General features: G+C 41.4%; 8 protein-coding genes across 14 annotated transcripts in view; 5 read left to right on the top strand and 3 right to left on the bottom strand.

Annotated features, from left to right (window-relative positions):
* Positions 1-4,209, top strand: part of gnav1 (guanine nucleotide binding protein (G protein) alpha v1) — a 41,528-nt gene extending 37,319 nt beyond the window's left edge. For both annotated transcript variants that reach the window (XM_050045044.1, XM_050045043.1), the window contains exons 8-9: positions 963-1,050; positions 3,869-4,209. In XM_050045044.1, the coding sequence (XP_049901001.1) occupies positions 963-1,050; positions 3,869-4,059 (279 nt within the window). In that variant the 3' untranslated portion in view covers positions 4,060-4,209. The remainder of the gene's footprint in view (positions 1-962; positions 1,051-3,868) is intronic.
* A 1,206-nt stretch (positions 4,210-5,415) lies between these two features.
* Positions 5,416-7,076, bottom strand: npb (neuropeptide B). Its single transcript, XM_050045045.1, has 2 exons — positions 6,622-7,076; positions 5,416-5,977 (listed from the first exon to the last, which is right to left on the bottom strand). The coding sequence occupies exons 1-2, from the start codon at positions 6,883-6,885 to the stop codon at positions 5,849-5,851; spliced, it is 393 nt and encodes a 130-aa protein (XP_049901002.1). The 5' UTR covers positions 6,886-7,076; the 3' UTR covers positions 5,416-5,848.
* A 1,541-nt stretch (positions 7,077-8,617) lies between these two features.
* On the bottom strand, positions 8,618-18,651 carry sgsh (N-sulfoglucosamine sulfohydrolase (sulfamidase)). Its single transcript, XM_050044934.1, has 9 exons — positions 18,433-18,651; positions 16,098-16,258; positions 15,911-16,016; positions 15,436-15,803; positions 15,244-15,325; positions 14,956-15,159; positions 13,025-13,191; positions 12,706-12,923; positions 8,618-8,952 (listed from the first exon to the last, which is right to left on the bottom strand). The coding sequence occupies exons 1-9, from the start codon at positions 18,512-18,514 to the stop codon at positions 8,769-8,771; spliced, it is 1,572 nt and encodes a 523-aa protein (XP_049900891.1). The 5' UTR covers positions 18,515-18,651; the 3' UTR covers positions 8,618-8,768.
* A 114-nt stretch (positions 18,652-18,765) lies between these two features.
* Positions 18,766-30,031, top strand: slc26a11 (solute carrier family 26 member 11). 2 transcript variants are annotated; one of them, XM_050044933.1, is made up of 15 exons: positions 18,766-18,916; positions 19,874-20,003; positions 20,112-20,347; positions 21,032-21,224; positions 21,712-21,797; positions 23,312-23,528; positions 23,725-23,903; positions 24,060-24,132; positions 24,809-24,920; positions 25,021-25,076; positions 26,968-27,108; positions 27,204-27,331; positions 28,102-28,201; positions 28,991-29,124; positions 29,227-30,031. In XM_050044933.1, exons 3-15 carry the CDS (start codon positions 20,144-20,146, stop codon positions 29,332-29,334), a joined length of 1,731 nt encoding a protein of 576 aa, XP_049900890.1. In that variant the 5' UTR covers positions 18,766-18,916; positions 19,874-20,003; positions 20,112-20,143; the 3' UTR covers positions 29,335-30,031. The 2 variants fall into 2 exon arrangements, with proteins under 2 accessions (XP_049900890.1, XP_049900889.1); XM_050044932.1 differs by having other exon boundaries at positions 19,833-20,003.
* A 3,920-nt stretch (positions 30,032-33,951) lies between these two features.
* Positions 33,952-41,161, top strand: LOC126390733 (uromodulin). 2 transcript variants are annotated; one of them, XM_050045166.1, is made up of 12 exons: positions 33,952-33,993; positions 34,096-34,187; positions 35,585-36,370; positions 36,986-37,113; positions 37,824-38,130; positions 38,400-38,714; positions 38,883-39,085; positions 39,223-39,374; positions 39,918-40,160; positions 40,254-40,413; positions 40,515-40,590; positions 40,697-41,161. In XM_050045166.1, the coding sequence occupies exons 2-12, from the start codon at positions 34,112-34,114 to the stop codon at positions 40,714-40,716; spliced, it is 2,466 nt and encodes an 821-aa protein (XP_049901123.1). In that variant the 5' UTR covers positions 33,952-33,993; positions 34,096-34,111; the 3' UTR covers positions 40,717-41,161. The 2 variants fall into 2 exon arrangements, with proteins under 2 accessions (XP_049901123.1, XP_049901122.1); XM_050045165.1 differs by having other exon boundaries at positions 36,986-37,420; positions 37,708-38,130; positions 40,697-41,154.
* An 828-nt stretch (positions 41,162-41,989) lies between these two features.
* LOC126390732 (protein NLRC3-like) lies at positions 41,990-54,121 on the bottom strand. The gene is made up of 13 exons (XM_050045164.1): positions 54,027-54,121; positions 53,113-53,227; positions 52,936-53,031; positions 52,559-52,672; positions 51,972-52,085; positions 51,451-51,564; positions 48,720-48,798; positions 48,362-48,590; positions 46,042-47,845; positions 45,777-45,950; positions 43,701-43,874; positions 42,940-42,986; positions 41,990-42,785 (listed from the first exon to the last, which is right to left on the bottom strand). The coding sequence occupies exons 1-13, from the start codon at positions 54,055-54,057 to the stop codon at positions 42,223-42,225; spliced, it is 3,654 nt and encodes a 1,217-aa protein (XP_049901121.1). The 5' UTR covers positions 54,058-54,121; the 3' UTR covers positions 41,990-42,222.
* A 7,370-nt stretch (positions 54,122-61,491) lies between these two features.
* si:ch211-286b5.5 (uncharacterized protein LOC100003596 homolog) lies at positions 61,492-66,584 on the top strand. 2 transcript variants are annotated; one of them, XM_050045075.1, is made up of 3 exons: positions 61,492-61,701; positions 62,263-62,389; positions 65,556-66,584. In XM_050045075.1, the coding sequence occupies exons 1-2, from the start codon at positions 61,612-61,614 to the stop codon at positions 62,386-62,388; spliced, it is 216 nt and encodes a 71-aa protein (XP_049901032.1). In that variant the 5' UTR covers positions 61,492-61,611; the 3' UTR covers position 62,389; positions 65,556-66,584. The 2 variants fall into 2 exon arrangements, with proteins under 2 accessions (XP_049901032.1, XP_049901031.1); XM_050045074.1 differs by having other exon boundaries at positions 61,496-61,701; positions 65,553-66,584.
* A 1,674-nt stretch (positions 66,585-68,258) lies between these two features.
* si:ch211-286b5.4 (afadin- and alpha-actinin-binding protein) overlaps positions 68,259-69,090 on the top strand; it is a 3,916-nt gene continuing 3,084 nt past the window's right edge. For all 3 annotated transcript variants that reach the window (XM_050044899.1, XM_050044897.1, XM_050044898.1), the window contains exons 1-5: positions 68,259-68,314; positions 68,413-68,516; positions 68,590-68,658; positions 68,751-68,874; positions 68,978-69,056. In XM_050044899.1, coding sequence (XP_049900856.1) covers positions 68,263-68,314; positions 68,413-68,516; positions 68,590-68,658; positions 68,751-68,874; positions 68,978-69,056 — 428 coding nt within the window. In that variant the 5' untranslated portion in view covers positions 68,259-68,262. The remainder of the gene's footprint in view (positions 68,315-68,412; positions 68,517-68,589; positions 68,659-68,750; positions 68,875-68,977; positions 69,057-69,090) is intronic.

The raw sequence follows: 69,090 nt of genomic DNA, 5'->3' as shown, positions 1-69,090 counted from the left end.
AAAGGCTCAGTTTTCAGTCTGGATATATTGAGAGTGTAAGGATGAGTCATTTACAGTTGGTGTTTCGTCACAGACACTAATAAATCTGAAAGATCTTAACAAGAGAGTAGCAGTTACACCAAAGTATCTCTCTTAGTAAATGATTCTTTATTTATAACCACAAAGCTTTTTTTATTTAAGGCTTCATTAGAGCCAAATGGGCAATTAAATGTGTGTGACGTGTTTATGTGCAGAGTTGTGTGTGGACCTGCACGTTAACATGGCCAACAGGCTCATTAAACAAAAGTGTTTAATGATACCTTTTTAACGTGGGAGGGAAATTTGTAACCTCCACCTCAATTAACTCTTCACTGTGGCTGGTCAGTGATAATTACACACCCAGGTGTCGCTCTGTGTCCTGTTCATTGAAAATCTGCGCCACCATCCATCCTTCCCTCGTTATTATCTTCTTCTTTTTTGCGGGTTTGTTTTATGCAAGCTTAAAACTTGGTCGTAGTTTTAATTGGTCGACTACAAAGCCAGAAGTACCTGTGAAATGCGGTGGCTGCAGAGCACAAGTTGAGATTAGAGGTAGTAAATAAAAAAGAAAGAAAGACAGAGATTAATGAAAGAAGTAGTTGAGCTTGTTGAGCGCCAGCACCGGAGACTATGCGAGTGATTGATTGCACACTGATGAGAAGAGGGAGGTCATTGATCCGCCATCATCACCCCATGCTGGTATCAACCCAGCTATTGATTTTCACATTTTAGGTAAATATCTGTAAAGTGACAACAAATGTGACTCTAAAAACGGATTTATTGGTTTCATTGTTTTTGGTTAGTTATTGCTGTCACCAAATCATTTTCTTTTGTCTTAATATCCTAACGATTGATTTTCCTTTTCCTCAGAGGACGACGCCTCTGACTTGTGATGAGCTTCTCGTGCTCTCAGCTGATGGTTTCTTGTGTTTTTTTTATTGCAGATTTTATTCATGAACAAGATAGACCTTTTTCAAGACAAGATTTTACACTCTGGGAGACATCTGCGGTTATACATGCCTCAGTATAAAGGTAGGACGGGTTTTGTTTTTGGTTCAGTGTGTTTGTCTGTCAGCAGGATTACCAAATAACCTACTGGCCTGATGTTTATGAAACTTGGTGGAAAAGTGTAGCATGGGCAAAGTAAGAACCCATTACACGTTGAGCAAATCACACTAACAGGGCACTTACATAAATTATTTTTCTCTTCTGTTAACAGTGCAAGACAGTGCATTTGGCCTTGGCAGAATAAATGCCATACACTTTAAAATCCAAATATTGTCAAGTTCACCATGAAAACTGTAGTTAATTGTACAAATGTGACGACAGGAACAGGAACAGTAATCCTCTGGGGTAACCTACACATGTAGTCGCTCAGTGGTTTCATGGGAGCACTGGTAGGGTTGCAACACAGCCACATTCAGCGGTGCTTTTCTTCTCAAACTAAGGTGTAACTATGGAAACGTGAATACGCACATATCACATTTGGATTGCATTCAATTGTATAGGTGTACCTAATAAAGTGACCAGGGAATATATATTGCAAACAAATGTGTTTTTCCTTCTGACACAAAAAAGGTTTCTTCCTAAAACAAAGGTTACGTTCCTCATAATTATCCATCCAGAGGAACCCATCAGGAAAAGACATTTTACTAAAAAGTGTAACTGTTATCATCATGTAATGAACAATACATCATGAAATAGACTTTAATCCTTAATCTCATCCTTCCTCTTCATGAGACAGTTTATGCTAGTAATTTAGGTTTTCACCAAACATCAACAAGCCAAATTTCTTTATACACAATGAGCCATTTGTGTTGAGCATCTTGAACATGAACTTGATATTTAAAAAATAATTAATTAATAACTTAATCACACAAAGCAAAGATCCAGATATGTCATTGCAAATTGACCCAGTTAAAGATGTGACTGTTTACAACATCCAGAGATACTATTAAGCTACAATATCCTGGTGGTTATTGAATATAAAAAAAATAAATTACCACGTCAGCTATAAAAAGCCAATAACATTAAAAGGACGGACCAGTGTGCACTGTCTAGGGCCTTACACTGACTGTGTTATTACTGTTATATTATTTTTAGATTTTTGTATCCGCTCAGCGTTTCGCTCCCCACGTCCCGGCGGGCTCAACAGGGGCTGTGCCCTCTCTGCTCTCATGCAAATGTCAATATAAATGCTAAAACTCTTGGGATTGGCGTCAGCCAGCAGAGCAAGCGTCTATTTCATACTGACTTCAGATATGATGACTCGTCTAATTCATCAGCTCCCGACCTTTTTCATGAGATGTTCCCCCACAGTTCTATCAGATGAGCTCATGTACACCTTCACCAACAACAACCCGCCATGTTCTTACTTTGGTCATGTGGATTAATGTTGAACTGGGTGACATATAATACTATTATTATATAAAAGTGGATATTTTTCAACAATGTTTTAATACAAGATGATCATAAAAATGGACTGTTCTCTTTCTTTCAGTGCTTCTGCTCAGGTTTGCATTCCTATTAACTACCTCTATCACTGCGAGCAGCAGAAGTTGAATGTTTGAATAATTTACCTGTTACTTTTAGGTTTCCATTTCACCTTCTCTGCTTGCTCAGTATCAGTGGTTGTAACTAAGTACATTTACTCAGGTACTGTGTGTGGCTGAGACCTTGTCATATTTCAGATGTCTGAGTTGTTAGCAGTTTCATCAAAGTACATTAAGTAACTTAAAATTGTCCAATATTTTACAACCTACAAAGTCTGTAGAAAACCACTGGAATTAACTTCTTAAGTGTATCTAACATAAATAAACCAGCTCCACCTCAACCAGCTTCAATAGAAAAATGTTATGTATGCATTGAAACATCAGTATTAACTGCAGAAGCCCACAATGTGCTGAAAAGAAAAGATCTTGTACGTCATTGTAATAAGAAACCTACTCAAAATAATGAGATAGTATCTGAAAATGGGAATCTTTATCAAAATTATGAGAAACTCTTAAAATATGACTTGCTTATTTCAAAATAGTTTTCAAACATAATGAGAATCAGGTTTTTTTCATGACCTACCTCAAAATAATGATTTAGTATTTCTAAACATTGACTTAGGATCTTTTAATATATGACTTGGTATCTTGATATAATGAGATTTTTTTAAACTTTTTTTAGAACAATCATTCCGTTATCTCAAAATAATGACTTACTTTTCTCAAACTAATGATTTAGTATCTCAAAATAAGGACTTAGTATCTCTGCATGCTGACTTAGTGTCTCAGAATAATGATAGTATCTGAAAATGAGAATCTTTCTCAAAATATTTAGAAACTTTTAAATGACTTACCTCAAGATAATGAATTAGTATCACAAATATTCACTTAATATATTGAAATAATGACTTAGTATGAAACTATCTCAAAATAATTACTTATCTAAAAATAGTGACTTGTTATTTTGAGATATAAAGTCATTTGTGAGATACTGAGTCATTGTGATAAAGTCTCTCGTTATAATGACTTACATGATGTGAGGGTGTGACAGGCGACTCAGGTTGATGTGATGCTGCTCCTGCTCCGGTTACTGTGACAGAAACTGTACAACAGATTAGCCTCACAAGAATTTCTAATCCTATTTGTGTGTTTATTTTTCACCTAAACACAAATATGTGAATTGAAATTTCTATTTTGTCAAACTAGCTGAGCTGCTTCACAGTCTTCCCTGGTGTACCAGGCTGGGATTCATACGTCTAATACTCATCTTAGAGACAGACCTTTTCAGTTTTCTGTGGAAAGGAGGCAGATGTTTCTCTGTAATGTTTGATTTATCCCCCTCCTCATTTCTCCTCCAGGTGCAGACTGCGATGTGGACTCGTCTGCCCGCTTCATTGCCGCCACCTTCGTCTCACTCAACACCACTCCTAGCAAACTCATCTACCACCACTTCACCACGGCGACCGACACCTCCAACATCCAGGTCGTCTTCCAGGTGGTCATGGACACAATAATCAAAGAGAACCTGGAGGCTGTGTCGCTCCTTTAACTGCCAGCGGAGGTCCGAGACTTCACCGGACAGTCGCTGCTGTCAACCTTTGGATGAGTCATTTTAAAAGACATGAAGACTGCCTGCTCTCTGAAGGTGCAGCCTGGGAGCGCCACTGTTGTTTGTGATGCTTGATTTCATGTAGAAAAACTCTGTCAAACATCAGAAAAGGAGAAGGACCACCGTGCTGATCCTTTGTCTCGGGGTTGAGCCCTAAAATATTGACTTTTGAAACCTTGTGTTGAGAGTAGTGGGCATTTATATTTTTGTACTGTACTATAAATCAGACTATGAATGGTGGGGTTGCCTTTTTAGGACTTGAATACACACACAATTTATTTGCCCATCTCTTCCGCTGTGTGTGTGTGTGTGGGCAGGACACAGAGGGAGTGAGGATTTACTGTTTGTCCGTTACTTCCTCTGTGCAGGGGTTCACTCATGCATACCACGGTGTGTTCTCTCCTCTCATCCATCACCCCGTCTGTGCACATCCTGTGTGCGTCACACCCTCCTAATGAGGCGGTGATCACTGTAAAAGCACCTCTGTTGTGTTTACTCGTCCTGAGCTGAAATCACTCCTGTTCGCTGTAATCTGTGCTTGAACTCGTTCCCCTGACTCTCACCAATCAGCGATGATGCTACTTCATATTAGAAAAAAGAATATATGTGGAGAAACATCCCTGAAGCCTCCAACTTGTGTTTCATTTCCTTCCTTCCGCCTCTGATGATTATTGTTTTATTCTCTGACACACGCACATAAACTCATAAACCCTGATTTGTCAAGCAGGATGATGCTTCCTATATGAGATGTGTGTGGCATTAACTCCGCTGGGGTCTCTGAAGGCTCCCCTGAGCAAGTGATGATGGGATCACACCGGCTCCTCTCCGACTTCAGTAATAAACAAGATCTGGTAATGACTGATACGCTCTGATATGCATACTGAAGGTGAAAGAAAAGAGAAAAACACCCCCAAGTGCCTTATGATGAAGTGGTTTTGCTGTCGAGTAATTTAAAAGCCTCCTACAGTACGTGTATGAAATGTCAATTTTCCCTTCTTGTTTTTTATCCCCCAACTTTCAGGGTGTATTTCATACTGTATCTTTACTCTGTAAGTCTCATAGCTGATGTCCTCACACTTATATTATGGTTTGTATTGTGTGTTCTAAACCTGCAATACAAAATAAATGTGATAGGCTGATGACTGTATTTTCACATCATACTTCATCTTCTTTAAAGAAGACCATGTAGACTGGTGAAGGGTGCAAATCAAGGCAGTGGTGGATCAATTATTTTCCTTTTTCATTCCCCCACTAGTTCAGTTAATATTCACAGACAAATTTAAGCCACACAACAGGTTACCAGTGTTTGTTCATTTTAATAGATAAAATAAATAAAAGTAATTTCCAGGAAATCTGCTCTGCAGTCAACTGTCTGGACATTTAATACATTTTGGCAACGGAGGGTACATGTCAGGGGTTCAACAGTAAAGACAGGAAGTCATCTGGAAAGAATGTGGTTTCAACTAACATCTCTCGCACTGTTTTTTTTTTCTCTTTTATACTCCTGTCTACACAACCAAAGCAAAACTGAACAATGAGTTTTTGTTTAATAAGAGGACATTCAGAGTCTGCAGCGGTCCATCATCGACAGTGATCAGATTTTCCTCTGCGCCGTCACCCCACACACACTCATCCACCCCCCATTCCTTTCCTTCATATTTCGTTTCCAGAGAAGCGCACCCGGGGCTCGGCGGAGGACCAGGACCGTCTCCGCCGGTCCGGCCGGGACTCACGCGGACAGGCAGTCCAGGGAGTCCAAGGTGAGGAAGACGTCCGCCTTGCACTGGAAGGTGCCCGTCCCGTCCCGCAGCAGCTCGCAGCTCTTCAGGTCTGGAGAGATGTCCTTTACGCAGATGGCCTGCAGGAGGTGAAATTAAGCAATGAGAGAAATTAAAGTTAATGGGAAAACTGGTACAATGACACATGTCTGTAGAACTAAATCTTCTCAGTCTAACCTCAGTGGCTCTTATTTCATTTACCTTTAACATCAAGTGGCACTGTGTCGTTTCGCAGCAATAAGAGCAGACTATTGCCGCAATAAGACAAATGTGTAACAGTCGCTTATTAGACAAATCCCATGTTTTCATTCTTCCTATATTTTTGCCTTTAAGTGGGAGTTGTTGGGAGATCATAACGACTTAAAATTGCGAACATTACTTAAGTTATCTTGTCAATGACCGTCTTGTTACAGTGTTTTAATGCTTCTGGCTGTGGTTTGACCTGCAGCACTCGCTGGTTTGCGCCTTTACGCACGAATTGTTTAACTTTTAAGATACGATTTTGCCCCTGAAAGTTTGTTTAGTCGTCTTAAGGATAACAAATGTGCTTCTGGTCTCTTGTTTACTTGCTTTATTTGTAACTTTCAATATTCAAGTATGGCTGCTGTGGTGCTGAAAGGAAAGCAACTTTTACGCGCATCTCTTCTTCATTTTATCGTCAGTGTAAAATCAACAGAAGCCCCTCAAACAGGAAAAAAGGTTATAGTAACTTAACTGTACTTACCATGCTTTTCAGTATGGAGATCTGCCTGTTAGTCTCTGGAATCACGTTGTTACCTGCAGTCTCCCCGCTCTCCATCAGCGTCTCCTCAGACTCGGACCTCCGGACGTAAGGCGACCTCCTGATACCGGACAGCAAACCGGAGGCACGACCCACCGAGTAGTAACTGGGCCCGGTCGACTGCTTGTACCAAGCTTCGACTGGATGGCAGGAGATGAGCAGAGACACACCGACGCACACCACGGCAAACCTGACTGACCTCTCCATGTCTGCAAACGTCTTGGCACTTTTTACGCAAAAGGACGACGGCGCTTTTTCTCGTCTGTTGTTGATCAGAGTTCGACTTGAGGTTTTGCTGGGTGTTTGGAAAACTTTCTGCTGCTTATATAGGCTGACTGGGCGACGTTATCGTGACCCAGGACGTTCGTCAAATCAGAGTTGAGGTGGGCGGATGATGATCCGTCTTAATGCAGGAGAAGGAAAAAAAGACCAATCCGAATTGATCAGCTTTTTGATGGTTTGGTGTGTGTGTGTGTGTGTGTGTGTGTGTGTGTGTGTGTGTGTGTGTGTGTGTGTGTGTGTGTGCGCGTGTGTGGTATAGAGTATGAGGGGGTTGGAGATGTATAGGGACGTCAGTCCATCTCTGACGCTTGTAGAAGTCGTAATGACGTAAGTGGTCAAAACTGAAAGATGTCCACTTAACTTTTAAATTAATGATGAGGAGGGTTTTATGTCTCACTAATGAGACTAACTAATTGTTAGGTTAAAATTGCCTGGATGTCTACAAGCATCAATACATCTTATAAACTTAAAGGGAAACAATGCCCACTTTCAATATTTAGATGCTATTCCTGCTTCTGACAGTCAAAAAATATTAGTAAATATAAGCAACTCTCTCTAAAATCTATAAACTAGGGAGCTAAAACCCAAATTTGTGGTGTCATCAAGTATAGAGTCTGGAGCTGCTCCATAGGCAGTGAATTATGGAGATGTTCTAGATGACACTAATAGCACACAGGAATGTTCTGGGTATAAGGTATAAAGAGGGTATAAAGTATAAAGCTAATCTGGATATATATATAAAAAGAAAACAAACATTCTGTTGGTCCGCAAAATCAGCCTCCCATTCATTGCCTATGGAGCAGCTCCAGATGATACCTGATGGCATCACAAGTTTGAGATTTACTGTGGTTTCTGGCTTTGAGAGAGAGTAGCTCATGTTCACAAATATTGATTGAACTTTCCTAGACAATGGATACAACACATTGGAAATCTTAATCTAGGTGGCGTTCCCTCCCGACTCATCTCTAGAACCACTTTCAAACACAAATTAAGAGCCAGCTGATACTTTTTTGGATTTACATTAAATTTTTCCGAGAAATAATCACCCATTAAAAGCCTTTAAATTGGGTCAGTGCTGGAAAGTATCACTTACCCATTGCCTGCATGCAACAAAAGGTGCACAACAAAGCAAAAACAGTGTGCGTGGTTTTAAGGACATCAACAAGAGTGGAAATGGAAAGATTACTATTGGAGTGAAAAAAAAAGAGCAGATCAATAAACATCAGTGAATAATTGACAGATCCAAATTGTGTTCCCTTCCAACAGCTTTCTATATGGACAGACCTAAAATCAGTCTTACTTCAAACAGGAGCTCTGAGGAATCAATACAAACCCTTTTCCCCCATTGATCTGCTGACCTCACCAGTCATGCGTCATGAACTCTACCACCTATGTATCAGCAGATCAGCAGGAGAGCAACAGTGATGGAGACGTAAAACAGAGACGGATGCATCTACATTGGTTAAAATAATCATAACAAAAACAGTTAAACAGTGTGTAACCATGTTGGCTCTCCATGAAGCAGGGTAATGAGGGGGTCTGGATGAGGGGAAAATGTACCTTAAATGTATAGAGACAGATAAGAAGGACCACTAACTTGAATGATGAAATTATCTGGTTACATAAAGAAGAATGATACAAAAAACAATGTTAGGAATTAAGGCAATTCAAGTTTCGTTTATTTTTTTGAGCATTAAAAGCAGCACTAACGTACAAAAATAAAACTACAAATAAATGTCATTGAGGAATGTGCTCATGTGCGCAGATGTCATGTCAATCAAGACGCGTAAAAGTACCATTAGAGTCCATCAGAGTCCATTGTAGAGTGGTCTGCAGTGCGGCTCCAGTTTGTCCTCCAGGACGTAGTCGGGTCCACAGACCCAGGGGTCACCCGTCTCCCACTGCCACTTCTGCAGACTCTGCCTCAGGCTCTCCAGCACGGCGCTGTAGAACGGGTCTGATACCAGGTTCCTCGTCTCCAGTGGGTCTGTCCTGTGTTAGTGAAGCATTTGTTCAAATTTTAACATCATGAACAGAGAACAAGATTACATTTTCCTGTACTGAGGTCATTGTATCAGATTACATGTTTCTTTCTGGGAAAGCTTATAGATAATTATAAAGAAACTACTGATGGTAAAATAAAGCTTTACTATTTTAATTCCCAGCATGACGGTCTAAATGCTGTTTCCTCTGCGGGCTCTCCGCACTATTTTCTGTAACCTTTGTCCTGTTGGGGGTTGCGGGGGGCTGGAGCCTATCCCAGCTGACATTGGGCGAGAGGCAGGGTACACCCTGGACAGGTCGCCAGACTATTGCAGGGCTGACACATAGAGACAGACAACCATTCACGTTCATATTCACAGTCACCACAGAGTCTGCATGTCTTTGGACTGTGGGAAGAAGCCGGAGCACCCAGAGGGCCCACCCCACCCTGGATTCAAACTGGCAACCCTCTTGCTGTGAGGAAACAATGCTAACCCCTGCACCACCGTGCTGCCAACGTTAAATATACTAAGCCTAAACCATACCCACCATGTGAATTCCCTAAATTCCCAGAGGACAGACTTCTCCTCAGTGGCAGCTACATCTCTGAACAGTCAAGAGAAAACCCAAAGCAAGCCTTTTAATATGAATTATAAACAAATCTACCTAACTGTGATGAATGCTGATGGATGAAATTCAAATTAAATTGAAAAGACAAATAGATTTTCAAAATTCATTTAGGATTCCAGTTCCAATCCTCTATTATCTTTTTCGTTAGAATATCAGTCCGAACACACACGCAGAAAAAGCAGAAATGTGCGAGCATCCCTGATCTCTCTCCACAAAGATCGGACTCATTTTTTACACTCAGCTCCAAGTCACAGAGAAAATGTTCATGCTCTTTGATTGCGTTATGTCACAGTCAGGCAAAGGAAGCAGGGCTGCAGTAGATGATTATTTCCCATTTTAAATTAATATGATGAGATTTTTAGTCGTTTATGGTAGTCTATAAAATATCCATTAACAGTGGAAAACGGCCATTGAAATTTCTCTAAATGACTTGTTTTGTCCGACCGACTGCCTGAAACTCAGAGATATTTGATTCACAGTGATGTTAGACAGGGAAAAGCAGCAAATGCTCACATTTGAGGAGCTGGATCCTGGAACTGGACTTACGCAATGTATCAGCTATCAAAATGTGTAGAGATTCCTTCATCATGGATCAACCATTTGACTACTCATTTCAGCGCTAAAAACAAGCATCCAGGGGCGTCGTTGGCTTAGTGGTTAGAGCACGCGCCCCACGTACAAGGCTGTTGCCGCAGCGGCCCGGGTTCGTCTCCAGCCTGTGGCCCTTTGCTGCATGTCACTCCCTCACTCTCTTCCCCTTTCACGCTTGTCTGTCCTATCGATTAAAGGCTAAAATGCCCAAAAAAATATCTTAAAAAAAAAAAAAAAAAAGACAAGCATCCAATTCTTGCTTTAGCAGCCTTTCACGGTCCCAGGGACATACAGCAGGGAGGACATGGCAGAGGAATCCTGGCAGGACTCAACCCTGGGACTGACAGGACCCAAACAGGTAACCATCTATAGGAACTCTTTTAGTGACTTATTATTAATGCACTAAACGTCACATACATATATATATTCAAAAGTCAAAGCACGGAGGGCAACGCCAGGGTTTGTTTTTAAGGGAGAAACTTCACATTATAAAAACAATGCAATTCAATTCTTTACCAGCAGCCTCCTCACTTCATACTGTGCTTCAAAAATACAATCAATACATAACTGACAGATAAACTAGTAAATAAATGTAGTTTGAAGTGTAACTTAACACCAGGCTGAAAAGCAGTGTCTTGCTGCCCTCTCTGGTGGAAAGTAACAAACCTGTTTTACCTCTGACCAAACGCAGCATCACTGACAGGTGCAGTCAGGCGCTCTGTTGAACCTGTGACCACACAACATGTTCTCACTCCCAACTCGTCCAATACGGCAGCTTGGTCAGTGACTCAACCCTTCAAACTACGACGCTCTATGAACCCCTCTAATGTTTATTTTTGACACTCAGGGACGACCTGTTAATTATGGCTTATATGCATAGTGTCTTTTTAAAACAAATGTCCATGTTCACAGGAAACGTAGGTTTTGGTCCCCAAAAATTCTTTAGGTTATGAGAAATAAACTTGGTCAGGTTTAGAAAAAAGATTACAGTTTGGGTGACAACATGATTGCTTGTTTTGTAACTTCAGTAAGTTAACAACTTTGTCACATGGCATATGGGATGTATGTCACGTGACACATAGGTCACATGACGTTAAGTTACATTGTTTTTAAAAAAAAGTTCACAGGGGACAAAAACACTGGTCTCCTGGGTGAAAGTCCTGTGCACCTCCCTCCCATCCTACTTGGACCATCTTGCTCTTTGAACTATGTCATTGCCACCAGGCCAGTCACCAGAAGAAAATGTTGGCATTGTATGTTTTTGCAAATTACAAGTACATTATATTTGGATGCTTCATTCATATCATATAAATGTTTCTAAAATGACGTAGCATATAAGCTGACTTGTGGAGGTGTAGAGGATGGTGGATGGCATGTCACTTAGGTGAGACAACTGCCAAGCTGTTGACCACTGTTTGAGTCCAACAAACAACAAAACCTGTTGGCTTTTTAGGTACCAGCAGTAGCTGTTTTTTGCCGAGACATTGCTGCTTTTCCAGACGGGACTGAGCCCCCAAAACCGGGTATATTAACCCAAAACATGATCTTTTCCTAATCATAATTAACCACATGTTAACCACATCATTCCTTAAATGTAAAGTTTTAATGTATCTGCTACATAATAATGTGCAAATGTAATGTATCCGTGGTTTGCAGAAACGTACAATGCCAACAATTTTATAGGTGATTGGGTCACCCATATACATATTGAAGGGTGCCTTGTGCATCAGAATCAGATGCACAAGGCACCTGAGCTGCTGTCTTCAACGCCTTGGGAATGAGAACGGGCTGCGCCACAACAATGATGTCACAGGACCCTGAAGTACACGTGTACATCACTGCAGCAAGCTGAGAAGTTAAACCTCCAGAGGTAAACAAATAGGAGATTCTCAGAGAATGTGAAGTTAAATTAAAACATATTAGTGTTTGGGGGATTTTAAGAGTCCTTATGACAGGAATTCAAATTTCAGGCATTTATAATCATATAGTATTAGACACGTTTAAATGATAACAATTCAATATATTGACAATTTATATTAAATATGGACTGACAATATTCTAGTTTATCAGCACACTGACGATGAATAAAATTCACCCTAAAGATCAACACCGACGGTGCTGCTTTTGCTGCCCTTGAGCTCTGGAGTGTCACTTTTTTCTTCACCCTGTTTTTGTTTTGTTTTTTTGTTGTTTTTTTTAGAGGGAGAGAATAAAACTGAATTTCAGTGTGGGAGAAGCACACCTGTTTCCTCTTAAATTCAATTTAAATGTGTTTTAGTATATTTTCTGTTCTTTATGGTGGCCGTTTCTGTTCAAGTCAAACTATGAAATGTGGCAGGTGTACCTCATTTAAATAAGATCAGAGCTCGTGTCATCCACCAATCATAGTCAAGTATTGTGATCACTCTGCTTAGGGCTTTAATCTCCAAACTCATTTACCAAATGTGATTGATCTTTATCTGTGAATTATCATAGAGAATGTGCTTCTGCCCCGAAGCTGTTAACGTGAGGAATACTTGAACAACATGAGCTGTAACAGACCTGGAGTCGAACAGCTCCCAGCGCTCCCTGTAGTAATACTGCTCTAGGGTTTTGAACCAGTGTGTGGGCTCTCTAAGCCTCGTATGGTTCAGCAGGTCCTGGAAGGTGGGTGAAACGTAAAAGTCCTGGTCGATGGGAAAAGGCATACGGTAGTGCAGGTTGTGCAGAAGGTGGTATGTCCCCTGGTGGACGGAGCGGGTTGGGTAGTACATGGTTACCTGAAATCAGAATGACAGTACAGCAGTCAAGACCTTGTGTTCAACTCCTTTTAGTTGTGACAGTGACGATGACATCCTGTGGTGCTATGGTGCTTACAGACCTCATGGAGGGACTGGCTGGCGTAGACTGTGTGCCAGTTGCTGGGCTCAGTGACCAGAGCAGGCAGTAAGGAGCGACCAGTGAGGTGGACCGGGGTGTTGGGACTGCCGGGGAGGCTGTAGGACGGGTAGGAAATGGAGAACCAGTCAAGAATAGTGGGAGTGATGTCTGCAAAAAAAAAGAGAGAAGAGGAGAAAAGACAGTGAGAAAATATGACAAACTGGAAGCTCATCTGGTGTTACACATTTGGCTTTAATGGTAAAGGAGCTGTATACGACATCCAGAGCCTGAGCATGTAATTTTGTCTATGATTCAGAGTGTAAGGATTGCCTAGTGATGGCTCTCAACATGGAGGTGGCGGTTGCTAGCCGCTAATGGTGCTAAAAGCAGAGTGCTAACAACAGTAAGAGTGCTGACAGAGCAATTTAAACAGTGAGCAGATACTACATGTGAAACACTGCCATAAATTCAGAATTAAAGGAAAATTTGAAGCAGTTGACATTTATAGGTTATTATGCAGTGGTTTCAGTGGTCCGGCCCACTTGAAAACTGGGTAGCATGTGGACCCTGAACTACAATGAGTTTGACACCCCTGGTCTACAACAACGAATAGAGAGGATCGGATTACAACGCACAGAGGGAGTGTGACTTCGTTCTCTGCTCAGGACGCCATTACTCCACTATATCTTAACATGGCAAACAGTGGTTTGCTGCTATATTAATACATTCAATGTCACACACAGATATATTCATATATCAATGATCATATGAATTCTTAAATACTGCACATGTACTCAGAATTAGTAGTGTTGCTATTATTTTATACTGCAAACATCTTTATGTTTTTATGTCACTGTCCAATGAAATAAATACATTTGTACCGATATATATTATAACATCTTGAAATTTTGAGATTTTTAATTTTTTAAATGAACATAAAGATAAAGTGTTCCTTTTTGGGTTGAGAAAATTGTGCCCCAACTAAATAAACCATTTAAAAAAACCTTAAACACTGAGCTGTTTTTTTAGCTTATGAAAAGCTGACACATCATGGAGACATATGCTTTTCACAGGATAGTATTTATGTCTCACATACTAAATGTTCATTACACCTACCATGTTATGTAATTAAATATTTGCCATATTTAAAGTTTTGTCAATGTGTTGTAATTATCTTCTGCAGACATTTATATCACATCTGTCATGTTATTTTCATATTTACATTTAATTATTACCTCCTGATGGGATCATTTCAGTTCATTCTGTGTGAGATCTGCTGCTGATGCATCATTAAGTCTCCCCCTGGTGGCTGTTCGAGCACATCAGATGAACACACTGACTTTGTTCATTTATGTAAGCCAACCTAGCAATACACCAAGGGGTCCGTGTTATTTTATCATGACTTTGCCTCTTTTTTCCTGAAATCCACACATTATCTTTAACTGCTCTCCCTTTACAGCATCCAGACAGACAGCCATTTACGCTGACATTCACACCTACAGGCAATTAAGAGTTCACATGCCTTTGAACTGTGGGAGAAAGCTGGAGCCACTCTAACATGGGGAGAACATGCAGACACCACACAGAAGGGCCCCAGGCCCAGGTTTAAACCCAGGGCCCTCTTGCTGTGTGAGGCGACAGCACTAACCAACTGCCTGAAATACCTTTACATTGTTTTGCCTATAGTAATCTGAGAGAAATCCCTCTCTGGTTGAACTGCTCCTAACTCATTACTCACTAAGGCTATAACCTGTGATGAGGTGTCACAGAAGTAGATATTGCTTTGTTTTAAGGAGTCACAGGCCCAAAAGGTTGGGAGCCACTGATCTGAGCACTAACCTTGAACCAAACTTGCTATAAATACTGTGCTCACAGGAAGTACCTGCCAAACTTTAAAAACTTGCCACCCTCTTTCTGCCATCTATCTCTTACCCAGCAGGCTGACGTAGGCCTGGCTGGTGTCTCCCCATCGCTCCCTGTGCTCTGGAGAGGACACCAGCATGGGCTCTGCTGTCCCGGAGCGATACAGGTTGGTCCTGCCGTTTGGGAAGGGGATGCCATTATCTGAGCTGTAGATGACGAGAGTGTCGTTCTCATAACCAGCGTCCCTGAGCTCCTGAAGAACCAAACCGATACCTGCAGAGGAAATTCACAACATTAAAGCTTAGTGTTTTACAAGAATAGTCTTCATGTTGTGCACGTGTAAGTGTTGTTACATACCTTGGTCCAGTCTGCTAACTGTGGTGTACTGTGCAGCCAAGTCGGCTCGTGCCACAGGTGTGTCCGGTACAAAAGGAGGAACCTGAAGGACATGAAATCAGGACAGAACTTTTGACTGGTACTGTTAGAAAACACACTTTCCAATGGGATTTGTTTCCCTATCTGAACACTTAAAATCTGTATGTCACTAACCTTTACTTGTTCGGGTGTGTAATATTCTGGTGTCCAGTCAGGTATCCTGCCCATCCCCATTTCACCATTCCCAAACTTCTCACAGAAAGCTCCATACTGGGGCTGCGAGTGTCCACAGCGGTGGGTGTCGTGAAAGGCAACATACAGTAAAAATGGCCTCTCTTCATCTTTTAAATTGTCTTTATTCTCATCTTTCTTTCGCCTTCGTTCAAAGGCTTCTTCTTTATGAGTCTTGAAAAACTTGCGGACCAGGAGTTTGATGCGGGTGATGTTCCTCCCCACCTGGAGGACAGAGTTGTTCTCCTCTGTGTAGGCATAATCAAAAGGGTAAACGGATCCAGGGCCGACATGTTTCTTCCCAATTATACCTGTGGGAGTGATAGCGCAAACAAAGTGAAAGGGTGGGGAATGGTGATAAGAGGCACGAGTGTGTGTGAGAGTAGACTTAAAATAAACTGGTCTCATTGTTACATACCTGTGTGTATGTTAGCTTTGCTGAGGAGCAGCGGCAGACTTTGTACTCCGTCAAATGAGTTGAAGTGGTGAACACCTTGATGAAGCCCGTACATGCCATTCTGGTGCTGAAAACACACCAAACAGATCTAAATACTGTGCCTTAATCCACAAATGACAGGGACCTGGTGTGTGTGTTTTTCTTTTACCTGCGGCAGGCCGGTAAGGATGGTGGAGCGGCTGGGGGAGCAGCTGCTGACAGAGGTGAAGGCATTGCTGAACACCAGACTACGCTGGGCCAGAGAGCGCAGGTGGGGGGTGTGGACCACAGAGTTGTTGTACACCTCTGTCTCAAAACCTGCATCATCAGCTGGAAGAGGAAAAAGACAAAGTTCTTAGCTCTTACGCTACCTGTCCAAAGGTATGTGGACAACACTGTGGAACCTGGCTGCAGGGATTTGTTCCCATTCGGCCACAAGAGCATTCGTTATGTTGCCCACTGATGTTGGACGATTAGGCTTGGCTTGCTGTCAAAATGGGGATAAAACATTGGTTCATGGTTCTGACTTCCCCAAAGTGTTAAAGTTTAAGGCATGCTGTTGTCATTGTGTGCTTTAGCATTAAGATTTTCCTTGAGTGGAATACATAGAACCTGTCAAACACACAGCCTGAATGCCAGAACCAGCCCACCAGAGGGTCCAAACCGGTCCACTAGATGTCTCTGCACACCTAATATTGATGCACCTGTGAAGGCCACGAGGTGCCAGCAAGTTAAACAGTAGTCTGCTTCAGCTCTATGAAAACACATTGAAAACTCATTATGATCATATTTAAAGACACTGAACATTGTGCAGAATATTGTCAGCAGCTTCAGTACAAAATAATGTGTATCAGATTTCTGTCTTAAAATACTGCTGGTGGAACCCTCTCGCTGAGACACTGCCAAAAGTTTAGATTTGTAATTAGTCTAAGGCAGAGGATAACTTAACCTGCCTCCTCAATAGCTTCCACTTTAGTTTGGTGTGGTGATGCTAGCATTACCACACAGGAGTGGAAATGTATGGAAAAATTACATAGAAGTATGTGGATAGGCATGACCACATACTTTTGACCACACCATGTACATCATAATATAAAGGTATATTTGTTACTTTGTCCACCCAATTATATCATCCAGGGAAGGCTGAATAACAGAAACACCTCAAGACTGTTGTATTAGACTGCATTAGCTGTAGCTAGGTGTACCTAATAAACTGGCAATTGAATGTATATCAACATTATATTTAGTTTTTTCCAGCAATATCTTTATTAATTTTCAAATACTTAGAAGAACTGGGAAGCAACTGTGTCCTCATCCAGAAGAATATTGAAAGCAGAGATTATTGTCCAACAACAAAACAAAGTCTTCCGTTACATGTCAGACATTTTAAAGATATCAAAATACAAACAACAAGAATAAAACTAATAAATTATACACTAAAATAAAATAAACCAAAAAAAGAGGTTTCTCTGTATTACAAAGAGGGTTCCCGTATTGTTATTTACACTGATCAGCCAAAACATTAAAACCACTGACAGGTGAAGTGAATAACTTTGATTATTTTGTTCCAATATATTGTGTTGCTGGGAAACCTTTGGTTCTGGCATTCATGTGGATACCACCTGACATGTTCCACCCTCTCAAACACCGTGGCAGACCAAGTATCCGCCCTCATGGCAACAGTAATTTCCAATGGCAGTGGCCCCCCCAGCAGAAAAAAGCAAAATGCCGCACTGCAAAAACTGTTTAGAAATGGTCTGTGGAGCGTGACAAAAAGCTCAAGGTGTCTAAATTTCCCAGGTCCAAATCTGCTCCAGGATTCTTGTGATGTGTCAGTACCCCAGATGTACCCTTAATCCAAGTTGGGGCCTCTTTGGCTCAGACTTGGCTCTGGCCAATCGAGGCATGGACACATGACCTCTGGGAGTGTCCTGCAGTGTCTGGCACTAGTGCGTTGGCGGCAGATCCATTTAGTCCAGTGGGTTGTGAGGTGGGTTAATGGCATGTGCCACAGATGCTCATTCAGATTGGGATCTGGGGAATTTGGAGGCCAGGTTGACACTTTGAGGTCCGTCACATTCCTTGGGCCATTCCTGACCGATGTTTGCAGTGTGGCATGGTGCATTATCCTGCTGGGGGGCCACTGCCATTGGGGAGTACTGTTGCCATGAGGGGGGGTACTTGGCCTGCAACGGTGTTTGAGTGGGTGGAGCATGTCAGGTGGTATCCACATGAATGCCAGAACTAAAGGTTTCCCAGCAGAACAATGCATTGGAGCAAAATAATCAAAGTTATTCACTTCACCTGTCAGTGGTTTTAATGTTTGTTTCATGCTTTCATTGTTTGAACCTTGTATCAAACTCAAAGACATGGTTCACATGGAACATACCAGTACAGCCAGGTATTAAAAGGAGTTAAGATAGTTGAGGCAACTGCAGAGGACCACTACACTCACATGTCTTCAGTCAGAGTTCAGAAGACATTACCATAAAGAGTTCACTCACCAATTATTAGGAGGACATTTCTTGTCTTTGACTCCCCGGTGTCACATGATGCCAAAGTGAGAAAAAATAACTCAAGCAGCATGATGTCTCAAAATGACTTCTGGTTTGACTTTAAAGGATTCAATGTGAGTAAAAACAATAACATTCAATAAATAAAAATTAATAAACTCCTCAAAAGTAATATATACAGTATTTAAAGTGTCTCCTAGTGAAGCTGTGTGCAGCATCACCGTAAATAAACGACGGTGTTGGACTTGTTTTCACGTCTTCCGGAAACAACTTAAGCCCCGCCCACCCGTGGTCACATGACAGAGATCACGTGAAAGCAGAAAACAGGAACCCGTGTCTCGCGCTTCATCAGCAGAATGTCAAATATTGGGAAGTGGTTTTTAGCGACGGTAACACAGCGACACATTTAAAGAGAAGAGTCTGAAAATCACAGCTGAACCCCGGAATAATAAAGACGGAGAGGACATCACATTTAGTAAGGGTTTCTATTATATTCTACTGTCTCGTTGTCATATTCTATTGTTTTTCTTCTTTCTTATTTTATTATATAGTGTTTTCTATTGTGTTCGATAGTGTTGTTCGCCTGTTTTATACTATTGTGTTGCCTTTATTACTCCATTCTATTGTTTTTCTATTTTATATTATTGCCTTGCTTTTCTACTCTATTCTATTCTATTGTGTGGTGTTTTCTATTTTTTTTTGTTGTGTTGTTTTTTCTATTGTGTTGCTTTTTCTGCTGTAAACTTCTCTGTTTGTTTTATTATTATTGCTTTATTATTATTTTGTTCTGTTTGTTTTTCTGTGTTGTTCAGTTGTGTGTGTGTCTTTTTCTTTTCTATTATACTCCACTTTTTTCTGCTCTATTATTTTCCTATGTCCATTTGTTTTTTCCATTCTGGTCAATTTTATTTTATTGTGGTGGTTTTTGTTCTATTTTATTTTCTTGTATTTTATCTTAATTTAGCACATTCTGTTTGTTACAGTCACACTGTTATTTTATTCCTGTTTTTTCCCACTTTGTCAGTGCAACATCTCATTGCTTATTCATATCTAGTGGAACATTATAGCCTATGGTACCTAAATACATTATAGGACCCAATAAGAGATAAATAAAACACCACAGCTACTGGTCACTCACATTAAACTGAGGAATATGTGCAGGAATGTGTCTTTGTCAGGGAGTTTTATGGTTTGTACAAGAGGTGATTGTGCAGAAAAAGTTGTGGGGGTTATAAAACGACGCCTGGTTAGCGATGCATATGCAGTTACCTGTCATATGACCATCATATGATTATAAAGACCTTAAAGCTCTGAGGAATCTCCGTCCTCAGGTGATTTAGCAGCTTGCAGGTGAGCTGACTGAAGACTTCTTCTTTTTCTATGACACACAGATCACAGCATGCATCTGAAGATATGGCTTCCACTTTCACAGAGCACACCTTTGGTATGTCTCCATGAATGCCTGCGGGGAAAGACAAGGCAAACCAAAGACAGAGAAACTAAGTGGCACTCCCAGTCGATGAGTCACATTTAAAGTAGAGGAGGAAACTTAATCACTTTGTGTAAGTGGCTTTTGTTCTGTAATCAGCTCACTCATGCACACATTTGAATATGTAAAACATCACTTTAACTTAATGCACTTGCTGCTGTCTCTTCATCCTCCTCTCCAGGTTCTCCTTCATCACCTCTAATCCTTGGTACGATGGACCGGCCTCTGCTGGGCCGAGTGTCAGCACGGGGCTGCTGCTCCTACAGCACCCTGAAGGCCTGGTTGCCGATCCTCTCCTGGCTGCCCAGGTACAAGCTGAAGTGGCTTCAGATGGACCTGCTCGCAGGCCTCACCGTCGGGCTGACGACTGTACCGCAGGCTCTGGCTTATGCTGATGTTGCCGGTCTTCCTGTGCAGGTGAATCACGTTCAGCTCTCTCCAGATATTTCAGCCGGGCTGTATTTAGTCATCAAGATGCTAAAATCATCTTGTTCCAGTATATTTTATTTGGATCTCCATTTCCTTACACACTGAAAGAATTACATGAGCAAAAGAAGAGAAGCAGTGTGCATCCCCTCCCAATGTTTGTCACTTCTGCTCAACTACAGAGTTAAAAATATAGTCACATCCTGTATCATACTGGTACATTTTTACTGATGCTTTTGCCTTCACTTAAATCATCATCTTTATTTATCTGTTAGTTTATAGACAGAATATTAATCGACAGCTGTTTTGGGAGTCAATCAATTGTCATATGTCAAGCACACATTTTCTCAAATGTGAGGACGTGCTGTCTTTCTTCTGTCTTATGCCATTGCAAATTGAATATCTGTTGGTTCTGAACTGTTTTTTGGACAAAACAAGACATTTAAAGATGTCAATTTGGGTTCTGGGAAATAATGAGGGTAATTTTCAATGTTTTTATCGACCAAATGAGTAATCGATTAATTGACAAAACTGTCAAATCTCAAGATCCCTTCCAGACATGTTTTAAGACATCTAGAAATACTCTTTAAATTTCATTTATTCCAAGAAGACAAACACATTTTTGAGTGATGAAAATAAATCTGAAATGTGATCTAAAAGCATCTCTCTCCACAGTATGGACTCTACTCTGCCTTCATGGGGGGGTTCATCTACACCCTCCTGGGGACCTCTAAGGACGTGACACTGGGTCCCACGGCCATCATGTCCCTCCTGTGTTTCTCCGTGGTCGGGGGGCAGCCACACCGAGCCGTGTTGCTCAGCCTCCTCTGTGGACTCATCCAAGCTGTAATGGCATTACTGAGATTAGGTAATTAGGGGAGGGCTGCTGGGGTCATGCGGAAATCTTGTGATACCAGTTTTGGGATTTTTTTTTTGTTTGAGTCAACACTCGTGAGCCAAGTGGTAATTACAAAAGGCAGTTTTTAGCAAAATAAAAGTGAGTTTGTTTCACAATGTGACATGTTGTTTTCACATAAGAGCGATGATATTTTTCTGTAACATCTTCCAGTCTGTGAAATTTAGGATGAGCTCTGTATCAAAACCCTGATATAATAATATAACAATATTAAAAATAAATTGTGTAGAAAAGAGAGGGAGATAAATGTTAAGGGACAAACTGCAGAGAGGAAACAGGAGATTAGATTGTGAGTGCAGAGGAGCCACTTCCTGCCACCATATCTACAACTTCCTCAGCTTAACCACGCACACTCTTTCTGTGAAACCAGTGCATCTGAACCATCAAAGTCAGAGTCACGGCTCTGTAAATCATTCATGGCCTCGCTTGTCTTCTGCAGGTTTTCTGCTGGACTTCATCTCTTACCCTGTTATAAAAGGCTTCACTTGTGCTGCTGCAGTAACCATTGGCTTCGGCCAGGTCAAGGTGAGAGTGAAACACATGCACACTCTTGTCACCACACACACACACACACACACACACACACACTTACAGCAACAGAATCAATGACCCACATCTACAAAACCAGCAGTTCCCAACTCCTGTACTCATTAACAGAAATGTCAAAGATATGTTTGAGGTGATTTAGAAACAGTGTCTCTTTTAGTTTGTCTGGCAAAAAGCACAATTTTATTTTTCAACTGCAAAATGTCCCACTCAGTCAGACAACTTCTCAACTTTTATACCCCTAGTATTTCTCAGTGATATTATTGTTACCGCTGCTGTCGCAAAGACAACTGGGTCCTTTCTGTTTTCCTCAGAAACTAGCAACTACCAATGATGCAGGACACACTGCATTTTGTTTTCCATGATCACTTTGGTTGTTCCTCTATCTGCCATTTCCTCTACTGGGGATAGTAACTGCAAAAAACTTACACTGATACTGTTTGGTAACTGGGGATCGTGACTTATAGCTACCAGGGAAAACAAAAGTGCTATCCTCTTCCTGTTTTGATTGTATAGTGAAAATGAGACTTAAAGGGAACCACTCTGAACATAGATGGTGTCATTATTCTGCTGCAGTGGTTCCCAACTGTCGGGTCGCGAGTCCTTTCTGAATAGACTGCATGTGACTCTCGAACATGCCAAGTCTGTGGAAAACACACTTCATTTTGAAGTACAGTGAATTTCTGGCTCAGAGCTTTTATTTTCAAGTGCTGTTTCTTGCTGTAGAGTGAGCGACTAAGAGACACTTACTTGACAGAGACAGCGAACTAGCTCGACGACATGTTCAAATGCAAGTATGACACTGAATATATTACACTGTGTGGACCTTGAACTAATGCTAAGGAGAAAACTGGACCACCTGGCTGAACCAGTTGGGAACCACTGTTCTACAGACATTATATTGTGCAAACAACATTTATTTGCTAATGATAATTTAAAGCAAAAACGTATTTCAAACTCTATTTCACCTTTAAATACACAAAGGTGTTTCACTGCCAGTCTTACGTGGTCTGGATTGACCAGCAGATTATGATAGCTGATTTTCTGTATAATGGATATTACTGAGTATCAGTCAGTCACTTTACTGACTTGATGGCTTTTTTCCTCTTGTGCCATTATGTTTTAGCATTTATCTTTATCCTGTTGTTAGTTTTGTCCACTGTATACACTGTCCAGGAAGTTACAAGTTACATACAGAAGGTTCACTTTAATTGGGGCCTTGTGGCATTTTTGCAGGTCTCCCAAACCATTCTGTTTTTATCTACAGCTGCATCGATAGTTTTAATCTGTAAAGAGTAAAGATTTACTCTCCAGTGCCAAACTATATACAAACTGAAGGAATATAATTTAAGAGCATTTGATTTTATTTGTGTGTGCAACTTAATTTTGCAGTTACTGTTTCAATCTAAGAAGCAAACCGAGAGACCAAATCTACAGCTCCTCTCAGTGTCGCTGGTTTTAGCTGATGGCAGTCGTGTTGTTTCTCTGTCTAGAATATTCTGGGACTCCAGGACGTTCCCCACGAGTTCTTCCTGGAGGTTTACTACACCTTCTACAAGATCCCAGAAGCCAGAATAGGTGATGTGGTACTGGGTCTGCTTTGTCTCGCTCTGCTGGTCATGTTGTTGTTTATGAAGACCAGTCTGGGCTCTGACGACGCCCCCACCTGCTCCAGAGTCGCCAGGAAACTAGTGTGGACTGTTGCTACCAGTGAGTACCTGTGTGATGACAGTGTTTTACAAAGTATCTGAAAAATTGATAGCCAATTATAGGTTGTTAAGATATACTGCATGTCTATTATTATTTCATTTACAATGAATGAATGGTATTCCAGGATGCATTTATCTTTCATGATTGATGGTGTGCTCTTTGACCATTTCCGTCATGTCCTCTCTGTCTTGGTCAGTGCGTAACGCTCTGGTGGTCGTGGCTGCATCCTTGGTAGCATTTTCCTGGAATGCTTACGGTCATCCCGTGTTTACAGTCACTGGGGAAACTACCCAGGGGCTCCCGCCATTTAGGCCCCCACCCACCTCGGACACCACAGCCAACGGCACCGTCGTCTCCTTTGGAGAGATTGTAGAGGTAAGAAGCAGAGAGACGAGGCCAGCTACAGTGAGAAGGCAGTGACGCTATTTGCAGAATGAGTTGCAACTTTCACTTCCCAAAATCTTTCCAGTTCACAAGAAGAGCAGCTGACTAGACAGTCTGCCTGTGTGTGTGTGTGTGTGTTTTGTGCAGGGCTTTGGAGGAGGGCTTGCTGTGATTCCCCTCATGGGTCTGTTGGAGAGCATTGCTATTGCTAAAGCTTTTGGTGAGTGTTTTTAGCCACGGCAGTAGCATGGCGACTATCCCGATGTGTTTGTGGGTCCAGACTGAAATATCTTAACAATTGTCAGATGGATTGTCATGAAATTTAGCTCAGACATTCGTATTTTCCAGAGGATAAATCCTGGTTGATCCATTTACTTTTCCTGCAGCTCCACAGTGAGACTGACACTTGTGGTTTTGAGTTACAGACATACATTTCCCTCTCAAAATGACCTGAACTTTTCCACCAGCGCCATCATCAGGCCCAAATTTTAATTTGTCCAACACTTTGGTTTATTACAAGATACCCATCAGCCCCAGCTGTACCTGCATTTTGTGCTAATTACCAACTAACATTTGGAACATGCTAAACATTATAACTGCTAACCATCAGTATGTTAGCATTGTCACTGTGAACATGTTAGTATGCTGATGTTAGCATTAGCTCAAAACACCTCTGTTCCAAAGTAAAGCCTCGCTGAGCTGCCAGCATGGCTGCCGACTTTGTGTATGCAAACCCATTTACTGGAACTGTAGACTTTATAAAAACATGCTATAAAACATGTCATGTTGCACTTCATACTGTTACACATCATACCAGTGTTAGGTATTTAAGGCAGCTAAAGAATGAGTGTTTCATCAGACTGTTGACTGATTTTAACTCCCTTGTTTCTCCTCAGCCAGTCAGAACGACTACAGAATTGATGCCAATCAGGAACTGCTGGCAATTGGTGTGACCAACATCATGGGCTCCTTTGTGTCGGCCTACCCTGTCACTGGCAGCTTTGGGAGGTGTGTATGTGTATGTGTATGTGGGACAGACAGAGAGACAGCAGCCTAGAGAGCTCAGATGTCTGATATTTACATTGTCATGTTTTCTCCTCACATCCAGGACAGCTGTGAACTCACAGACTGGTGTGTGCACTCCAGCTGGAGGGATTGTCACCAGTGAGTCCTGACATTTTCAAATCTCACTGTGTCTCTTCTGCCCTCTTGTGGTGGTCTGTGTTATCATCTATCATCCACTCTTCTCTTAGTTCCTTGCTTCCTTTTCCCTCTCTGTCTCCTCTGGTGAGATGTCTGAGAGCTGTCATGGAGGTCAGAGGTAAGAGTGTTAAAGGAAACATCCAAAACTGGTTTTAGCAGTACACAGAGGCAGCCCAGTATGTGGACACAAGCAATTTATGGATTTTTTTAATCTCATCCCCTCTCCATCATGGATGTATAAAGAGAAATGCATACAGCATTGGAGGCAGGACTGTGTTCATTCCTATGAGAGTTGCTCAGTGGTGCATGAGGCCAAAAACGTTCAACAGCTGCCTCTGCATCATTGGGCCCACAAAGCAAGCACTCCAGAGACTTTCACTGGCTGAGTCTGCTAGTTGCAACTTTTCTAACTTGAATGAGAATTGCATTATTCATCAAATGCTCTCCTAGACTTTTAAAATGTTATCGGACCGAATGTGTCCAACCCTGACATTTTGTGAGGGTTGTGATGCTCAAAAAAAAAAAAAAAAAATCCAGATTCACAGACGTCTCTTTCACAATGCAAGTCTACTAGAAAATCTCTTTTTGGGCCCATTAGCATCACGTGACAGGCTTGGAAGTTGTATTTCTACTGTTAGGCAACTACGACTTCAGAGCCCAGGCCCACAGGAAGTGTGTTGGGCTTTGAAGCCAGTTTTTTTAGAGGCCAAACAGTAGAATTACAACTTCCTATCCTGTCATGTGATGCCAATGAGCCCAAAATGAGACTTTCTAATAGACTTGCATTCTGAGAGACGACTGTGAATCGGTGGATAATTTTTATGAGCATCACAACACCTGCGAAATGATCGTGCAACTTGAAGGGAGCCCTGCCTCAAATGCTGTATCCATTTCTCTTTATATTTCCATGTTAAAGCTCGATGCACTTCCTGGAGGCCTGCTTTCCACCAACATACTCTTTGTTTAAGAAACTAAATCCTGGGTCTTCAACAGGTCTGTGTCTGTGACCCCTATGGGTTCCTCAGAGTTACTGCAGGACAGCTGCCAAATTGTTTGATTTTTTTTTTTTTTAAAGCGTTTAATTTTCTCACAAATTTGAAATATGTCTGAAAAAACACGTTAACATAAATCCAACATACTATTAGCGGATAAATAGAAGATAAATCAGCCTATATTTAATTTACAGTACGTAACATTTATGATAGGCTAGCTGTTACCCATGAAAGAAATCCAAGATGTGAAAAATGATGTATGCACCATTTAAAGGTATGTTTATACATGGCACTTTAGTTTGCCCAAACATTATTATAGACCCAGTTTAATATGCAGCTCAGTTTTATACAGTGCAGTAGAGGGTCCCTGCACACTCACTCTCACTTTCAGCTAAGGCTTTAAAACATTGAAAACCCCTGAAGTAAAGAAAGAATAGAAGAGACCTTTTGAATCAAACCATGAATAAGTACATCACCCTGACTATGTGATCATTGGTTGAAGAGTCAGAGATGAGCAGAAGGATTTGTGTGGGTGTGCTCCAAAAGTTAGCATAATAAGTGGTTTGTTGAAAGGCCTCAGATTTGTGTATTTTAGCTTTTCTGGTTCAATTCAATATCACGCAGGTAGAAAATATTTTTTCTGGGTTTTGTGACCAACATCATATTGTCAGTGAAAATACAAAAAGGGGTTATTTTATTATTCATTTTTGAATTTTAAATCATCCACTTGAACATCAGAAAGCAATTTTTCTAATATTTATGTGACTTTCCATTCTCTCTCCTGTGTGTGTGTGTGTGTGTGTGTGTGTGTGTGTGTTTTTCTTGGTTTGGAAATGACTCATGTCTCTCTGTTTTCCCAGGTGTGATAGTGTTGCTCTCCCTGGCGTTCCTCATGCCGGCCTTCTTCTACATCCCCAAAGCTTCTCTAGCTGCTGTTATCATCTGTGCGGTAGCTCCCATGTTTGATTTCCGCATCGTGGCTAAAATGTGGAGGATACGCAGTAGGTGGCCTCTCTATTTCTTTTTTTTAACTCAAGTGTGTCTCACATGTTTATGTTTGTTTAACTGTGATCTCATGCTCACGTGTCTCCCACAGAGTTGGACCTGCTGCCTTTTGTTGTGACGTTCCTGATGTGTTTCTGGCAGGTGCAGTACGGCATCATAGCAGGTGTAGCTGTATCTGGAGCCCTGCTGCTGTACAATGCAGCAAGACCACAGATAAAGGTACCTTGATATTCTGTACAGGACTGTGTGTGAGGAGGAGAAATATTCTCAGCCTTTCAATGCCAACTAACAAATGTCACTTTGTTTGTTTCCTGTAGAGGTATAGTAGGTACTTTTCAAGGATTTAATTGACTTGAGTGAGCCAAAAACAGACAACAGTTTCTCAGTGTAATTACCATAATATCCACTGATATTACAGTATAAATGATATTAACATTAGTTGATGGTCACGTGGTGATATTTCGAATGTAGCACAACAGAGTTCCGAGAAATATGATCTTCCGTTTAAAAGATCAGTTTGTTATCAGATTTTAGTGTCTTGATCAAGGGCTTTTTTTATTAACGTGACATGTTGTTCTGTTGCAAAATGTGTGTTTTATTGTTGATTTAATTGATCACTGGTGCTTCTCATATATTTTATTACTGATTATATGTGACGTAAGGTAACCTTGACCGCCACGGAAGGCACCAATAGATAACATTTACTATTATTATTATTTTATTGTTAGATTTATTATTAGAATTCTCAGAAGTGGCAGAGCTACTCCCCCACAACAGTTTCTCAATAAATGAACAGTAGCCCTTCCTCTCTGAAATAGTGGATTTCACTAACTCAAGTAGAATAAGATCAGGAAGTTTGAGGATAGGTGTGAAAGACAAAAAGGCCAAAGGGCTGCTAGAGTGTGTTGAACACCTTAACATTATGGTATCTAACAGTGCAAGAGTAAAAGGTGGTTTATGTGTTAACAATGTGCTCCTGATGTGTGCAGGTGTTTGATCAAGGTGCGCTGGTGATGGAGCTGGGCAGTGGACTCAGCTTTCCGGCCACGGAGTATCTCAGCCACATCATACACACTCAGGCTCTGCAGGGTAAGGATTTGTTTGATGGTCTATCTTTGTCCAGGGAACATTTAGGGTGTTTTCACATATACTCCTTTTTTAGCAACCAAACTCAGTCTTTTGAAAGTGCACCAAAAAGTGGACCAACATAAAAAGTACTCAGTTCTTTTTGTGTTCACATTGTCAGTTCATTTGAAAGAGGACTCAGTTCTCTTTCTGGTCAACTTCAGCTCTGACAAGGCCTCAGTCCTTTCTCTGTTCACACTATGGCCTATACATGATATATATTGATGTAGTTTTGTTTTTACTTTGGTGTGGTAGTGTAGTTATGAAGCTCCTCGCTTTCAGATTAAGTTCAAGTTTGAGGGAAACAGTGTGTTTCTGTGCTGTAGACTGATGCAGTTCCATGTATTCTACATTCCACACCTGAAGACGTGTAGTATCTTCTGCAGACCAAACTACTCCTGGTCCTGCGTCCTTGCAAGCATTACAGGCTGACGTGGTTTTGTCTATTTTTTAAAGCGTACCAGTGCAATTGCATGTGATCTAGAGGGCTAAATATAATGACAAAGAGCAAATTGAACCTGAAGCGCATTATGTTCACAGTGCACAGGTCAAGCGAACCACACTGTGGACTTGAAGCAAACCGTACTGAGTACATATGCGCAAATAATGCCGAGTCCTGAAAAGCACCAAGAGTAAAAAAAACACCATCACAGTAATGTGTGGTGATCTTTTTCTTGTATAACCAGCTCCTCTTTCTAGGTTTTTCCTCTCATTTCCTTTCCTTTCTGTCCCCCCTTAATGTGTCTCCCCCAGCGTCTCCTCCGCGGTCAGTGGTCCTTGATTGCCATCATGTCAGCATCATAGATTTCACAGTCATCAGCGAGTTTCGGGACCTGCTAAGGCAGTTCAAACTACGAGAAGTGCTACTGGTCTTTGCCAGATTAAAGGTAACTCAGTTCTTAGGACAACAATACAAAACAAAATATCCGTTCCTCCCTCTGTTTTTATCTCTTTCACGCACACTGTCTCTGTCTTCCTCCCACCTGTAGCCCTCTGTTCTGGAGGTTCTCCTAACAGCTGACCTGCAGGGCTTCAGGTATACACACAGTGTGGAGGCGGCACTGCAGATGGAGGCGGAGAGCCTCCTCGATGACTAACACTAACACCGGCCAATCACAGACTGGAGAGGAGATGTTTGATGCTCGCTGCTGTCACTGATCAGCTATACATCTGATCTGGGATTATTGGGCTGTTATGAAGTTAAAAAGTGATGAACTACCTCCAACAGCTGATTCACTGGCTGTCAGGTGTACAGCTAAACCTGACTTCAGAAGTCATTGTGGGATCTCTGAGATTACAGCACTATATTACGATTGCACAACAACATTGGACAAAAGACTGTGTTTCGTAGCTTTTTATATACTTTAAGGGACATCGTGCTTTTTATATGAATGAGGAGATAATGAAAAAAATCATATTACTTAGATAGGTATATTTTTAGAAACAGAGAACTTCCTCTGTTATATTTTAGATCTCAAGGTGATAGATGGGCTTCAAGAGACCAAGTCTGAATTTACACAATATGAATAGGTACAATGGGTGTGTGATTACTGAACAGAACAGAAAAGCTGACACATATCAATTGTTTTATTTATCTATATAAAAAGAAAGGTGAAGTTATAGTTTCTTTTACTTTTATTACTTTTATGTCTGTAAAGAAATGTTGCCAAGGCAGTGGCAAAATAGTTTTAATGGACTTGTCACATTAACAGTGATTGAATTACAGTACTGACCCAAAACACCACATCTGTATGAGGAGTTTTTACTAAAATAAAAAGTTTACATTTTCATATGTATGTGTGTTTGTGTGATAAAGCAGTCAAATAAGGAATTTTTGATTCGTCTCAGCACCGTTTTCCACAAATTGGTGTCATCATGGAGGGTATCTGATTCATTCATGATGAGGCAGCATTAGTGTCAAAACTGATTTTCTTGCAAGCAGAGGTTTCCGGTGATTTCACATCACAAACCATAAATCCACATGATTTGATGTATGCATAAACCCTCAGTTACACCCACGCTAATGTAAAATCTGTGACAAGACCTTTACAAAACCAGCAGCATCTACCAGTCCATGGCCTGAGCAGTGCTTTGCCACAGTATTTCCAAGCTGAAAATCAACCTCAGACACCCGACAGACGTAAGGTTGTAATATATTTTCAATCAAACTAGATTACCTTGCAGAGTCAGTTTTTACTTTAACATTTAGCTTTATTCTGTTGATCTATTTAAAAACAAATAACATCTTTGAGTCAGTGCTGTGAAATAATGAAACTTCCAAGGGGGTGAATATTTTCATTGGCACTGCATAATCACAAAGTAAGCGGTTGCTTTTATGAAAGCATTAAAGGCATAAATCACCTGGTTTTCTTAACAAGCCTACACTGTGTCAGCATTAAATAAACACCGTACAGTATTCAACACCAAATTTGCAAAACGTAACTTATGTAAGACGTTTTACCACACCTGTATATTGACGGTAAAGTACAAAAGTCCAGCCCTTCAGAGGACCACGAGCTGGTTTCACATGTACAAAAGGATGAAGTGTTTGTGCACCTCAGGGCGGCTGAGTCTGTCTTCTTCATCCATCACCCTGACCCTGTAATCCATCAGCTGTGTCCAGGTTTAGTAATTATTAGCCAGGCTGTTGCATCACCAGGAGAGGTTCCTGATCAGGGGCCAGTGAAAATATACACATTTTATGGTTTCTTACATTCACTTCAACACTACGACTCCCATCATCTTGAACAAAAAACATTTGAGTCTCCCATACTGCCAGCTAATCATTGACTTAGTGAGGCATTAATAATCAATTTTAATGGAAACTGCCACGAGCAAACTGAAAGAGCAGCCATGAGGTCAGCCATGCTAGCCTTATCATCCTGAGCATGTTTGCATTATGTCAGGTGTCAAGAAATAGACTGATTCAGTCTCAACAGAAAACAATCTCTGACTACAAAATAATTTGCTGTTCTATTTGCCTGATCTCTTGGCATAGCTGTGCATAAGCACGGCCTCACAGAGCTGACTCTTAGTCTTGTTTGTTCATGTTATCAGAACTGTCAGTCAGCTCTAATCAGGTCACACTCAAACAGTCCTGATGGAGTTTTTGAGTGATTAACTCCTAATACACTTTCATCATTGCTTATTTAGCATTATGAATTATATAACAATATGTACATACAAGAAACACTTAAAATTAACAATATATTACTAAGTTTTTGGGGGCTGTAAGACCTCTGTTGGCTAACGCCCTGAGAGAAGGACTGGAGTGGCGCATGAGAAGTGATGTAGTGGTAGTTGATGGGTCTACTAGTACGTAGATTGGCAGGTTACCAAGGGGTAAATGGGTATACTTACATATTCCAATGGCTTTTTGACTGATAGATGGGTATACTGTAAATGGCCAGAATAAAGAGATGGGTGTGAGGACCTTGATCAACAAAGTGAGGACACTGGAAACAGACGTCAGCTGTCTGTCCGTCAACACCTGAACAAAACAGTGGACACATCGAGTAGGAAGGGGTCAGCCAGGAGTCAGTGGACGGACAGAGAGACAACAAGGAGGACAGTCACACCAGATGAAGGCTGTAATTACAATATACATAGATAAAAAATATTAATTAAAGGGAAAAAAGCTATTCCAAGACAGGCAACCACGCACTGCTGTCCACTGCAGTTCTGCGTGTGGTTTGTGCAAGTTTTTACATTTAAAAAAAAAAAATTGTATATACTTTATTAATCCCTGAGGGTAAATTCAACTTTTTCACTCTGTTGTCAATTACATACAGATCCGAACACACACATGCACAAACAGGACCTATACATGCACTAAGTGGAGAGATGTCAGAGTGGGGCTGCCCATGACAGGCTCTCTGAGCGGTTGGGGGGATCAGTGCCTTGCTCAAGGGCACCTCGGCAGTGCCCAGGAAGTGAACTTGATTAATCAAAACGAATATGCCATGTAACATATCTATTTATGACCAAGATCAAAACACCCACCAGGTCCAATGTAACTCTGTCACAATGTGCTGTTTTCTTTACTTTTGGATTTGATTATTTGACATCTCATTGGTGAAAGTATTTGACCTAGTGTACTCAAACACATCCTGAGAGGTACACAAACATAACATTTTTTATTACCAATGTTTCTGCCTGAGTAACTGAAAGTTGTATTTGAGTAAGGCTCTCTCTTTGATGATTGCCAGCTCTTCAATGAAGTGTTTGAATTAGTATTGCACACAGGTACTTACCAGCACAAAGTGTTGTAAAAAATATTACCGGCACTCTTGTCTTGTAGAACAAAGGACTGGGTCAATTATTTACTTGAGTGTAACACTAAAGGGGGAGTGAGCTTGGAAACATGATTAGACAAAAACATTACAGCAAGGCTGCCAATGATTCCAGTGAATAATGATAAGGTGTGACACAAAAATACCATAAAATCACAATAAATGAAACTGACAGTGTGAGCGAGGTCATCCAGTCTATAGTGATCTAATGTTTTCCAGGCTCGTACTGGACTGATTAAAGAAAAGAAAAACACCTTTTCAAAGCCAGACAATTAAATACAAAAGGTGGGGTCCAACATAAACATGCTGTACAGTAATAATTGTGTATGAGATATGATGTACCAGTTTAATTCATGCATGAGATTCAACTGGTTATCTTTTTAAATGTATTAATATGTCCGTCAGAAGTGCATCTTCATTTAGGCAACATAGGCATGCCAAAAAAAAATCTGTCTTTTTTGAGATCAGAAAAAATGCGGAAAGTATTAAAGTAACGTCTAAACTACATGGGACATAGACGTGTCTGCCACAGCCCAGCAAGTAGCCCAGGAACCAAGGAACCAAGGAATCTATAGCCTAAATAAAGGAAAGGGCATGTGTCAGTGACAGCGTTCGAGGAGTCAGACTTTGGTGCCAGTTCTATAGGAGTCAACAGGACGGGTGCGGCAAATCACACTATAACTCATCATCATTTGCTGATCCTGGATCGACATGTAGGGATGGTGGGTGAGTCATGTAGCTGCTCATCTGCAGTTATACCTACTTGAAGAAAACCTGCTCCACTCCACCTACGTGACAAGTCACATCCGTGCCCCATAAATGTCTGATGTAAGAGAAAATGAAAAAGCACAAGATGTTGTCAAGGGTGCCAAACTGATGTCCATACTTCTTCCTTGGACTTTTATTTATTTTATTTTTTTTTTTGACAAAATAATCTTTAATAGTCAACTCACAATGTCCAAAAATGGATGCCGGTGGGATTTGCTGAGTCAAACTGAGTAAAAGCCTTTAATGGTTATTTGGTCAAAATATATTTCAAATGGTCTGGAACTCAATGTACTCTCAGATATTTTAGCCACTGCTGTGACAAAAGGTGTTTATAGAGGGGCTAGTGAGTCAGTGCATTAACGCTGGAATGTGCAAACTTATGAGGACCAAGAGGTCTCCATTATGTTTCAACACTAACCTTAGATTGATTGTGCCATAAAAATGTATTGACTCAGGACTTTGTTTGCATGCCAGTCCTGTTTGAATTGTATCTTAATTTTGTCTTATTTGATTAATAAGTAACTCTTTCCATGTCGTATGAATCATTGCTGTCACTGACCCATTTATGTGTTTCACCAATGACTGCTTCATTGGTCCTTTGAACACACACACAGGCCTATAAATACTCACACTCATTCGCTGGGAGATTTACAAGTCATTCGCCAACTCCTGGATTCCCACACAGTCTCTCTAAAGGTGAGTACAAAGACTGGTGTAGTGAGTAATTTTCTGCAAGGCAGCATAATTCTATATTGATAAATAATTATTGTTTTGAATTGTCTCTTTGGTCTTTTTCAGCAAGTTTGTGTCGTGGATGTGGTCCATAATGGGGGTGCCTGGGGGGCTGTTACTGCTCATAATTTTGGAGGTTTTTACAGGAAGCACTTCAGGTAAATCGTCTGATATCTTTTCATCTTGGGTTAGACATTATGACACATATCTGACACGTAGTTGTACGTTCCTTTTTGAAAAATTAATTACTTTTTCGTGGATATTTTTCTTCTTGTCTCACATATGGATGGGCTGCAAGTAACAGACTAATAGAACTGCACCCTGAAATGTATCCTTGAGTAGATTAAGATAAAAGATTTAATTTGGCACTATCAATGTCGCATTTTCTTATCCCACAATTATTATCACTACAAGTGATGGTATGGATGACAAGAGAAGTCAGGTAACATAGGACAAATAAGGTTTTATATCTTGGGCCCTTTAAAAATGATCAAACATGTTGATGCATGTTTATTACATATGTGCTTTACATGAAACAATCATTTTGACTGGTCTGAGATAACTAGGATGGACAGAACAAAGATTTAAAAAACCACTGATCTAAGAAATTACCAGGTCAGCCATGTGGCATGTTGATTTTTTCTTTTTGGTAATAAGAGTGCTGCATCCAAAATAATAAGGGTACAACATTAAAAATGTTTGTAGGATGTTACATTTGATTAACTGTTTGACTTATGATCAAAATATGTTCACAATACTCTTGACTATTTATGGGAAAGGGTTTTGAGTGAGTACTTCATGCATTCAGGTAAAATGGGACAAAACATTAAGATAGAATGGGACATTTATGACTTATGCTGTTGTGTGCCACCCTGTAATATTACAGACATTTTATCATTTTTGTCACTATAAAATTTTAGAGATGGTGCAGTGAGTCCATGTTAACCACAATAGTCCAGAATTAGCCGTCATTAACAAGCGTGCAAGCACACACACGCATGTCCACTGTAGACAAGGAAACAGGCAGCAGAAGAACAGGGAAAGCATGGCAGAAAAGTTAGAGGATCTTTTAATTGCAGAGTTAGATTACCTTAATGATGTAATGAATCAATGACTGAACTGAACAGTTGATTTAACCATTTCAAAAACAAACAAATATGATTGTCCCATTTTACCTGAACATGCCACCACAGTGAGGTCAGGGTTCTTGATGTATTTGAGAATTCTAAAGTATTTTTCTTGGCAACATATTTTCTTTGTAGAACAACCGCAAAGATACATAACAAGTTTTGAAAGTAACACTGAATTATATTTGGTTTTCTTTGTAATCGATCAAAAAGTGTCCCGTATTACTAGACTTCACTATGCCTCTGATGTAATTCTACAGGTATCCCTCTGTTATGAGATTTAAAGCTTTTTTTCTAGGTAATTGTACTCACTGAATACTTCAAAACAAATTATTCAGAATCAGAAAAGCTTAGTTCATTTATGTCCTTTGCATGTAATAACTAAAAATGAGCAATAGCATGTATCAAACTATCCTCACTTTTCACAGGGACACTTGTCTCCAGCTGTGACTCATGTCATGATGAAGCCACCTGCCTGGAGTCACAAGAACGAGGCGACACTTTCACCAGCCAGGCGGTCTCTTGTGTCTGCAAAGATGGCTTTGTGGGTGATGGTCTTACCTGTTACGATACAAAACTCTGCAGTGACTCCTCTTGCTGTAGCCAAGGTTATCACTGGTCACCAGACAGGGGCTGCGTGGACACTGACGAGTGCTCCCTCCCAGACTCACCCTGCACCCCACCTCAGGTTTGCCAAAACACACCAGGCTCTTTCGAGTGCCTGCAGCCCTCCTCCAGAGCCAGAATGGGAAACTCTCCCCAATCTGTCCAGTTTAGCTGTGGAAACACTGTTTGTCCTGTAGGCATGGACTGCATCCGTAACAATGGGACTCAACGCTGCGCTGACCCCTGTGAGCACTACATTGTACTGGATGATGACTGGCGTTCGACAAATAACACATCAAATGAGATCCTACACTGTGACCGAAATGTGAACTGGCAAGGCTGGTATCGCTTCTTCCTGGGGCAAACCAGTGCTCATATTCCAGACAGGTGTGTAGGTGAAAACAGGTGTGGAACCCACGCTCCTATGTGGATAACACAACCGAATCCCACGCAGCCAGACGAAATTGTGACTCGTACTGCTTGTAATGCATGGGCCGGCAGCTGCTGCCATTTTACCTCAACCACCATCCATGTGAAGCTCTGCTATGGAAACTACTACGTCTACAAACTTGCAAAGCCAACTGCATGCCATCTTGCATACTGTGCAGGTAGAGATCAGAGAACTTTACTCCAGCACAATATAACAACAATAGGTTTGAACATTAGCAATGCTGTTTATGCCAAAGTCTTTACCCTACCTATGTTTTGAAACTTAACCATAGTAACACCAGATAGTTTTAGCCTTTAGCTGGCATGAGTGAAAATAAGTCATCCTGAACATTTGTTGTGTTGTGGTTTCAGAATGATGAAGACAGTTGGAGAACAACTGGATACAAAATAGGACGTAGGCTCTATGGGAGGATGTTTTTTTCCCCCCAAATAATGTACAGATTTTTAGTCATTCTATTATCTCAAATGGCTTGAAAGACAGTGTATATAGCTAAGTAGGGGACAAAATCTCCCCAAGGGAGCATACCCCCGGACCCCTCTAGCTTTGGGCTGAGCCATGCTTGTTTGCAAAGTCTCGCTTTGCTCCTGGTATTGTTTCATCTGAAACATCTCTCACTGTAACAAAAAATTCAGTTTTCTCATCTAATTTATTTAAGTGTTTCAGAGGAGTCATGCCACTGTTGTCCTCTTGTTCTTAAAGTGAATGCACAGTTTATGAAACCAAAATCTCATTGGTTTAGCACCAGTATCTCACAGTCTTTTCCCTGTAACAGAGGTGAACAGCACCAGCCCTGCAGTTCCACCAACCACACCTGATCCATACATATCTGCTGAAAGCCAGTCAGTCCCTCTCACTTCAGCAACACCAACAGTGGACAACAGCACAGGAGTTGAAGGGGAGGTCCGCCTGGTCAACGGAGGAAACAGCTCCTGCTCTGGCAGAGTAGAGATCTTCCACAGTGGACAGTGGGGGACGGTGTGTGATGATGGCTGGGACCTAAACGATGCCAATGTGGTGTGCAGACAGCTGGGCTGTGGCTCTGCTCGTTCAGCGCTACAAAGTGCAGCTTTTGGACAGGGCAGTGGACCCATCTGGCTGGACGATGTCAATTGTTTTGGAAATGAACCATCGATAACAAACTGCAGACATCCAGGGTTTGGGGTCCACAACTGTGTTCATGGTGAAGATGCCAGCATTATCTGTGAAGGTAAATGTTTATACATCCTTTAGGTCCACTTTATTTCTTATTGCTCACATTTAACTAGAAAAATGGCCTCATCAATATGTTTAATTTACCTCACACAGCCGATATTAGTTTGCAGCACAAGAAGTCAAATATACAGTAAAACCTGAGTTCGTTATCAACATGAACAGAGTTGTGTGCCCAACAATAATCACTTATATCTATAACAAAAAAAGAGCTTTTCGGCATGAACACTGATGGCAGTGCAGTGCTGTAGTTGTCCTGTGACTTCACAGAAACTTTTCTTTCAGTTCAACCAGGACCCAACACCACAGCTTTACCACCCTCACCTGGTCCAACACCTCAGGTGACAGCTAATAGCACTACCACACCAGCAGTGAACAACAGCACAGGAGTTGAGGGGGAGGTCCGCCTGGTCAACGGAGGAAACAGCTCCTGCTCTGGCAGAGTAGAGATCTTCCACAGTGGACAGTGGGGGACGGTGTGTGATGATGCCTGGGACCTGCTTGATGCTCAGGTGGTGTGCAGACAGCTGGGCTGTGGCAGGGTCCTGTCAGCACCACAAGGTGCACGCTTTGGACAGGGCAGAGGGCCCATCTGGTTGGATGATGTCATGTGCAGAGGGAGCGAATCAGAGCTCAGCGAGTGCAGACACAGAGGGTTTGGATCTCACAACTGTGGTCACAATGAGGATGCTGGTGTCGTCTGTGAAGGTAGATACAGATTTGTGCAGCTAAAGGCAATGAAGTGTCACTGTGTAACATGCTGTAACATTTAGCTGAGAGGAGTTCCGTTACCACTTGTTACAGTAATATGAAATATGTGTTTTACACTACTCTTTATTATCTGTTCCCCTAAAAAGTTTTTGTCATTTTAAACAGAAAGCTGTTGTTAATGTTATTTTTCAAAGACCATCTTCATGAAGTCCATCTCTCATCTGTGTCTGATATTAACGATAATATGTGTCATGTTTTTCTGTCAGCTCTTTCACCAGTGAGGCTGGTCAACTCTGACAACCGCTGCTCTGGCAGAGTGGAGGTCTACCATGATGGACTGTGGGGGACGGTGTGTGATGATGGCTGGGACCTAAACGATGCCAATGTGGTGTGCAGACAGCTGGGCTGTGGCTCTGCTCGTTCAGCACTACAAAGTGCAGCTTTTGGACAGGGCAGTGGACCCATCTGGCTGGACGATGTCAGCTGTTTTGGAAATGAACCATCGATAACAGACTGTAGACATCCAGGGTTTGGGGTCCACAACTGTGTTCATGGTGAAGATGCCAGCATCATCTGTGAAGGTAAGTTTTCTTTTATATTTTGAAATCTTTTGACATTATACAGTAAAAAATACATACTGAGGTAAAGACTTATTGAGGCTCTCATCTTGGTCTCATCTGTATAGTATTTCCCATCTTATCTGCTTTCTCTCACACTTTTATTTGATGACTCTCTATCTTTTTCTTCAGTCCAGCGCCCTCCACCCCCTCAGCTTATCTGTGGCCGTGATAAACTCCACGTAGGGCTGGATATGCCTGGCTTTACATCCTCTGGTTTGAACCCATTCTCTGGCAACCTGGCAGCCCGCAACTGCTCCTGGGTCAGAGTGCGTGATGATGTGGTGTGGTATGAAGTGGAGGCCACAGCAGGTGCCTGTGGAAACACACTGATGGTAACTACTGTTTCTTTTTTGAAGTAATCCTAATCAGGTCCACCACCTGAAGGACAATATCTCTGAACACATGCTCATGCTGCTGCCTGTAGCACATCTCACGAACTGACTAATAATCTAATCATCCTGTCTTTCAGACTAATGGCACACATGCCATCTACTCCAATAGCTTGTTTATATACCCAATAAACAACATATCCTTCGTCCTTCCCATGAGTATTCCCTTCTCCTGTGCATACCCCCTGGACACAGACAGCAGCCTGAATGTGGCGATCAGACCAATCCTGTCGTAAGTTGCCTTTCACTGCATGTTGTAAAATAATCAGCATGGGTGTAACTGAAGCAGCCTGAGTGATGGCTGTACTAGATTCCTATCTGGCTGATATGTAGACTAAAGCAGATGTTCCCAACTGGTGGGTCGCGGTCCAAAAGTGGCCGCAAGTGACCTGCGAACGGGTCAAGTTCATAAAAAACAGACTTTAGTACTGTGAATTTCCAGCACAGAGCTTTTAAGTGCTGTTTCCTGTTAAAGACTGAGTGACTAACGGACAACTAATTGACAGAGACAGCAAACTAACTGGACGACATGGCCAAACACAAGTATGATGCTGAATATATTAAACTGTGTGGACCTTGAACTGATGACTAAGGAGAAATCTGGAGCCTGTGGCTGGACCAGTTGGGAACCACTGGTCTAAAGATAATTTTTGTATCACTGCCTGTTGTTTGTATATGAATGACGGAATATAACAATAACACGATAACAGAAACAGAAAAGAAAAACTTAGAAAGAAGATTCACCATAACAAAACAAACATATTTTTCTCAATAGGCTGGCAGGTGGCATTTCAGGCTCAGGTAACAAAGCCAGAGCCGTCATGTCTCTTTTCCGCAACTCCAACTACACTGAGACTTATCCATCCGGCCGGGTCACCCTGCCAGTGGGCTCGCCATTGTACGTGGGAGTCTCTGTGGAAGAGAGAGATCCAAGCTTTGTAGTTGTTCTGGAGGACTGCTACGCCACTCACTCATCAAACCCTGACGACCCCAAGCAGTACCCTCTTATCCTGAACAAGTAAGTGTCCCTCGTAAGCCTCAGCAGATGGTTTGTTTAGTATAATGGGGAAAATGTTTAATCTGTAGTGATGCACTCTGTCCTCTCTCCCAGGTGTCCCATTGACCGCAGGCAGGTGTCAGTGGTTGAGAGCGGCTCGTCCCTCCGGGCTCGTTTCTCTACCCTGTTCTTCCTGCTCCAAAATGAATACAGAGACGTTTACCTTCATTGCAGCCTCAGCCTGTGTGAACAGAGGAGCTCCTCTTGCGTTCCAGTGAGTCACACATTGATTTTATCAATAACATTGATCAGTAATCAATGCTGCTTAAACACAGTGTTTTAATGGTATTTTTTCCACCATCTCCCACCACGCAGCCTTGCACACGTAGGACTGCTCGCTCTGTCTCTGACTCTGATCCTCTGAGCACCCTCACCATTGGACCAATCATTTGTGAGTATGGGTAACAATTTGGTCTCAGGGCTGATGTCACAACACAATGAACTACACGAAATTAATAACTATGCTTGTTTTCTCTCTCTTTCTTATTCATCTGCAGGGGACGAGTCACCAAAGTGAGCTGCTAACATGCAATAATACAAACACAGTAAAATTTGTGGTATGATTCTTTGTTTAAAGATGTTTTTTATTCACAAGACATAAGATTTTAAAACTGTTGTAACAGTTTGTAATACATTTTTATCACACTTTGTATCCATCCTCAGTTCTATTGCCTTTGTAATGGTTGTCTTATTAAATAACAATTAAAAAGAAACTCCGGTGGTTATAATGAAATGAAGGTACCAGTACTTTTCTTCTTCTCTGTCTCTATTATCAGCACAGCCCTGATGTGAATATATTGTATGTATATGAATTTATATACATATTTTTATTAAAGATTTTTTTGCATTTGTATGATGCAGTCTCTCTGTTTCTTGGGCTACGAATACATTTCAAAACAAATTATTCTTTCAATTCAGTGACAACTTTTCCATATTTTAGCGTTAAGTGTGCAACAGATGTGAGTGGTATAACATCACCTTCGCGTCGGAGTTTGGTTTTTAATGTCACTGTGACAATGCCATGTGAATAAAGGCATTTTATAGATTTAAAGAGAGTGCCTTGGACTTTTCTGTGTTTTTTGTATGTATTTTGTGTCCCTGTCCAAAGAGCACCTCTAACCAAGGATGAGTCCACGAAGCGCTCCTGTTTTGAAAATTGTTTGATAACATCACCTTGTTGGAATATGTGGTGGTGACATTCATTCACTTATTCATTTCTTACTCCACTCACTCAATTATTCATTTTTACTGAAGTGTATAGCCCTTTTTGACGACATTGTCACCTCACAGCAAGAGGGTTGCTGGTTTGAACCCCAGGGTGGGGGAGCTCTTCTTTGTGGAGTATAGATGTTCTTCCTGTGTCAGCGTGGGTTTTCTGCGGGTACTCCAGCTTCCTCCCACAGTCCAAAGACATGCAGGTTGAATGGTGACTCTAAATTGTCCGTAGGTGTGAATGTGAGTGTGAATGGTTGTCTGTCTCTATGTGTCAGCCCTGTGATAGTCTGGTGACCTGTCCAGGGTGTACCCTGCCTCTCGCCCAATGTCAGCTAAGATAGGCACCAGCCACCATTACCAGGTAATGTACTATAAAAAAAACAATTGACTACCACAGTTTAGGTTAATCAGTTTCACCAGGATAAACGCTGTAAAAATGACAACCAGAGGGTTCAGAGCAATAAACTTATGGACAACAGCACACCAACTTTAGCCTTATACTGTATCTTTCAGCTGTCTCGTCTCAGTAATATTGATCTGAGAAACACAACAAACACACTTAATGTAACGTAATGCTTTTATTGTGACAAGAAACAGAATTCAAAATGAAAAAATGACAGAAGGTACAAATCAAGAGCATTTCTACATTTAAATGATCATAGCTTCAGTCTCTAAAGGACTGGTAGTGGAAGAAGTTTACAATGTCAATGAGGAATCCTTTCAGTCATTCTTAATTAAAGTAACTGTGATCCCATCTAGACTCAACAGATCAGCAGAGGGTTTCTCTAACAGCAGGAGACTCTCAGACCTACAGAGAACACAGAGACACTGAGGAACAAGGTGTCCAAGACCACAGCCTAAACCCGGGATAAAGAGGTTCAGTGAATGTGGTGTTGAAGGTGTAGAGGGGGAACATTGTTTCAGAGAAGACTCTGTAAAAGGACAGAGTGCCAGCAGGATGGTCCAGATACACTGCTATTCTATTGGAGCCAGAGGTGGAGGAGGAAAAGAATGAGGTGGAGAAGTAAGGAAGGTCTGTTGTTCTGTGATTGTGACTGACAGAGTAACTACCATCAACACTGCAGAACAGACTCCAGGACTGATCATTCTCTCCAAAGTTAGTGCCTGTAAATCCTTTCCTTTTGATTCCTTTGTAACTCACTGCTATGGAAAGCGGTGGTCTGCACTCGACCTCCCAGTAACAACGACCAGTCAGACCAGTGCTACACAGAAGCTGAGGCCAGAAGTCAAATCTGTCTGGATGATCAGGATATGACTGATCCTCGTCCACATATAGCACCTTCCTGTTGCTGTCAGACAGTTTGAGGTTGCTGTGTACTGTGTTTGTGTCGAATGCGAGTTCACAGGAATCTGATGGAGACAACAAGACACAACACAGCTGCCGCTATTAATCTATCATCTCTTCATTTATTGACACTTTGACGATGAAATCAGATATCTGAAGGAATGATGTCACAGTTTGAAGATGCTCTGTTTTCATGAATCAAATTAAAAACACACTTACACTTCCCCAGACCTGGTTTCAACCATCGGGCTCCACCAGGCTCCACCCTGAAAGGAGGAAGGGGGTCAGAGCAGCACACCCTCTTTCAACATGCAAACATGGACGTGTTGTGTCTCTTATACACATATTGTTATACACTGACAAGGAAACAGTCCAGGAGTTTGAGAAATACACTTGAGGGAAGTGTCTTAAAAGTCCTGCCCTGCCCTGTCCTGAAGTTGTCTAGTTCAAGGTTCAGTTTTAACTTAATGTAACTTCTTTAGAAATTAGGCTCGGTGGGGGCGTCGGTGGTTTAGTGGTAGAGCAGGTGCCCCATGTACAAGGCTGTTGCCGCAGCGGCCCAGGTTCGACTCCAGCCTGTGGCCCTTTGCTGCATGTCACACTCTCTCTCTCTCTCTCTCTCCCCCTTTCACGCTTGTCTGTCCTATCAATTAAAGGCCAAAAAAGCCCCCAAAAATATGTTTAAAAAAAGAAATTAGGCTCAGCTAGCAGTTTTCCCTTGCTTCCAGTCTTTGTGCAAAGCTAGGCTAAACATGCCCTAGACCTATCTCTGTAAAGATGAAACTGATTCGATCCCAGATATGGGGATAAAAAGGGAAATTTATATCAAAATGACTGACAGTTCCTTTAACATGCAGAGATCTGCCAAAAACTGCATCAGTTATTTCCAACAGGCAATTATCATGTTTGTTCCTGAAGATGTTCTCCTTGGAGACCTCCTACACAAATATGTCATGTTTATGTTCAACCAGTGTTCATACCTGAGAGTGTCCAGTTTGCAGTGTGGATCCTTCAGTCGAGCAGACAGTAGCTTCACTCCTGAGTCTCCTGGATGATTGTATCTCAGGTCCAGCTCTCTCAGATGGGAAGGGTTGGAGCTCAGGGCTGAGGCCAGAGAAACACAGCCTTTCTCTGAGATCAGACAGACTGACAGACTGCAAACCCACAAAACAACACACAGCAGATCATCTGAGGGTGCTGCTGTGTCACTCAAATACAAATAGATAAATAATAATTACAATGTCTTAATCAGAGCTTACTGTAACCATGTCATTGGCATTTTCAACTTTAACATTTATGTTTAGCGAGAATACTGTTTGTTCCTAGTTTGTTAAATATCAGTTAGGGCTGCCCCCTAATAGGTGACCAAATGGTAATTGACCAGAAAGGTCATTAGTCGGCAAAATTTAATTGGTCACTTGGTCACAGAAACAGACAAAACAAAACAGAAACAAAAGAAAAAAACAAACAACTGTGAAACTCCACTGGGAGCTGCGCCTTACCAAAATAAACCAAAACCTGTATGACTGGACCATGTGGGAATTTAATTTAAAAGGACAGACACAGGAAGAGGTCATGCTCAGCAGTCAGACAGGAGTCATGTTACAAACCAATCACAGCTGACAGACATCTTTCCCTTCTTCCGTAAATATCAGTCTGTGATAAATGTGGAAAAGTTGATCATTTTAGTGCAGGGCTACCCAGAGCTTTACATCTGTTTCAGAGACGATAGGCCTACACGCTTATAAACAGCACCTGGAGGAAGATCAGCTCTACACTCAGGATTGTAGGTAAATAGGCTGTACAATGCTTAGTAAGGTTGCTTATCAACCTCGGATACAACCTGCTGCTGTGCTCTTGAAAGCTGGCACAAGAAAGGCACAAGAGTAGCACCCAGCACTGGACATCGCGTTTTCCAGGCAGTTAAAGACGCCATGTGTACGTCCCCTAATTTACAGGGCTGGTACCTGCGGTTATCACACAGGCTAGTTAATAACATGTCGGGCAGGAAATCCAAAGTGTGGGATCATTTTGAGAAGGTGAAGGACGAACCCAAGGTGATATGTAAACTCATCTTCATTGGTCGACTACAAACATGACGTATCATCTGAAACATGTAAGTAGCTACATGCCCATTAGCCACTTAGCACAATCATTACTGCTTTGCCGACAGCGTCATTAACAGGCGACTCGCTCAGTGTGTGACGTGCACTTGTAGATAAAATATAGGCCTATATTAATGAAGGTTCATTAGTACGGTTTGTATTTCTCTGTAATGTAGCACAGTGTTAACAATGTTACTGATACTATTCTTTCTCACACCTTGGATTCAAACCATTGTGTTGCCCCGCCCAAAATATATAATTTAATAATTAAATTAATATCGTAAACATGCAGGCGACTAGTCGACTAATGGCCCTAAATGATGACCATTGGTCAACTAGGAAAATTCTTACTCGGGGGCAGTCCTAAATATCAATACAATAGTTCTGAGGGTATTTGGTCATAAACAGACTATTATACTATAACAGAGACTGTAACATTTAAGTGACCTTAAAGGTCCTACACTAACTTGGTATAAGTCCTATCTATCAGATTGATCTCAGTTTGTTCTGTTAATAAGGAATCCTCCATGCATGCTGAAGTTTCCCACAGGGTTCAACAAGGTTCTGTGCTCAGACTACTTCTATTCACTTTATATACGCTAATGATAAAAATATTACAAGCTTAACCTGATGACATTACACACTTGATGAAAGACAACGATTGGTGTGGACCATCGCGTAGTCTGTCATGTCTGTTTCGGCCAAGTCACGGCACGATTTTATGACTCCACGACTGGGTAATCTGACAAAGTGACTGTTGCAATGGACAGAAGTGTGGTGTAGTGTGAACCAGGCATAATTCTCTGAGTCTAGAAACAACTAACAAACTTTAGTAACAGGTCCTTTGACATATCATATTTTCAGAAGCAATCATACACCTTAGCTGTTTATCCACCAATAAAAATTTTGATTTTCAATTTTCATCAGTTGAATGGGTAAATGAATCCTGACCTTAGGGTTTCTAGTTTACAGTGTGGACTCCCTAGTCCAACAGACAGCAGCTTCACTCCTGAATCACTGAGGTCATTGTTACTCAGGTCCAGCTCTCTCAGACTAGAGGACTGGGAGCTGAGAACTGAGGACAGAGCTTCACAGCTTCTCCCTGTGAGGTTACAGCCATTCAGTCTGAGGGAAAACAGTAAAGAAAGTCATAAGTTACTTTTTTCATTTGTTGAAAGACAGCAGCAGTATTTATTCATAGATAAATCTCACTTACAGAGCTTTGTTGGAGGCTTTGACCACTGGCAGCAGCCTAAGAAGAGCCTCCTCTGAAGCTGAGTATTTCTTGAGGTCAAACACGTCCAGATCTTCTTCTGATGACAGTAAGATGAAGACCAGAGCTGACCACTGGCCAGGAGAGAGAAAATCTGTGTGGAGACTTCCTGAACTCAGGGATTGCTGGATCTCCTCCACTAGGGAACGATTGTTCAGTTCATTCAGACAGTGGAACAGATTAATGCTTTTCTCTGCAGAGAGAGTCTTTTCAATCTTCTTCTTGATGCACTGGATTGTTTCCTGGTTGGTCTGTGAATTACTTCCTATCTGTCTCAGCAGACCTTGTAGGTGTTTCTGATTGGTCTGTAGTGAAAGACCCAGGAGGAAGCGGAGGAACAAGTCCAGGTGTCCATTTGGACTCTGTAAGGCATTGTCCACAGCACTTTGGTGGAGATGTTTTAGTTCAGGTTTGTGTTTCCTTGTTACAGACTTGCGGGAAGTTGAATGTTTTTTTGACAGCAGATTTACTCCTGATTTGATGAATGTCAGGTGGACATGAAGAGCGGCCAGAAACTCCTGAACACTGAGGTGGATGAAGCAGAACACCTTGTCCTGGTAAAGTCCTCTCTCCTCTTTAAAGATCTGTGTGAACACTCCTGAGTACACCGAGGCTGCTGTGATATTGATGCCACACTCTGTCAGGTCTGATTCATAGAAGATCAGGTTGCCTTTCTGCAGCTGCTCAAAAGCCAGTTTTCCCAGAGACTCAATCATCTTCCTGCTCTCTGGACTCCAGTGTGGATCTGTCCCAGCTCCTCCATCATACTTGATGTTCTTCACTTTAGACTGAACCACCAGGAAGTGGATGTACATCTCAGTCAGGGTCTTGGGCAGCTCTTCTCTCTCTCTGGTTTTCAACACATCCTCCAGAACTGTAGCAGTGATCCAGCAAAAGACTGGGATGTGGCACATGATGTGGAGGCTTCGTGATATCTTGATATGGGAGATGATTCTGCTGCCCTGCTCCTCATCTCTGAATCTCTTCTTGAAGTACTCCACCTTCTGTGGGTCAGTAAACCCTCTGATCTCTGTCACCATGTCAACACACTCAGAAGGAATCTGATTGGCTGCTGCAGGTCGTGTAGTTATCCAGAGGCGAGCAGAGGGAAGCAGTTTCCCCCTGATGAGGTTTGTCAGCAGCACATCCACTGAGGCGGACTCTGTAACATCCGTCAGGAACTCATTGTTGTGGAAGTCCAGAGGAAGTCGACACTCATCCAGACCGTCAAAGATGAACACAACCTGGAACCCTTCAAACTTGCAGATTCCTGCTTCTTTGATTTCAGCGAAGAAGTGATGAACAAGTTCTACCAAGCTGTACTTTTTCTCTTTCAGTACATTCAGCTCTCTGAAAGTGAATGGAAATGTGAACTGTATGTCCTGGTTGGCTTTGTCTTCAGCCCAGTCCAGAGTGAACTTCTGTGTTAAGACTGTTTTCCCAATGCCAGCCACTCCCTTTGTCATCACTGTTCTGATTGGTTCATCTCTTCCAGGTCCGGCTTTAAAGATGTCTTCTTGTCTGATTGTTGTTTCTGGTCTGTCTGGTTTCCTGGATGCTCTTTCAATCTGTCTGACCTCATGTTCATCATTGACCTCTGCGGTGCCTCCCTCTGTGATGTAGAGCTCTGTGTAGATCTGATTGAGAAGGGTTGGGTTTCCTGCTTTAGCAATCCCCTCAAACACACACTGAAACTTCTTCTGTAGGTTAGTCTTGAGTTTACGCTGACAAACTCCAGGAGGACTTTCTGAACGAACACAAAAAAACAACAGGTCAAAGAAAATATTTCAACATTTCATTTCCTCCTCTTCATCCTCTTGAGGGTCGTGGGGGGGCTGGAGCCTATCCCAGCTGACACTGGGCAAGAGGCAGGGTACACCCTGGACAGGTCGCCAGACTATCGCAGGGCTGACACATAGAGACAGACAACCATTCACACTCACATTCACACCTATGGACAATTTAGAGTTATCAATTAACCTAGTCCCCAATCTGCATGTCTTTGGACTGTGGGAGTACCTGGAGAGAACCCATGCTGACACGGGGAGAACATGCAAACTCTGCACAGAGGGGCTCCTACACCCGGGATTGAACCGGCAACCCTCTTGCTGTGAGGCGACAGTGTTAACCACCACACCACCGTGCCGCCCCCATTTCATTTCCTCAAAGAATGCATATATATACATATTTCTGTCCATCTCTTGAGACATTGGTAAATGTCCTATTTATCCATGATGCTAAATCTTAAGAGAAATCCTCTTACTTCTCTCCAGACAGTCAGCCAGCTCATCCTGCTTCATTCTCCTTAGGAAGTGCAGTGTGATTTCCAGAAATGCTTCTCTGCTGCTCCTCCTCTGCTTTTTATCCTCATCATCCAACACCTCCTCATCATCCCTCTGACTCTCTAAGCAATCCAGGTAATCTGAAGTCAGAGCCTTCTGGAACTTTTTCAGCTCGTTCTTTACAAAAGTGATGATGTTCTCCTCCAGCACCTGGAACAGAAAATTACATGATTTATACAGTCAAAATAAAATCATGGTACCAAACATCGAATCCATGTTGAACACACTGACTGAGAAATGCAGCATGGAGACCAGTGGAAACAAAATAGATGTACAGACCCTAAATATGGAGAACAGGTATGCTTGATGCTGCTGGCCAGACTGACCACTGGGAACCTCTAAGCTCTCCTGGTCCAATCTGTGGAGGAATCGTAAAGAATCAGCTTACATTATGTTTGTACACACAAAGACAAACACATGGTAAAGGTACTTAGCGTTAAAGTGAAGATTATAACATTAAATCAAATAGTTTCCCATGACATTGAAGTGTTGGTCATACTGTGAATCAATAGTCCAGTCTGCGTTTCTGTTCAGCTTTCAGTTTACTGTGTTGGTTTTTTATCTTGTCCAGTATAGTCCCTCCAGCTCTAATTGATCTCTATAAAACTGCAGACAGCAAGACACAGTTTTATGTTCAACTCTGGCCATTCTTCCCTCACCATTGGTCACTGTGGCATGTGGCCTTTGACATCACCAGGTCAATATAAGTGTAATGTTACCTGTCCAGCACAAATTAGTAGTGACTCATAATAAACGTAGCAGGTACGGTGAGAAAAACATCAGGAAAACCAAAAATAAATCCGCAGAATACTGCATCAAACCAAAACTAAAGGTTTCCTTATTTCACATTGAATTGTATGTCAAATGTGTATTTGGTTCTGGAACCAAACTCCTGAAGAGGGGCTGGACTCTCCCCTTTCCAGAGTTCCCCAGGTTGAGAGGAGCCAGGCAGGTGTAGGTATTTGTATAAGCCTGTGACTGTGCGCCCCAGAGTTGGAGTTCAGCTCGAAGAATGACAGGGTTGCTTCTATGCAACTGCCAGTGTCTGAGAGGAAGTCTCTGATATTATGTGCTTTCTGTGTGGCCAGTGTCCTGGACAGGATATTGTCTGGGGACTCTACAGTTTTGCTGGGGGACTTGAAGGCTTTCCAGGGCAACGGTGGAGAAACCTGGAGGGGTTGACTGGAAGTAACGGCCTGCCTGATCTGAACATGAGTGGTGTTACGTTTTTGGACTTCTGGGCCAGTCATGGATTGGCCATAACAAACACCATGTTCGACCACAAGGTGATTCCTATGTGTACTTGTTACAAGAACACCCTAGGCCAAATATCAACTAATCAACTTTGTGGTCATATCATCAGACCAGCAGGCATATGTCTTGGACAGTTGGGTGAAGAGAGGACCAGAGCTGTCAAGTGATCACCACCTAGTGGTGAGTTGGATCGGATGGCGGGGGAGGCTGCTGGACAGACCTTGTAAACCAAAACATAAGTGATGATAAACTGGAAACGCCTGTCTGAGGCCCCTGTACAGAAGGTCTTGAAGCATGAAGTAGGACCTCCAGAAGAATTTCTTGTGCATTCCAGTGGAGGTGGCTCCTAAGAGTTATGTTGGAAGGTTGGGGGTTGGGGTTAGGGGGGTTGAAAGATTGTCCCATCAATTGGAGGAGGCCTTTTGGGCTTGGTTGGTCCAGGGGTCTCCTGAAGCAGCAGACAGGTGCTGTGGGGCCAGAGGGGCTACTGGATGTGGGAGGAGTTTGGCGAGGCTATGGAGAATGACTTTGGTTGGCCTCAAGGAGGTCCTGGCAAACCAACTCAGGAAATGAAAGCAGGGCTTGGCTCAATAATGTGGATTGGTGGAAAGAGCACTGTGGGGAACTTCTGAACTCGATCAACACATCCTTTGTGAAGGAGGCAAAGTTTGAAGATTTAGGGAAGCCTCGCCTATATCCCTAGCAGAGGTCTCTGAGGTGGTTAAAAAAACCCTTACCACTAAAGCACCAGGCGTGAATGAGATTCACCCTAAGATGCTGAAGGCACTGAACACTGTTGGGCTATCATGGCTGATATATCTCGTCAGTGTCTTGTGAAGGTCGGGGACAGTGCCTGCAGAGTGGGGAATCTTACTGCACACCTCACTTAATTTGAGGAGGATGTGGAGGTGCACCTAACACCAGTGCAGAAGCCCATCTTGTCTGATTTCAAAGACTTGGTGTTCAGCTTGTTTGATTAGCCAGCAGCTACACAGGTGATCTGCATCTTGCAGATGACTCCCAAAAACGCAGGAAGCAGGATGCTTCTAAATTACTATTTCCATTTCCATTTATGGCAAGGCGACCTGCCCTAGGATAAGATTATGGGCGCTTGCTACGCTGCACAAGGAAGTAACGCCAAGGAATTGCATGGTGTTTTTTCATATGACTTTTAGGGACTGAAGTGGAATGAGGCACTATTTTCCTGTTCTGTCCCATTGTGGATCTTAGGGTAGTTAAACAAGTACCTTCGACCCCTTTGCCACCTTGAAAAGTGGGATACACGTGGGACATAGGCTTCATGTGCCATTATTTCATTATCTTCCTTGGGTAACATATCGACTGGTTGGCTGGTCTAAATGACCACTCTGTTTCAGGGCGTTGCAGATTTATTTGAGCAGCCCTGAGACCTCTCAGGTTTGTTTCTTCCTTCTTACTGGGCCATAACCAGGTTTGTATGTAAATAGTATTTGTAGGCTACAGTTTGTTTGTTATGTGGCTGTTTGGGAATTAGTCTTGTGGGCTGCGCTGCCTCCTCAGAGGATGTCTTACAGAGTCAGACGTGGACTATGTAACAGTGTGGATGGGTCGTCTTGATACGACAGAGAAGATCTAGTTACATCGTAACCTCTCTGAGTGAAGAGGGAACTTTTCCATCTTTTAGGAAGTTTGGAGACATGTTTCAAAGCATCAGTAATGCCACACCAACACAGCTGATTTATAAGTAAACCAAATAAAGTAACTAATGTTGACTCACTCTGCAAGTGGGGAACACTGTCCTCTGAAAAATATGGGCGGCTCCATGGACCAGTCACTCTTAAAGAACATACAGCTGGGTGGATATCCAGGAGAGTCTGATGTCTGATGGGTCCTGTTAGACAGAGAGGAAGTCCACCAGAGATAGATATTCACTTTTTAAACTTCAAACACAAAAGCTGCTGGATAAACTAGAGGATATCAACCAGAAGAAAAATTCTGAAGCTCTTCATTCTTTTTGGGGAGAACAGCAACAATATAAGGACTCCAGGACCAAGGTAATCCCACTTCTTTCTCTCCTCCATGTGGAGCCAAGGATCTAATATAAGAAACAGAGGTCCATACTGGGGACCTGTGCCTGGATCCTGTCGTATGTTGGACGTCACTTTCTACTTTAGTGTTAATGAAGTTCAAGAGTGGAGTTTCCACTTTTATAAGATGTTACAGCTCTTCAGAAGGAGTTTGTATCTTCAAATGTTTTGTAATGTTGCTGACATTATAAAATAACCAATGCTGACTTACTCTGCCATTGGGAAATGTTGTCCTTTGAAAAATATGGGCGGCTCCATGGACCAGCCACTCTTGAAGGACACACAGCTGGGTGGATATCCAGGATAGTCTGATCTCTGAAGGATCCTGTTAGAGAGAGGGGAAGTCCACCAGAGATGGAAATTCACTTTTCAAAATTCAAAAACAAAAGCTATTGGAGAAACTATAGGATATCCACCGGAAATAGCGTCTGAAGCTCTTCATTGAATGATTTCTGTTCTCCCTGCTCATCATTGTCTTTTTGGGAGAACAGGAAGATTGTGAAGACTCTCGGGCTGACGTAATCTAACTTCTTTCTCTCCTCTATGTGGAGCCAAGGATCTAATATAAGAATCAGGAGGTCCACAATGGGGACCCAGGCCTTAATCTGAGGACACCATGTATAAACAGAAACTTTTCAGTCTTGTCGCATGTTGGATGACACTTTTCTACTTTGGTGTTAATGAAGTTTAAGAGTGGAGTTTCCACTTTTATACGATGTTACAGCTCTTCAGAGGGAGATGTTCCTTCAAATGTTTTGTTATGTTGCTGACATTATAAAGTAACTGATGTTGACTTACTCTGCCATTGGGAAACGCTGTCCTTTGAAAAATATAGGGGGCTCCATGGACCAGTCACTCTTGAAGGACACACAGCTGGGTGGATATCCAGGAGAGTCTGATCTCTGAAGGATCCTGTTAGACAGAAAGGAGTCCACCAGAGAAGGAAATTCACTTTACAGTCCTCATGAGCAGCAGTTGCCAAGACAAGATTAACACAAAAACGTTCAGTAAACAAAATAATAAGATCTTCACACTTAAATTTGTCTGAACCTGGGCTAAAACACAGAAAGTTAAAATTAGAACAATGCTGAAAATAAACTCAGAGCTCTAAAGAAACTGGATAAACAACAATTAAATAATGAATCACTGATATTATCATGTTAACAACATCTCACCTCAAATTAATATCATCATCGATAGACCAGCCACTCCTCAAGGACACAGAGCTGGGTCCAGGTTCAGGAGAGTCTGGTGTGAGCTGCTGCTTTGGGCTTTAACACAACACACAAAGGTTTGAGTGCTGAGCTCCAACATGGAGAAAAGTCATCAACAGTTAGAGATCCTCATCTCACCTCTGAGCTTTGGTCTGGCTGTCATGTTCCCCACACAGAGTGATTTTGGAGGGATGGGCTCCTTCCTCTCTGTCCTCACACCGATTCATGTTGCTCAACTCACACACACTTTCATCTGAAGAGGAAACACAAATCATTCATCTGCACATCAACTCAAATCACCCTTTGTATCATTTCTATTGTCAAAATAAGAGCTACTATTATTTTCTCTTTCATATTATAGCAGGTAGTGTTTGAACCCAATTGCAGCACACCAATAACCAGTAACAGTTTGTAATGGTGTTTACTGGGACAGCTCAGCAGGTATAGAGCACAGCAAGTTTACAGCACGTAATACAATTCAACACTCCAGCAAAGTCTCTCCACAAAGTCTTTGTTAGCCTGGCTGGCTTGGCAGAGAGGCCAAGAGCCAGGCAAGTGAGCAAGTGCGTTAGCCCAACAACAAATACAGTTCGGTTAAATGACACAGTGAAGGAAATGGCAGGGGACATAGTCCAGGGGGCACAAAATCCTTCCATCCATCCATCCATCCATCCATCCATCCATCCATTTTCATCCGCTTATCCGGGACCGGGTCACAGGGGCAGCAGGCCAAACAAAGCACCCCAGACGCCCCTCTCCCCAGCAACGCTTTCCAGCTCCTCCTGGGGGACCCCAATGCATTCCCTGGCCGGATGAGATATGTAATCCCTCCAACATGTTGTGGGTCTGCCCAGGGGCCTCCTACCAGTGGGACATGCCCGGAACATCTCTAACAGGAGGTGCCCTGGAGGCGTCCTGATCAGATGCATGAAAATACTAGAAAACCCTGCACCAAGTTAATCCACAGTCCAAACAGACGAACTAGCAGGGAACAGGCAGATGGCAGGTGGAGGCCAGGCGGAGGGTTGAGAAGCCAGCAGGTAAGTACTCACAGGAAGCACACACAATGGCTAGTGGCAACATGGTGAAAATCTCTAGACCACAGGAAACCACCGGTAAGCTGACTGGAAAACTCACACCGTAGAGTTGTCTTCATCAAATGAAAACAGCAGGCAGCCACAGGCAAACAGGTACCAAGGACACGGTCAGGGTCTCATGATCAGAGACAGAAGGCTGGGGCATTTACAGTGAATCAGACAAAGCAGGCAGGAGAGGTGGGATGAGTGGAAAATTGTTGACTGAGCGCTGAGTGACTGTTCATGCTGAAAGGAGCAGTGAACAGAAATGCAAACTATGACTCAGCTACTGTCAAAACACTGAATTTAAATCTGGTGTAAAAATAAACTCTGCAGAGCTTATACTGAACAACAATAGAAGTGGATTATGTGCACAATCAAGGAGATATTGTCACAACACAAAACTTAATAACTCCACTACAAATCGTGTCTCAGCTCACTTCATTTCAGTTTTGAAGGGTTCCAGAGGAAACATCAATGTAGTGTTGTGTGTGACTTCTGTTTTCTGACCTTTCTCCTATGAAATAAGAAGTGAACAACTACCGCAAACATTATACAGCATGAATCAAACCCTAAAGAGACCAAATACAAATAATATGATATGAAGTATCAAACAAAGCCAACTTACAGTTTCTTCAAAGAGTCCAAAGTGTTGAAGAGGACGACTATGACTGTACGCCCTGAGAGAAATAGCTCTGTCTCAGGTGAGCTGTTTCCCGGAATGAAATCAGAGCTCCACCCTGAATAACAGCAGACAGGCAGGAAGGGCGGTAACAGGAGCATACTTTCACAATAAGATGTTGTTGACTGTTGCTGTTATCAGTCAGTGCTACTCGAAGGTAAGGATGCTTTCTTAATAGGATGGGTCCTTCCAAGTGGGGTCCTGCAGAGGCTTGAGAAGACCTTGCTTGCATTTGGTGAACACGCATTGGAACAGGCTAGCAAGTGCCCAAGGAAGAGGCCTCGCTTTCAATTACAGCAAATCGTGCACAAAGAATTGTGCGTACTTTATTTACGTTGAGGACACTGTCATGCATCCTTGAAAATTCTCTGAAGGAAGGACTCGGTCATTGGTAAAATTCAAAGAATCCTTGAAATTGGAACAGTCCTTCAGAGGGAGAATTTTTGAAATTCAGCCATTTAAGAATCCTTCCTTAACTCTGAGAAGCACCAAGTATTGTATTTTGCGAATGATGGCGCCACATGATTTCTAATGACAAGCAGAGGAAGATATCCAGCCACATGGAACTCAACAAAGAGCTGAACAAACAGCCAGAAAACATGACTGTCAACTCTATAATCAATACATGATCAATAGTGTTTGTTACTTGACAGAGAAGATGCTCTTGTTCCTACAAAGTTTCCTGGAAAAGGTTTTTTTTTTATAAAATAGAGACCGTTTTTAATTGGAGTTCATTCCAGTTCATTAAGTAGGTCTGATATTCATGTGTTTTAATCTGAAATTTACCTGCAATCATTTCAATTCAACATATCTGAACCACAAAATTTAACATAAAGATCACTATCTGTTGGCCTTAAACAATCAACTGCTGCTTTTAAACTTAACTTAGCAAAATGATTTCCCCTTTATTTAGAACCAAATGACACTTTGCTCTCCAGGGAACGTTCAGCAAATCATGAGGAAATCATCAAGAAGTTGATAATCTTCAGAAATCTTAATGCAAGGCAAAACTGGTTAAAAGTTCAATCTGGACCTGAAGACCAATTGCTTCCACTTTGTCTCTTGAATGCAGCATGAGGGACTTTCCATACGTTAAGTTCCCACATGTCTTGAATGCAGCATTAGGGACTTTCTGCACTTCAGGTTCCCAGGTGTCAGAGGGATGATGTAACCAACGACTGTTGGAGGAGCATCGGTGACGCAGTCCCATATTTATTAAGTGCATTTTTTTTTCCTAACAAACTTTATTCATACAAAGAGGTATAACAACAATTTGCATGCCAAAAAAACAACAAGCCAGAGGGAACATGAGTCCATTCATGTCCATTCATATGAAGTCATTTCAGAGTTCAAAGTAAAGATGCTTCCTTTAAAACACTGAAAGTCTTTAAAGCTTTTTTTTCCCATCACATCTTCGAGTAAGGTGTCCTACTGCTTGAGTTCAACAATAAACCAACGAAGTAGGGTTTGGGGTCAGACACCATTTCCATATGTTAATATGGAATTTAACAAGAAGCTAAAAAAAAAATAGGCAATATTGCTATCAATCTCAAAGAACACAAAATATGACATCACTTCACATCAAATACATTATTCTGTACCCTGGTGCCTATTTTCCTGTTGTTTTGCTTATCTGTCCAACGTAAACTTGATGATCACAGTGAAATAACAAATGAAGTATTGTTTCTGTGGCTGAGTAACAAAAAACAACAACAAAAAATAACAACAAAAAACTTATTTTGCTAAATAATAATAAATTATAAATAAATAAATAAATTTAATATAAAATATTTCACTTTGTTACTTATTTTTGCTTAAAATACAACGTGCCTTTTTCCACTGTAAGAGAACTTTGCGGCAGGAGGTGCAACACAGTCCAAAGTATTTACACTGTTTATTCAGAATATCAATATTTGTACTAAAAACGTGTTTATACTGCTTATGCTCATAATATTAATTTCTGTATGATCACAGTTCTTTAACCTGGGATGCCTTTGCTTGGTTCAGATAGTACAAATGTGCATATATATGTGGTACGCATATTTATGTACATGTTTGTATGCTTACTGATAAAAAAGTTCCCTCTTTATATTTATCCTAAGGGATTTCTTTCTTTCTTCTTTGTCAACTACTTATTCTGAAAGGTGATCTCCTGTTCTTATTAGTTTCTATCTAATATTTGAGCTGTCATTTTCCCTTTTCCTTGTTTTTCTTGTTGCTCCTGCTTGGTATCAGATCCAAACAAAACTGCAGTGGTGGAATGTATTAAATACATTTACTCAAGTACCGTACTCAAGGACAGTTTTGAGATATTTGTACTTTACTTGGACATTTCCTTATGCTACTACTCAACTGGTGAACCAGGTGAGAGTGGACTCAAATGCACAACTCTGTTCAGGTAAAATAACATAGTCTTTACTCGTCAAAAGGTAGGTTGGGTACACAGAATCAGTGAAGGCAAACAAATCCAATGGGGGTGAGGCAGAGACAGAGACAATCGAAAGGCTAAATGAAAAAAAAAAGACACTGGGAAACAAATAAGCTTGAACAAATAAGCTGACATAAGCTTGACCTTTACCACCTCAGCAGTGGTGCATACACATGAATGCACCACTAATTATAACCCAGTAGCATGATATATTATTCTTAAATGAGCCATAGTGCATATTAATTAACTTGCTTTTATTTGTGGTACTTAAAGGCTGGATTGCACCAACAAGAATTAACTTCTAAACATGATTTAATCATGGTTTAATTTTAAATTCTGTTGCACCACACTTTAAAACTAGATGAAAATTAAGAAAGATTAAATTTATGCCCGGTTAAATTAAATTTAAATTTATACTGTTCCATAATTCGGCCAATAAGTTTTTCTCTTAGGAGTAAAAATTTGAGGGTCTCTACTGAGCCATCATAGTAGTAACTTTTTGGCTAGCTAGCAACAGTGAAAGGTTTATTGTCACTGAAAATTACTCCTACACTTAGTTTTACTAAACTCTGATTAGATCTGACCTTAGATTAAATTAATCCTTGTTAGTGCAACCCACTTTAAGTATGTTTTGATGCACATACTTCATAACTTTTACTTAAAGGTCTAGTGTGTAGGATTTATTTAGCAGTGAGGTTGCAGGACTGAAACGTCTTCTGTGTGCCAAGTGTGTAGGCGAACTACAGTCACTGACGCGAAAATGCAAATGGTCCTATCTAGAGCCAGTGTTTGGTTTGTCCGTTCTGGGCTACTGTAGAAACAACAGGAGGAGAGCAACAGGAGTATGTCGATATAAATGGCTCATTCTATGGTAACAAAAATCCAACAATTCTTATTTTCAGGTGACTATACGCTAATGAAAACATAGTTATGAATATTAGCCTACATACTATTCCTGCCAGAGGATGTCACTAACCCATGCACTGAACCTTTAACCTCCTGCAATTACACACACAGGTCAATTAGGAGTGACAGACTGTGCTTGCAGACTAAAAGGCCATCTCTAACTTGGAGTAGAGAGCAGGGAAAATTCATACAGAGCTACAAAACAAACGAATCACAAGGCATTGAAATTGACACTTTTGAACAGTTTTAGAGTGACCATTAATCCATAGAGTTACAAAACATTGAACAAAGGTTGCATTGTTACTAATTTTGTTTTTGCACAACAATTTTCAGGCATAAAAATAAATAGCTTTATACTTTATTAGACACTTGTTGTAGCTATTAAAATGAAACCCAAAACCCCCATATGAGGACATATTTTTTTCAAAATTGCTTACTGTTCAGAGACAATGCTTACTTCTTTTATACTTATCAGACCTGCTTACTGCAATGCCTCAATTAAAAGCCTAGTCCCAATTCAATGCCCAGTCCCTTTTACTCACCTGGTGTAGCTACAAATTTTGACAAATGAAGGCCTGTCTCAATCAGACGCCTGGTCTGGTTTCAAAGCAGAGGCAAGTTCTTTGGATATATAAGACCAGATTGTTGATTACCCACTTGAGCTACAAATATAAATGTTTACACTTTTGTCAATATGGAGATGCTACACATCGTTAGCTTGGTTCATTTCGTTTTACTGAAACCACGAGCACCAGAGAAGACTGTAAGTCATTCAGATTTTCATGACGAAAAAACAAATGGTGACTCCCTTCTTCTAATGCTGTCATAAAGTCAGAATATGTGTCCACTAAGTTATTTATATTCCTTTAGTGTCCACCAATCAAAAGAATAAATGTGTTTCTCATAAAAATTAATCCAAGTTATGAATATTGTTTTAACAGGATAAAGTGGTGTTGTGTTGGTATGCCGGGTGCCGTTATCCTCGGGTGACACAAGTGTCATAACACAACACATAAACGATATGTTATTCAAAGCCTGACTTTTATACAATTAATATTCATACTGGTTGAAATAAACAATTTGATCATATTTCCCATCTTTGCTGACAAACAGTTTTGATGTGAAAGGAATTAAAGGCCTGTCCCAAATATAAGCCTGTTGAGTTCTGTCATTTAACAAATAATTGCTCACATTTTTGAAGTTAACATTTTTCGCTTCTGCATGTTTTTCTCCCGTGTCAGGATCTTGTTTGGTGAGACAGGCCTGTTCTGCTGCCTCATGCTATTGAGCTGAAATCATAGTAGACTCCTGCAGAGGGGACTGGTGGCACTGTAGCAGTGTTTCATTTGCCTCTGTTTTATTTCCTTCAGTATCCTGAAAAACCAAACTTGTCAAAGCATTTGACTTGATAAGATGTAGGTCCTGTTTCAATCACCTAAATTACCTGATGATGGAGAGCAGCCTGAGCATCATCAGTCTCTGAGACTTCATCACGTGGACATTCCTTCTTCCTGGACCTGAGTGACCGAAACTGGGGTGGAGCTGGGGTGACTTAACAGATAAGGACCAGCTCAATTAAAACAATCACTGCAGCCTTTTAGTGGTGGAATGTAACTAAGTACATTTACTCAAGTGTTAAAGGTCCAGTGTGTAGGATTTAGTGGCACGGGTGAGGTTGTAGAACTGAAACTTTTCTCATGTTCCAAGCATGAAGGAGAACTGCAGTGGCTGACGCAAAACGTGAATGGCCCTGTCTAGAGTCAGTGTTTGTCCATTCTGGGCTACTGTAGAACAACATGGTGGACCCCATGGGTGTCATTTCTGCTAGTAGATGCCTCTAAATCCTACACACTGGACCTTGAGGTACTTGTACTTTACTTAAGTCTTGTCTTTCATGCTATTTCATACCTCTACTCCACTACATTTTAGAGGGAAATATTGTACTTTTTACTCTACTGCATTTAGCTGACAACTTTCCTTGCAAGTTACTTTGCAAATAAAGATTTTTGCACACAACATATGAAGAGTTTATAAAATATGAATATGAATTAAACTACCTAAGAATATATAGGCCCACAAGCACAGCTGAAATCATTAGCCAGTTGACTGACAGAACTATTTTGATTGTTTCAGTTATTTTTCATGCAAAAAAAAAAAATCCAGCTCCTTAAGTGTGAGGATTTTTCTACAACTGCGTGTTTCCCAATTACACTTACATACTTTTACTTAAGTAGCATTTTCACTGCAGGACTTTTACTTGTAACTGAGTATTTTTACAGTGTGGTATTGCTACTGTTACTCACACAAAAGATCTTAATACCACTTCCACCTCTGCCAACTTGTGTGGTAAGCTACTGACCACCCCAGCTCTTACTTGCTTGCTGGTCTGGTGGGTGTACACCGATCAGCCAAAACATTAAAGCCACTTACAGGTGATGTGAACAACATTCATCATATTGTTACAATGCAATGTTCTGTTGGGAAACTTTGGGTTCTGACAGTCATGTGGGTGCCACCTGACACGCTCCACCCACCTGAACACCAGTGCAGACCAGTTACCCCCCTTATGGCAATGACACTCCTAGCAGTGGCCCCCCAGCAAGACAATGCACCATGCCACACCACAAAAACTGCTCAGGAACGTGACACAGAGCTCAAAGCGTCAACCTGTTCCCCAATTTCCCTGGATCCCAATCTGATCAAACATCTATGGGACGTACTGTTACCCCACCTCATTACCCACAGGACTTAAAAGATCTGAAAGTAACATCCTGATGCCAGGCACCAAAGAACACCCTCCAGAGGTCCTGTGTCCATGCCTTGACAGGTCAGAGCCAAGTCCAGTCCAAGGAGCACCCACCATGGATCAGAGGTACCTCTGGGGTGCCAGCATGTCCCTCAAATGTTTGATCAGATTGGGATCTGGGGTATTTGGAGGTCAGGTCGACACCTTAAGCTCTTTGCCCTGTTCCTCGGGTCATGCCTGAGCAGTTTTTGTGGTGTGGCATGGTGCACTGTCATCGACAAGTATTGTTGCCATGAGGGGGTTTATTTTGTCTGCAACGGTGTTCGGGTGGGTGGAGCACGTCAAGTAGCATCCACATGAATGCCAGGATCGAAGGTTTCCACAGCAGGACATTGCACTATAACAAGATGATCAGTGTTATTCACTTCACCCACCAGTGGTTTTAATGTTTTGGTTGATCGGTGTAAGTGCCTCCAACACAACAATAAATGTTGAAGTGGTGATTAACCACTGTGTTGTGGTGGTTCACCCTCCAGCTGAAGGTCACAGTATACACCGCTCTGCTCTCTAGGAAACTCAAAATAATGGCCAGTGTATGCAGGGGGCGTTCCGTTTCACTTTTGATTGACAGGAGTAGCGTCCAATAGAATGGCTCGCTGGTACAGAGGGGGCGGGGCGCAGAGTGACCAACGTTTCCCACTAGGGTTCAGGGTTTAGAGCAGTTGGGGCTAATTTCCGCTCGGTGGTGGCTGTGAAGAATAAGTAGCCCTCAACTTTTTCTCAGCCGACAGCCGTCGCCATGTCCAACAACAACGCCAGCAACAACTTAATAATCGCTCAACGGGCCGTGAAGCAGCTCCGGTTAGAGGCCAGTATCCGGAGGATCAAGGTAGGAACCCCTCAACACTGACACACAAACACGGAAGACTGAGCCGCTGAATGGCGGAGACAAACTGTTGCAGAAATAACACACAGTGGACTCTTACATCACAGGCTCAACAAAGTGGGCTTTAAAGTTACACACACGACACATTAACTGGTTTCTGGTTGACCACACCGCAGCTACTAGAAAACAGTTCCGTGTTTCAGCGGCTGTCAGTGTAGTTTTTACTGGCTGTTTGGGGGGAAGCGTCACCACCTCAAAGTGTCAAAGTCTCGAGAGAAGTGACACGTTTATCAAAGTTAAACCTGTTGGTGTTCATTATCCAAAGGAAACAGGTGAGACCCCCAAATGTTACATAGTAGACACACCCATGGGTGTATTGCGCCGTTGCTTGCAAATCATTATGTAAAAAAAAAAAGTGTCAGTTATTCAGTGTATGTAAATGAGAGCTTGCCGGGTTGTGTGAGTGTGACAGCAGTTCAGCTGGAGCAGTACAGATACTGTGCATGTGATAAGAGGCTGTTAATGTTTCCTCTCGTCATCATCATCATATGTCTGGCTCTGCAGGTGTCCCAGGCTGCTGCTGAGCTGAGGAACTTCTGTCTGCAAAATGCTTCCAAGGACCCCCTCCTGGTCGGGGTCCCCTCCAGTGATAATCCCTTCAGACCCCCCAAGTCCTGCTCCCTGTTCTGAGGTAGGCCCGCTTTTTCCTTCACTCAGGCCTCAGCTGGGGAGTTAGGCTGTTTAATTCATTTCACAAGGGAAGAAATTAATTACAGCTTCACATGCTGTTTCCGCTGAAAGCAATCTAATGTAAAAGGTCTAATATTTCACATGACATGACTTCATTCAAACTCAAGATTGATTTTGAAGTGTGGGGCTTCAAAAGACAAAAGAGATTTTTATCCTACTCTTGTTTGCAAATTATTGTCTTGATTAAATTATTTATTGTTTTGTCTGTCAAATGTCTGAAAAAAAACAAAAAATGGCCATTACATTTCCCAAGCTAATGTCCTCAGATTGCTTGTTTTGTCCAACCGACAGCCCACAAACTAAATATATTAAACTTACAGTTATATGAAATGGAGAAAGACAGGAAAGCCCGACATTTGAGAAGCTAGAACAAGCACACGTTTGCCTTTTTTGCTTGAAAAATGACACAAAATATTAACAATTATACAATACAATCGCACAGTTTATTTTTTGTGATTGCAAAAATTGATTAATTGACTCCATGTTTCAGCTCCAGTTATGTTGCTGATTCTGTGCCTCTTAATTTTATTGTGCTACACCCTGCTTTGTACTCTACTGTACTTAATTTTTTATCATGGATGCTAGTGAAACCAGAAGCAAATTTCCACCGCTGGGGAATCTAATTATACTTATCTTCCATCCAAATCTAATTATACTTTAGTTGAAAATAACGTTAAATCAATTAACTAATCAATTAGGCGATCAACAGACAAGTTTTATAAGTCATCTAATTGCTTGAATCAAAAGTACCAAACATTCAATGGCTCCAGCTATTCTGAGATTGGAGCTTTTCGTTCAGCAGTCATTAGTCTTATCAGACATGGCTGCTGTCCAACGCTCTGTGCTCTTTGTTGTTGTAAAACATATTTTAGTGACATGCATTAGGGTTTATCATGGCCCAAAGTAACAGAAATATTTGCTATTTTACCACTCACCACTTACATGAGAATTACTCCTGTCACTAAGCCTCTGGAAATCTAAAACAAACACCCTAGTCCAGATTAGATAATTGCCATGCTAGGCAGGCTAATGGGGGTAAATTTGTATCGCCAAAACCATGAGCTAAGTGCGATGAAAAATATATAGAGCTGTAATTCAATGGAACCTTTGTCTTCAGTTAGGAAACAATGAACAGTCTATTCACATTTCCAGTGGTGGAGGAAGTATTTAGATCCTTTACTTAAAGTACCAACACCACACTGTAAAAACACTCTGTTACTAGTAAAAGCTCTGCATTAAAAATGTTACTGAATGAAATAACATTATTACAATCAGGAAAATGTATTTATGCATGAAAAGTAAAAGTACTCAATGCAGAAAAGTTTAAATAAATTTAATAAATACAAATTATTCAAATAAATTAAAATAAAAAACAGCAAGTCCTCATATTTAAGAAGCTTGACCCAAAATAACTGCTAATTAATTTTCTAATCAATCAACAAATTCTTCCAACTGCTCGTGTATATTTTTTATATAGTTAATTTGCAAAAATCTCAGTTTGTAAAGTTACTAGTAATTAAAGTTATCAATTAACAGTAGTGGAGTAAAAGTATTATATTTTCCTCTGAAGTGTAGTGGAGTATTAGGAGAAAATGGCCTGAGATTTAAAATATTCAAGTAAAGTAAAAGTTCCTCAAATTTGTACTTTAGTACAGTACTTGGGTAAATTTACTAAGTTACATTCTACTGCTGAACATTTCTCATTTAAACAGTATCTCCTGGCTCAGCCTCCCTCGAGTTATATCAATCACACGTAAAATCCTACATTTGGTAACTTTTATGAAAACAAATTCTCATCATATATGCTGGAGTTGTCACTATTTTCGGACAAAAGTGCATTTGAGAGAGCCTGTGAAACAATCATGCCCCTCCTCCTCTTCCTACTATTTCTAACGGCGTTTGCTAGAATCCTCTGCGGTGCACCGGAAACAGCCAATCAGAGCTGAGGAGTCTCCAACGCAGCTGCCAATCACTACTTGTAAACTGTGTTAACGTTCTCATTTTACAGCTAAACAGTACACGGTAAAATATGTTCCTGAAAATATCTGAGGTGAGAAACAGACAATGCAGTTACAGGATCTTGATTCATATTTGATCAGCGCTGCCTAGTTTGACTGCAGTTTAATGAGCAGTGATTGACATGATTTACAGCTGCGTTAAAGACTCAGCTCTGGTTGATTTACATGCACAGATATATTCCACTATTATTCTGATTGTGACAGTAATTTGAATATGATACAGGTCGTGTAAACAGCATATTCTGTTTGGATGTTCTGAATTAGGCCTTTTTTCAATTTCCAATCAAGACGTGGGATATGCCTTTATTATTTGGGTTTTTGGAGCATTCCTTAGACATGCATACAGCGTGTATTCGTGTCTCAGTTGGGGTTGCAAAACACAGCCTCTGATCTGTTTGTGGTCAGCACTGCGCGTTGTCATGGATACGTTGTACACAAACCAACACACCAACATTTTGTAAGGCTGGTGTAGAAATACATGCCCAAAGATAAAAAAGGCCACATCTTTGGTCAAAAGGAGAAACTCCCACATTATGACAGGCTTGGATGCCGACAGGTTTTTTGATATACGCATATATCACAATGCCGACCTTTTTAAAAGAGGGTTGAAGGAATGCGGGAGTAAGGCTGTGTTCGCACGGTTGGACACGTCTGCCACAGATGGAAAACTCTTTTTTTTTTTATTGGGGTTTTCAAAGTTAACCAAACCGTGGCAGTAGTATAAAGTGAAAACAGAGGGAAAAATCCTATTTTGGTTGCAGAGTATGCACAGCTGCACGTAAATTAGTGGAATATATATTTTTTTATAAGCCATGTAAACAGCTTAGTTGAAATATTGTAGTTTTTTTAAACAAAGGCAAAAACTGGAATATTTTGTGCATGTAAATGTAGTCAGTGAGCCATCATCCACAATATCAGGACCTTGAAACTGAGGCAGATAAATGGAGTTCAGTCACTACTTTTATTATTTACACCTGTACTTTTCCACCTATACTTTTCCGAAATAAAAAAGTCCTACAATGTTTTTTTAATGTATTCATTTTAAATTATTGATTCATTTTTCCAATTCTCTTTGTCTGTCCACAGCAGGAAGAACGTTGGAGGATTTCTGAATTTACCCGTCGAAGGCTTTCTTCACTTCTACTTGATGCCGCTGTAGATCGACCAGCAGCTCCTCTTGGGATGATGCAACATGGGACTGATGGGTTCGGGGGAGGGAAGTGCTCGTATTGTTTGCCAAATTTAGTGGTATCATAACTCCCATCTGTTACATTAAAGCAGGGCCAAACTCTACATGTTCAAAAAAAAAAAAAAAAAAAAAGTTGTTGACACTACCTTGACTAATGATTAAGCCTTTCTTGGTTTACCTAGTACTTAACATGTCCGGTCTCAATTTCCTGACCTAATGGTGTCTGTGTCCAGTCGGTGAAATTTAGCCCATGTGACTGGCTACTGAAAGTGCAACTTCCTCTTGTATTTAGTGTGGCAGGTCAAACATTAATTTAAACCAGGTGCTGTTAAACAATCAGAACATGTTGTGTTATATACACTGAATTGTACTGTGTCTCTTTACAAAACACTAACTGTGTATGTGGCCATTAGACAAAGTGGTAGCTTTTGGGCTAAATTGATTGGTGTCTCAAACGATCCATGTATTTGTGGCAATGGTAATGGTGTTCCTACTAATCTAAGGTACAGCAACATGGTACAGACTCTCAGTGCAGGGCGTGCAGTTGTCCTTTCATCCAGTCTTTTTCCTGTATATATTTAACAGCCTGTTAAGGTTGCTTTCGTTAGCCTATATGTTCCTGTCTTTAATTTAAAAAAACATGTTAAGGCCTTACACTGTTTGGAGAGTGAAACTTGATAGCAAATTTAATGTAAATCACTTTAGATACACAAATGGCCAAACAGCAAATGTTAATATATCTGTTCAAAACTTCCAAATATTGTTTGTATTAAATGAATCGTGCTGCAGTGACTTGTTGCATTAATCGTTTTTCACACTGGAGTCATATTCCAATCAACCAAAACTTTTACTACTGTTAGCCTGTATCTTTCTTAACTTTGCTACTGTGGGCAACCTTTTAAAAATTAAACTACTTTTTCGGACACTGACTGATTGCTGTATGTGAAATTATTCCTTTTATAGTGTCTTTATGAAACCCTTAAATGACCATTTGTGTATTAATTCCTCACCGTGTGCTGTCTTTCTTGTCAAGAAAAGCTTTGTTTTCCTTACATGCCTTCACTAAAAAACTGCTAACATATTGATTAAGAGGGGTCCATGTTTAACAACAGCAAAATTATATCAATACATGAGTTCGCAAACTCACACATCTCATGCAGTATAATCCAAGTCTCATTTATCCAGCCATATGCTCAGTAAATCCCAAAAAGCTCTCTATTTTAGACTGAACTGAAAGTGAAACTTCTTTATGCTCTCTTCAAAGCCAGACTACAGTTGAGAGAAATTTTCCTCGAGGGCTTTCTATCAGGAAGGGATCTCTTGGTTAGGGTTAGGAAAAAAGTCGTGGTTTGGGTTGAAATTAAAAGATTTCTGTCAGAATGAGTTTGCTTGGAGAAAGCCTACAAGGAAAACTTGTCCCATGTGCAAGCCAGACTCCAACGCTAAGGTTTTTCAGTGGAAATGAATGTGTTTGAAAAGTACTGAGCATACAATTGGATAAATGAGACGTGGTTTATACTGCATGAGCTGTGTGAGAGTTTGTGAACTGATGCTTTAATATGCTGATAAATGTGGTCTCCACTCAATCAGTAAATCAGTTTGTTGGCCGTTTTCTGTGGAGGCATGAGAGAGAAACTTTACTTCCTTTAATTGTTTATAAGCCTTCATGACTCGAGCTTTTACTTTATTGATTCTACTAAAACATGAACAGGTGAAAGAAGATGTTACATAGAAGTTGCAGCCTCCTTGATTTTATTGGGTTTAAGTCACCGCAATGTGGTCATAGTAAATTGAGAGAGGTGGTTTTTTTGTAGGCCGGTGAACTGCTGGACTGGACTGATATTACTTGGTCAAATAATGACTTTGGTGGACATCTGGCCACACAGTCATCAATGTACAGGATAACACCAGGCAGGCAGCACAAGAAGCAGAGTGTCAACTCTGGTGTGGTTGTTTTATATACAGACGGGGTCCTGGACGATTTCCAAGACAGAATTATTGATATTTGTGTTTTATTTGCATGGGAAAAAACAACAAAAAATGTTGGTAATATACACAAATACATACAAATTAACTGGTCAGGTGACACCACATGCTCACATGATGTGAATTTGGGGCTTGAATCAGTCTCCCTCGCCATAGAAGATTTGAAAAATGCTGAGCTAAACCTGAACCAGCTAGACGTGAAACTCTGGGTGTGTCTCAGATATTATCAAGCTTGCTGCGCCCATGTGGCCTATAGCACCTTCAGCTCCTTGGGTACAAAGTTAATACTTAAAAACCATATGCACAAGGTAAAGCTTGGTAGGAAGCAGATGGACTTAATCGTTTGAAATCCTGAAGCTTTCACCTTCTCGCCCGTCATCAATTGTAATCAGTAGAAGTGCTGTCACCTGGAAATAAAAGAGGCAGCGTCTGTCTGAAGAGGCTTTACTTTTCTGCTCAGGTAAGGCTGATCCATTGTTACTATTGTAATATAGTAGTGTGTATTTGTCATTTAAAGCATACAAGTATGTGTACATATTGTCTTGATCCTGTTGCGATGCACAGCAGCTACATTTACATGTGAGTAAAATGTCCCCTTGTTGCTGTGAATATGGCACCAAGATGGCTTCCAGGTTTGGCCAGAGGCGAGTTGGAGGACATTTGGAGTACTCTGGTAATACTGTCACATCAGAAACACACGCCAAAAGCATCAAACCATGCATGCCACCACCAGTCCCCACCACTCATAATCATCTAATCTGTCCTCGACAGACTCGTGTCTGCTGAAGGAGCCCAGCCCTCTGACTGAGCTCTCTCACAGCACCTCCTGGTGGCCTGACAGGGAGGAGCACAGAGAACAAGGAGACTCCCTCAGGGTGGGTGAAAATGATTTAAATGAAACAGATTAATACTCATAATGCTGGGGGGAACTAAACCTCTACCTTGTAGGAGCAACTTAAAGAGATGGATGAGCATGTGGCCAGGCTGCAGGACATGCTGAGATGTGAACGGGCCAAAGTAAGTTGCAACATGAGCGACAGACATTGTGGAATATGTTACCATCTGAATCCTTTACACTAATCCCCCTCCTCACAATCATCTCTTTTCAGTGTACTCGCCTACAGCTGCATTGTAACCAGCAGGAAGCGGAGCTGAGGCTTCGAGAGCAGCAAACTAACAGACTGAAGGAGCGACTGTCTCAGCTGACCGACAGACTCAAAGGGAAAGGACCCTGTGAGTCCTGTTACAGCTAAATTCACTTACACAGCTGTTCACTTATATATAAAATATTCACTGAAACCATGCAGCTTTTACCATCTTGCATTTTTCTGTCCAGCCATAGAGGTGTTGAACTTTCCACCTGGAAGTCGAGGCAAAAGAGAACAGCCAATCAGATCATTCAGGTCTACAGCAAAGTGAGCTGATTATTATCATCATCATTTTCTGATT

Source organism: Epinephelus moara, chromosome 5, assembly GCF_006386435.1.
Source record: "Epinephelus moara isolate mb chromosome 5, YSFRI_EMoa_1.0, whole genome shotgun sequence".
In the NCBI taxonomy this organism is placed as follows: domain Eukaryota; kingdom Metazoa; phylum Chordata; class Actinopteri; order Perciformes; family Serranidae; genus Epinephelus; species Epinephelus moara.
This window is presented reverse-complemented; position numbering and strand designations above follow the sequence as displayed.

Bases quoted from the DNA above. Each gene is read 5' to 3' on its own strand.
- sgsh (XM_050044934.1), bottom strand. From the start codon at position 18,514: ATGCTGCTTGAGTTATTTTTTCTCACTTTGGCATCATGTGACACCGGG. The intron at 15,326-15,435 runs GTTAGTGACATA...CATGTCCTTCAG, and splicing joins ACACACCCGAACAAGTAAAG to GTTCCTCCTTTTGTACCGGA. The intron at 13,192-14,955 runs GTAAGAGATAGA...TTTTTTTTGCAG, and splicing joins GGCCTACGTCAGCCTGCTGG to ACATCACTCCCACTATTCTT.
- si:ch211-286b5.5 (XM_050045075.1), top strand. From the start codon at position 61,612: ATGTCCAACAACAACGCCAGCAACAACTTAATAATCGCTCAACGGGCC. The intron at 61,702-62,262 runs GTAGGAACCCCT...CTGGCTCTGCAG, and splicing joins CCAGTATCCGGAGGATCAAG to GTGTCCCAGGCTGCTGCTGA.
- LOC126390732 (XM_050045164.1), bottom strand. From the start codon at position 54,057: ATGTTGCCACTAGCCATTGTGTGTGCTTCCT. The intron at 53,032-53,112 runs GTGAGATGAGGA...GTTGTGTTAAAG, and splicing joins AGCCAGACCAAAGCTCAGAG to CCCAAAGCAGCAGCTCACAC. The intron at 48,799-51,450 runs GTGAGTCAACAT...ATTCCTCCACAG, and splicing joins CAGTGTTCCCCACTTGCAGA to ATTGGACCAGGAGAGCTTAG.
- npb (XM_050045045.1), bottom strand. From the start codon at position 6,885: ATGGAGAGGTCAGTCAGGTTTGCCGTGGTGTGCGTCGGTGTGTCTCTG. The intron at 5,978-6,621 runs GTAAGTACAGTT...CACCTCCTGCAG, and splicing joins TCTCCATACTGAAAAGCATG to GCCATCTGCGTAAAGGACAT.
- slc26a11 (XM_050044933.1), top strand. From the start codon at position 20,144: ATGGACCGGCCTCTGCTGGGCCGAGTGTCAGCACGGGGCTGCTGCTCC. The intron at 21,225-21,711 runs GTAATTAGGGGA...TGTCTTCTGCAG, and splicing joins AATGGCATTACTGAGATTAG to GTTTTCTGCTGGACTTCATC. The intron at 27,332-28,101 runs GTACCTTGATAT...TGATGTGTGCAG, and splicing joins CAGCAAGACCACAGATAAAG to GTGTTTGATCAAGGTGCGCT.
- LOC126390733 (XM_050045165.1), top strand. From the start codon at position 34,112: ATGTGGTCCATAATGGGGGTGCCTGGGGGGCTGTTACTGCTCATAATT. The intron at 38,131-38,399 runs GTAGATACAGAT...TTTTTCTGTCAG, and splicing joins TGCTGGTGTCGTCTGTGAAG to CTCTTTCACCAGTGAGGCTG. The intron at 38,715-38,882 runs GTAAGTTTTCTT...CTTTTTCTTCAG, and splicing joins TGCCAGCATCATCTGTGAAG to TCCAGCGCCCTCCACCCCCT.